The sequence below is a fragment of the Lactuca sativa genome, chromosome 3 (genome assembly GCF_002870075.4).
Source record: "Lactuca sativa cultivar Salinas chromosome 3, Lsat_Salinas_v11, whole genome shotgun sequence".
NCBI lineage: Eukaryota > Viridiplantae > Streptophyta > Magnoliopsida > Asterales > Asteraceae > Lactuca > Lactuca sativa.
Genome location: NC_056625.2, coordinates 143,262,932 through 143,335,020, shown reverse-complemented (window position 1 = coordinate 143,335,020; position 72,089 = coordinate 143,262,932).

Sequence of the window (72,089 nt, the reverse complement as noted above, 5' to 3'; positions counted from 1 at the left end):
GAAACTTTTTTGTTATCTATTCATAAGCAATATACCATAACTCCTAAGAAGTAGCTTAAGAATCCGATCTTCAAACTATGCGATAGAAATCCATCTACGCAATCAAATTCAACGTATTCTTTCTTTTAGTTTCTTTACTTTTCTTTGATGCTTAAAACATCAACATGTGATCCAGTCACATCATGTATTAAGAATCTCATAATAGAAACTTAGCAGAGTTAGATAGTGGACTTTACCTGAAGTAGGGTCAAACTTATTGACTTTAACATCCTTAGGTAAAATTGGCAGTTTCGCAACTAATGCCCCTTCCTTTGGCAATATAAACATATGGACACTTTGGTAATGGTACCGGTACTATCATAAACTTAGCTTTTCTCTTTACCATTTTGTTCAACTGAGTTGACTATGGCCGATCCCTTTCCATTGGGAAGAGAATGCTTTTTCCGGATTTCCAGTGTCTTCATTGTCAATGTCCATAAAGTTTTAGGAAGTTGATCTTAGCAAATAGATAAGATCATTAAGGGTCTTGTCATAGTCTGTTTCATAGGAGTCCCAAAGGAAGTCACTATGTGACTTCGAAATTGATTGAACCACTAACTTTCTCAAGACTTTGACACCCAAGATGTGATCACACCTAGACATTGCCTTGCCAATAGGGCTTGAGTGACCTTGAACTTGTGGGTTAGGGAGAAGAATTAGAGGAGGTGGAGGAAGTGAAGTTCCAAGAGATTTGGGAAGATAATTGATGTCTGAACTAGACATCTTTTGGGAGATATTCAAGATAGTTGATTGAAAGTCCTTAATATAACACCCAATATGAAATATTAAGGCTAGGACCCAGCACAATATTTTATAACTTGGAAGAGGGATTCCATAATCCAAGCTATAGAATATTTGAAGGTACGTGAATGATGATTCACCAATTTCCACCATGAAAAACGAAATAATTTATTAGGTTTTAATCGGATTTGAAACTCCTAGATCTTTGAGATTCATTGAACTTTCAATGGCATGTTTCAATCTCAAGTGTGCCCTTTAGGTTTTGTGACTGGGATGCCAAGGATCACAAAACAAGGTGTGAAGTAACCATTCAAATTACTTGGTACCCTTAAGTATTTACCCCTCAATAGATGTGCCATTTAACCACACACGCTCCATCGATAATATGATAAACATTAAGTTACCCTTTGTCGACCTTGTCAAATACGATTTAGTGTGTTGGTTAACCACACATGCTCCACTAACTGACATAAACAAAGTGCAAAGTGTAATTTCATGGATTAGCACCTTATTCACATTTTCCAAAGTAACTAGGATTGGGTATTTATAAAAGGTTTAGTTACTTAATATTTATCTTTAATACTTTTAATGAAGGGAGAACTTATAGTCTTTGTCCTACCCGTTCAGCTAATGACCCTCTACCAGTGAAGGAAGCGGTGGGTGAGAGTGGACACCCATTAAACTGCCATTTTTTAGTCTTTGTCCTACCCGTTCGGCTAACGACCCTCCACCACACATGCTCTGAATCCGCTCACAAGGACTCTCGAGTCCATGCACTAACTTTCACTAATCACGATCAATTCCCCGGGCCAGACCTTCTGATACTATCACATCACGACATACTCATTCCAAATCTTCATACAGACCTATCAACACATGCAGAGTCTTCAGCACGACTGGACTGCCTTACCAGGCCTTCAGCCAATCTGGACCACTCTTAGAACCTTCAACAGGTCTGGACCGCCCTCCAGGGCCTACAGCCTGTCTGGACCGTCCTCCGAGCCTTCGGCCTGACTGGTACGCGCACCGACCTTCAGTCTATCCGGAACGCTCAACTAGCATTCATCATTCTGAGTTATCCCTCCAGTAAAACTCTCCCATGCATACTGTTCTAGCCCTCTAGGGGTTCCGAACTCTATCTCCATCCTGCATACTCAATCCCGGCCCGATCCCAGGCCTTCCACAATCAATCACCCTTTCTCACAAAACCCTTGGTCGGTATCCCGCCCCGTCTTCCTGTCACTTACACATACCAGCCTACGCTCTTGGCTGACAGAACCACTGCTGAAACACGACAGCTAGCAACCTCTCATGGTTATCGATCTTCCAGAGAATTTCCAATTCTCCCCACTTAGAGCACCGACTAGCAACCACTGGTCGCCATCACCGACCTCCCTAAACAACCCTACACAACACAATCACTTACATGCAAACTGATTCCCATTAGAAGAGCAACCTTCACAAAATTACAAATCAACACATATCGTCTTGGACATCGAAAGAAACCCGACATTCAGCAAACCACTCCTTAGATTGCAGATGTTACCCAACATTCAGACCAAAGGACGGATTTCCCACTAATGATCCTCATGAATGATAACCAACGAAATTCCCAATACCAAAACCCTTAACCATACCAAAAATTACACAACGAGACTAGCAGGAAAAAAAAAACAATACTCCATAATAATCGCAAGATAACAAGATATCAAGAAAGAAACATACTTGCAGTTGCATCCAACACTACCCTGACCTCTTCTGCTGTAAGCTAAAAAGCACGACCCTGAGCGCTTGGGGGCTCCGCTCCACCCTGACCTCCACCCGTAATCCTCAGAGAGGCCAGTGCTGGAGCCTGCACCGCTCCTACAGCAAGCTGTGGACAGTTGACCCTCAAGTGTCCAACCTGATGGCAGTGATAACAAATCCTCAAATGCTTAACCGGGGATGTCTGCCGACAATCCCTCGCATAATGCCCCTCCTTTCCGCACTTGCGGCATGCACGACCGGACCTACAAACTCCGGTGTGACCCTTCCCACACTTCCCACAAGCGCGGATGCTCTGATCTCCCAATCTAGAATCAACGGTCTTCGACCGTTTCGGCGCCGGCTGCGACTGTGTCGGGGCCTGCCTCTACTCTCTCAACTACAACTCAATCTCCAACTCACGCTGCCTGGCGGCCTCCTGCAACTCTAACAAGGTCTCACACCTTTGCGTAGATACAAACTACCTGATATCCCTCTTGAGCATACTCAGATATTGGGACATCTGAGCCTGCTCCGAAGCAAACTCAGGACAAAACATCGCCCAGTCAGTGAACATCCTGGTGATCTCCGTCACCGACTCCGAATCCTGCTTCAGCTCTAGGAACTCCTGAGCCAACCTCTCTCTCTCTCTCTCAACCCTCGGAACATAACGAGTGCTAAGCATCTCCGGAACAGATCCCATGAAACCGCAGCCCTTTGCGCATCCGAAAATGACCCCATGGTCAATCTCCACCAATCCTTCGCCCCAAGCCTCAACAGGTTCAGAGCACACCTCACCCTCTGATCAGCAGGGCATGAAGACGTGAAGAAACACCCCTCCATGTCCGAAAACCATCTCATAGCAACAATCGGATCCTGAACCCCATCGAAGGTAGGGGCTTCGTATTATCGAAGTCCCGATACTGAAAACCGCGACTGACTCCTCCTCCTGCTGCTGCTACAGCCGTTGTAGCTACCGCGGCAGCCGTCTCTGTGAGAACCGCATAACGCTCATAAAAATACTCAACCATGGCGGTCTTGATCGACCCAAACAGTTCCGACAACTCGGCCCAGAAGAAAGCAGCAACCTCATCATGCAGGATCTCACGAATCCTAGCATCCAACTCGCCTATGCTCATCAGACCGATAACCTCAGGCGGTACTGACCCACCCTGACCGCCCTCTCCTGCACCCAATCCTGACTCGGATCCACTCCCAGCATGCGTCATAACCACCATACTAAAAAAAACACATCACGAGATCTCAGATACTTCCCACTAACCCGGGAACCAACCCCTAACCCAACCCTAGAGGTTGTCGCTTCTTTGATATGCGTATGGGTCTTGTGCTTTCAGTAGTATGGACCCAGACTACCTTCCACACCTACCCATATTTATATCAATTATCACCACAACACCCTAGTGAAGATCATACATAACAAGCACTCAACCCTCACTCCTAGAGGAACACTGGAAATCTCACACGGAAGAGACCCTAGGCTAGCAGGCATCATAAATCAGGAAACATTAACATGAAATCCTCAAGATCCCTAGCCTAGTACTAGCATGCTGTTCTATCATAGCTCAAAAAAAAATCGTGCATGGTATTTTGGGTTTACTTACTGGCTCCGGCTGATCGTACCTCCGCATCCTCCTTTACTCATTTTGAAAACCATTTTAAATTCTCTTTTAAAAACTCTCCTTGATTTGAGACTGGATTCACACAAATGTTCCTCCAATTCACTCAAACAAAGGCTCTGATACCAACTTGTAATGCTCTAAAAATTTCACCCAATTTAAACTTTTCAAAAACAACTCCATTTCATTAAGTTATTACAAAAAGGTTTCCAATACAATAATTATCAGGGTCTTCCCAGAACCATATCATAAAACATAATCATGAGGAGCGGTAAGATCACGCCTTTGCCTTGCCACGGTCTCCTGAAGAACCTGAAACCACAACTGTAAGCCCAAAAGCTTAGTAAGATACCGCCAAAATACCAACCACATATACCATACACGCAAAACATGCCAAATCATAACAGAACATTGAACAGCCATGCACTTCGGGTCTATTGTGTGACTGGTCCGCCGCACCGGCCTTCTGTTCACCTGGTCCACCCTCCGAGTCTAGCCATATACATCGAGTCTATAGTGTGATTGGTCTGCCCGCACTGGGCCTTCAATCCACCTGGTCCACTCTCTGAGTCTACAGTATGACTGGTCCGCGCGCACTGGGCCTTCAGTTGGCCTGGTCCACTCTCCGAGCCTCGGCACGTCTGGTCCACCCTCTTGGGGCCTACAGCCTATCCGGACCGCTCGCTGGGCCTTCGGGATAACCGGTCCGCCTTGGGTATGTTGGCCTATAGCACAAAGCAGGACCCGCCTCAACCCAACCCCAGTCCAACAACCATGCGCACCTAAACATTCAATCATATAACAATTCACATCCAATCAAACCGATCTAGCAGATCACATAGCATAACATCATCATAACCAGGATACCGACCTAACCGGTCACTAGCATAAACCATCCTAACTACCAGGATGCAACATAGCAAAGCAATAACATAAGAACGATACACGGATCACAATCCGATAAAGGGCCGGCCTTGGTGCCGTAGACCCTATCGATATAGTGAGGATAACTCACCTCGCAACTGCCGACTAAAAAGATAAGACCGAGCTGCTCTGACCACTGACACGATCTCCACCACTAGCCAACACCAACACTGAACTCAAAACAAATGCCAACAATTACCAAAATGCCCCTGGAGGTCAACTGGTCAACCCATGGTCAAAGTCAAAGTTAAAGTCAACCTCCTGATTGACTCTACTCACCGAGTCAACACGATGACTCGTCGAGTCCCCATACTCAGAACTTCCCCAATCCGTGACTCAACTCGCTGAGTCTCACAACTCCGAGTCGCCTCGCATCCAACTCACCGAGTCCTCCCTTGACTCACCAATTCACAGCACAACCATAAGAAGGTTAGGACCTCACGACCAGACTCGCCGAGTCCAAGAGCAGACTCGTCGAGTTGTTCTTCCAACTCGTCGACTTCCTGCCCATCTTCAAGCAACTCACCGAGTACACCCTTGTGACTCATCGAGTACCCTTAGGTCTTAATCCATACAGAGGTTTTCCAGGCCATGCAAATGATCCAAACCATAGATCTACCCTTCTACAACCCATCCATCATGTAAAGTCGAAAACTTTACGTGAATCCAAAGAGATCTAAGTATATAACACTCTACGGTTAGGGTTTGGGACAAGATGGCTTCACCAACCACTCAAGAACAGGGACTTTAATGCACTCTAGACCTTCTCCATTCTAGATCTAAGGTAGCAACCTCAGATCTAACCTCCAAACTCAAAATATCAGAAGCTTTGCTTTCCAAAAAGTCCAAAATGATGAATTTAGAAGAATAACAGCCCAAACAACGAAATAATACCTCAAAAGAAAGCTCCCACAGAAGAGAATTTTGAATCCTTGCAAAGCCCCTTGCTCCAAGCCTCTTAACTCTCCAAGATCCCTTCCAAAATCTCTTCTCCACGGTCCATATGCTCTCAAATCACTCACAAACACGCATTAGGGTTTTCTGGACTTCGAGAGAGGGTAAAGAGGCTGGGGAGAGGGTATAATGTCCTTTATATAGGGCTCATCCTCCGAAATTAGGGTTTTCTCCACACAGCACCAACTCGCCGAGTCCAGCCGCCGACTCGTCGAGTTGGCCACTTAACACGCGACCAAAATCGCGACCCTACTCGCCGAGTCTACTCATGGACTAGCCGAGTTGCCCATTCACATTTTCACTTTGAACTCTGAACTTGCACTCCTGAACTCGGGATGTTACAGGCTACCTTGGAATTAAAGTATTCATAAGTGAAAACTTTTCAAATTCCAAAACATGAGGGCAAGTTTTGGAACTAATCAAAACTCTTTAATACCATAACTTATGTGTTTAAAGTAGTTTTAATTAAAAAAACCCTTCAAGTTCCATAACTTGAGGACAAGTTCTGGAAGACTTTAAAATAATTAAGAAAGTTACTCTTCATAATTCATAACTTATGGAAGCTTTATGAGTTTAACTATGGTTACACATATTTTATTTAGTGAAGAGACTCTTGAACCTCCACAACTTGAGGACAAGTTATGGAGTCTTAAAATCATTTAATGAGAACAAGACTCATCATTTTTGTAACCTATGATAATTTTTATGAGGTTTAAGAAACTTAAATGTGACTTTTCATGTAACTTGAGGACAAGTTACACAAACACATTTTAGAATCAACTTTTAGATTAAAATGGATTGAAAACAACTATTCAATTAACTTTCTTATTAATCTATGCAACTCATATGAACAAGATAATTCAAATAAAACTTTTTCATTTAATTAGTCTAGACTTTAAACTAATACAAAACATGAGTCTATTGACAATTATCTTTGAAATTGGATTAGCATGAACATTACCACATAAAAAACAAGTTTATAAGTCCAAAAACATCTTAGGGTAATGTTCCTAGTCCAATGTTTTTCACAATGTTTTTCAATCTAATAACGAAGGACCCAAACAGCCTTGGGGACCTAAATTCTATCACTGATTGCAGGTTTTGTGTGACGAGCAATATGATGAAAAATGGAATATTGATAGTGGTTTCTCTCGTCACATGACTGGAAGAAAGGAAAATCATCATGATTATCGAAATTTAGAGAATGTTGGAGTAGTGAATGTTGGGTTTTGCGCATTCTAACACTCGGATGGTGTACATGCAACCCTATAAACCTTGGATCTATGTTTTCTCTATTATACATGCAAATATGAACTTTCCAAGGCTTTAATCCTAACTAGCATACTATGAAGCAACTATACTACAAAGACTAGTTAGATGACATACCTTTTGATGCAGCTTGATGTCTTCAAGCTTTAAGAGCTTAGCCCCAATAGTGTGGAAGCCTCAAGTGGAATCACAAATCACCAAAACACCTTGGAAGACTTTGAGAATAAGAATACTTTGGTTCTCTCTAGTGAAATCGGCTAGCCCTCTTTAGTGTATCCACACTAGTGTCAATTTCATCAACCAAGGACATCTTTATATAGTATGGAGGATTAGTGTTAAACCCTAATACCCATGACCTTTCATTTCCTAGGATCCATGGGTTAAAGCTCCACGGATTATCCATGAAGACTTAGCTCAACCTAAATGAACTTGGCCCATCACACACATATATCTAAGAGTCCATATTTAATTAGTTCATTTTGATCACTTAATTAATTATAAATTAATTCTTGATCAATACTAATTAAATAATATGATTCCATATTAATAAATTAGAACTTATAATATATTAATATAAATCATAAATATACTATTCTCAAAAGACTATCCATATAAATTGTGTCGATGAAGTGCAACCCAAATGGACCATGTTGGTTCGGGTCAAGCACATACCAAATATAGTTATAGACTTAGACATTAATCCAACAATGAAATTTGGCAACAATCATAAATTTGAAGTCAAAGGATATATAAAAGTAACAAATGGGAAATTCACAGTGAATAGGGTAGCTTATGTCGAAGGTCTTCTACGTAAGTTGATAAGTGTTTCGCAACTTGTTGTGGGTACTGGTAATCAAGTGGTGTTTAATGAGGAAGTGTGATTTGCAACATAGACACAAAGGAAGCTTTGCCTAAATCTAAACGAAAAGGTGAAATGTTTACTCTCGACATCAAGCCAATTGTTAGGATTCCTTCAATGTGTTTACTTTCGAAAGCTTCCTCTGATGTTAGCTGGCTCTGGCATCGAAGACTTTCTCATTTGAATTTTCGAAATCTGAATAAATTGGTGGTAAATTAGTTGTTAGAGGTGTACCTATGTTAAAATTTGATAATGATACTTTGTGTGCAGCTTTCAAACCAGGAAAGCAACACATACAAGGTCATCCGATTGTTATTGATTCAGCGATTGTTGAACATTTGGAACTTCTTCACATTGATCTTTTTCGACCCTCAACTGTTGAGACTCTTAATAAGAAGAGATACATATTGGTCATTGTTGATGATTTTTCTAGGTTCACTTGGGTATATTTTCTGAGACTGAAATCCGAAACTGCTCAAGCAATGATCGACTTTATCAAGCATATTGAACTAAATTTGAAGAAAGAGGTTCGAAAGATCAAAACTGATAATGGCTCAGAATTTAAGAACAATGTTCTGATTCGTTCTTAATCGACAAAGGAATTTCGCATAATTTCTCTTGACCTTACACTCCTTAATAAAATGGTGTTGTAGAAAGGAGAAATTGTTCACTTTGTGAAGCAGCAAGAACAATGCTAACAAATGCAAATCCTCCTCAATATATATCGGCCGAAACATTTTCCATTGATTGTTTTACTCAAAATAGATCTTTTATTCATCATCTTTTTAACATAACTCCTTATGAAATTATCAACAACCGAAAACCAAATGTTAAATTTATCCATGTTTTCGGATGCAGGTGCTTCATTATGAATCTCAAGGATAATCATTCGAAATTCCAGTCAAAATCTGATGAAGTGATATTCTTGGGATACTCTAATAATTTGGTTGCTTATAAAGTGTTAAAAAACGAACGAGGAAAATCGAAGAAACATTTACTCTTACTTTTGATGATTATTATGGTAAACAATTTGGAAAGACCATTGAACAAAAACCAATAATGAATGAATAAAATAATGAATCTCAAACTTTGAATTCGTTAGACATTGATTTCAATTTGATTTTTGGTGTTCTAGATCGGGCTGTTGATGCATAAGTGAATGCTGGTGACAATCAAGTGCCTGCAGCATGGAAACATTCAGATGATTCCACTCTCGCATATGATAACAATGATTCGCTTTCGTCAAAAAATTCTTCCATAAATAACAAAAGTTTGTCTGATGATTCAAATTATCAAGTCGAGGGGGTGAACTTGCATTCGTCTACTAAATTCGAGGGGGTACATACTATCGAGGGGGAGAGAGAAATAATGAATGTTGATATCGAGGGGGAGCATAATGATAATAATCCAATTGTCGAGGGGGAGAAAGATGAAAATAATACAAATGTTTCGAATGATCAAAATGATAAATTTCTTGATATTAATTATCATTTGTCAAATGAAGGTGAAGGATCTGAAATTGAAGAAATGTTAAAAGACGCACCTTTGGACTTTGATCCTTCATTTCCTCCAATGGATAAGTGGACGTGAAGTCATCCAAAAGAACAAATTCTTGGTAATCCTCAAGAGGGATTTTAAATAGAGCTCAACATCATGCTAAAAATGAGGCACTTAATGTTCACCAATAATTTTGCATGTTTAACGTCTTTATTTCGAAAATTAAACCAAAAATAGTCAAGATTGTTATGGAAGATCCTAATTAGATTGTTTATATGAAATATGAGTTTGCTGATTCGAAGGAAATAAAGTTTGACGTCTAATTCGAAAACCAAAGGATGTGTCGGTGATAGGTTTAAAATTGAATTTTTAAAATAAAACTAATAAAGAAGGGAATATTTTTCGAAATAAGGCTAGGCTAGTTGTAAAAGGATATTCGCAACAAGAAGGGATTCATTATGAATAATCCTTTTCCCCTGTCGCAAGACTCGAGGCTGTTCAAATATTTTTAGCCTATGCAACACACAAGGAGTTCGATGTTTATCAAATGGATGTGAAGTGTGATTTTCTCAATGGAGTTCTCGAAGAAATGGTTTATGTTGAACAACCACTTGGTTTTGTCAATTCTCAACACCCTTGTCATTGTTATATGTTAGACAAAGTTGTTTATGGTCTTAAACAAGCTCCATTTGCCTGGTATGCCACTCTTACAGATTTCTTAAAATCTTCAAAATTTAAACAAGGGTCTGTTGATCCTACTATCTTTCGAAAGAACGTTAGGAATCATCTCATGCTTGTTCAAATTTATGTCGATGATATTATTTTTGGTTCGACTGATCCTAAATTGTTAACTGAATTTGAAAATATGATGAAAAGTCAGTTTGAGATGTGCATGATGGGGAAGATAAACAATTTTCTAGGATTAAATATTTGTCAAAGGAAAGAAGGATTTTTCATCAATCAAGAGAAGTATAGAAGAAATATTCTTGAAAAGTTTGGCATGACGAATAATTCAGAGTTACGAGTACCAATGGTAGTTGGAACAAGACTAATTCAATCTTTGGATAAATCAGTTGTTGATCTCATATTGTATCGAAGCATAATAGGGTCGTTACTATACATAATGACTAGTAGACCTGATATTATGTTTTATGTGTGCAATCGTTCTAGGTATCAATCGAATCCTAGAGAACCTCATCTTATTGCTGTGAAGAATATTTTTCTCCATCTCAAACGCACAATTTCGTTAGGATTGTGGTATCCATCGGAAATAGGGTTTTTCATTCAACCATTCTCAGATGCTGATCTTGGTGGGTGTCAACTTCATCGAAAAAGCACAAGTAGCGGATGTCAACTATTGAATGGGAAGCTCGTGATCTAGAAATCAAAGCAATAGACATGTGATTCAATTTCCAAACCAGAAGCAGAATATGTTGCTGTTGCAGCTTGTACTTCTCAAAGCACATGGATTCAAAGTCAATTGTGTGATTATGCAATCAACATGAAGAAAATTCTTTTGTATTGTGATTCAAAAAGTGCCATACGCATTTGTCATAATCTTGTGCAACATTCGAAAGCAAAACACATTGCTCTTCGCTATCACATTATTAAAGTTCATGTTGAAGATGGCAACATTGAAGTTCATTTTGTGAAGACAATAGATCAGCTTGCTGATATCATTACAAAACCATTAGATGAAGAATCTTTCGTAAGAATTCTGAATCGCTTAGGAATGATTGACGTGAATTTAGTTCCAGGACTAATTTCATTAGAATGACAAGTCAAAAGGGTAGAAAGATGTCGATTTAGCGATTACTGTTCATTACTCAGCGGTTACTGTTCACAATCAACACTTCGACATGCTTCATTTTCGACATCATGCACAATCGTTTCATAAAATCTTCACTACTTTTGTCATTGTATTATTTTCGCTAAGTAGGAACATTTCTTTTGTTGTTTGCTATTTTTCTTTAAAAATCAAAAACAACAAAAAGATTTTTGTTTTTGTTTTTTTTCTTCAACATTCAAAAATATCAAAAATATTTTCTTATTTTTTTTAATTTCCTTTAAAAAATCAAATATCCAATAATATTTTTGTGTTCTTTTAATTTTTGTTGTGTAGCGTTTAGCGAAGATTCTTTCAATTGCCTACTGCTTGAGGGAAAGGTATATCTTCAAAACTATGTACTAGTTAAGATGTCCCTAGAAGCATGTTGATACCTGTCGACCAAAGCCTCAATAACTCATTGTGTTTCAAAGCCTTAATGGATTTCTTATCACGAGGATTCCTACCCTATCAAGCTATATTAACATTAGTTCTTATACTACCTTATTCCTCTCACACGAGTTAATAGTTAACTACTTTGTCCAATCATAGTAGAGGTACTTTCGATTCTTGAACCACTCTTTTTCATCCTAAAGTTCGTTCACGATCACACATAAAGACACATACCCTAGACATCTCTTGTCGAAACCAACTAGGTTATAGGTATGTAAACGTTCTGTGTTTATGATCTGGATTCATGAGACTGTGATGAAAATGAAACCCAATTTTTCGAAATATTAAAGGAATTGACGGGGAACTTTGTTCCAAATTTAAACGAAACTTTTGTTTCAGTTCCATTTTTCGATACTTCAAATCATATTCTTTCTCTTTGCGTGGTCTTGATAAAATTTTTGAAACCCACAAATATTTTATCAAACAAGATCCAGGAATAATTTTGTTTTGTGGAATGTGTTTTTAGTGTGAGTATCAATCTGATCTTTCGTTACTTGATAAATTTTTCCAAAGCATACTTGTCCGTAACTACATTGATCAAATAGGTAATTTCGTTTACATTTTATCACTCTTTTGTTTACATGTGATATGTAACAAAATTCTCAGCTACCCATGATGCCTTATTAAAAGATGCCATTCGATACTTCTCAATAAGTATTCGATTGTAATTCATGGGAAAACACACAACCTGTTAGTCATCTTTCTTGATGAATAACGAAGTGATATTTTCCTGGGATCTCACTGCATTTGTGTCGAAATATTTTTGACATCACAAAACCAAAAATTTCTTATTTTTTTCTTATCTTTTTCTTTGACACACTTTGCACTCACGAAATCCTTGAGGTTCTGAGTAATACCAACTCAGGATGAAGATTTCGAAAGTCTGGCAAATGACTTTGATTATAAACCCAAAAGTGAAAGAGCCCAACCTCGATTACCGAAGGGTCCATTGTTTGTCCTTATCCATTGAAGTACTATCGAAAAGATATATGATGCGACGGTTTGGTTACCATTTGAAACATCTATTGTTGATACCACAGTCTCTTTACCACCATTTCGTATTCCGACTTCATCTGAAATACCTACATCAACCCACTCACCTACCTTCGATAATATCATGAAACAACCCATTACTTCTTTATTCCTCTCCCAATCCACTGAAGGACCCAAAACAGTTAACGATGAAGAAACTGATAATGGTGAGTTCATGGGTTCATTTGTGGATATTGACTTCGATTCTATAGAAGGAAACATTCCCAAACACATGTTGATGTTTAGGAAGCAATTTAAGATTCTGAATACAAAGCTTAATTCTTTGCTCCAATTACAAGTAGATGCAAGGGGTAAACATTCAGTCGCAGGTATAGAGGTGGATGTGATGCTGAAAGCTCAAGAGCATTGTCTTCAAGAAAAACTTAATCAGATGGATAAGTGCAATGAGTTAGGAGTCCAAACTCAGTAAGAAATGTTTATTGATGCCCTTTGTGATTTGAAGTTTGTTGCAAAAGGACGACATGTTCTTTTTATTTAATATGTCAAGACTGTTCGAGAGGATGTGAATCGAAAAATTAAAGATTTCTGAGCTGACATGGAAAAGGATATTAAGGATTGGACTCACAATTATTGTTCTCTGCTCACGAAGGTTGATATAATTGTTGAGGCAGTGATGAAAGTTGTTCACTGGTATATTTCCATGGCTCCAATTCTTGAAAAGAAGGTTGAAGCAAATGTTACAAGCTTTGAGAAGGTTGCAACATTGTTGGGTGAATTAAAGGATCCAGTGACAAAATCTGGATCCTCGTTATCTTCATAACTTAGTCCTGAGATCTTAACTCATAAAATTCTCCTATTTTAGTCAACCATTCACAAAGAATTAGGTCCACTTGCGAGGTTTGCAAATTTTATGCCAACGGATGCCCCGACTGTTGTCACAGGGGTGCAAGGGGGTGAAAGAAGAAATGTTGGCAGCAGTAAAGGCGAAGGAGGTTTTGGCAAATCAAATGAAGATGCAAAGGTAGTTGGAAAGTTTATAACTACTCAAATTCCAACTTCCATACCAAAAACATCCACGATAACATCATCATCCAAACAACAATAAAACATATTGCGAAGGGCATTGTGATTGGATTTGCAGGCGGAGATGCAAGTTCGTCAAAACCACCTCCTACTACTCAACAAATGCAGAAGAAAGGGAAGGGTATTTCTAATAGAGCTTTCGAAAGAGGAGAAGAAATATTCTTTAGAAAAAGAGATGAAGAAACAAAAGCAAATCCAGAGTATTCTTCGTCAAAGAGAAAATGACCCTCCTGGTCTCAACAAAGGTGATCCTGCAAAGTATTAGTCTTGTGAGTATATCAAAGCTTTGGTTGTTTCAGGGGAGATGCATGAATCTGAAAAGGTACCGAAGAAAAGCTTCGATTTAGGGAACACTAACTTTAATAAGTTGGACTTCACAATCAATAAAATAATGTTCTTGGATGTGCAGTTCAAGATTGTAGATCAATACAAAGACAAGGTTGAGTACAAACATATGAAGTTTCGGTTCCATGAAGTACTTGGCAGAAGGGAGGAGGAGATATGGTATTTAGTCAAGATAGTTCGGGTTCTTAATGTATCCAAATATGTTCTATTTGAGGGTATGTTACAAAATTATCGATATCATGTAGTCCCCGCTAATAATGTTGTATTCGACGTCTCGGTTGTAGACTACCCTTTAATGAATCTATATGATCTGATGATTGTTGCGAAGATAATGTTTTGAGAGTGACTTCTTGATCTTTTATTAACTGAAATTTCCTTCTTCCCACTGATGTATATCACAGATCGTAATTAATTTTGAGAGTGACTTCTTGATCTTTTATTAACTGAAATTCCCTTCTTCCAAATATTTTCTATTATGACTTTCAAAAATGTATGTTTGAATGGTAATGTTTAAAACTCACAATCATACTTCCTATTTATAGTAACAGTTTTAGATTCATAGTATTAAATGTTCAGTACAATATTAAGAGCTTACTTACCCAAAATATTGACACGTACTTTTAAAAATTGGCACGAAATAAATTGACTCTTCACTTTGGTGTTCTTATCTTGAACAAAATATATAATAATGTAAGCCTTCTAATTGTATGGATATAATAATTGATCAACACGTATCATTTTAATTAATAAAATATGTATGACCTTTCTTATATTTCTTACACGTATGTTGGTTTGCACTTTACAAATCAATTATAGTTACATTTATGGTTCCTTAATTATTCTTGTATTAACACAATATATCCTTCAAGTTACACTATAGTCCCTTAACTATTTATTAATAAAATGATTATTCCCTTTATAATAAAATCTTATCCAAATCATTTATAAACACTAACAAACGTCGTCAAATACCCAGTCAATTGTTATCGAAAGGGTATAACGGAAAAATTATCATTTCACTACTCGGGTTGACCTTTTAATGTATTCTATTGTTTGAGATTTTACGGTCATTACAATTTGAGTCGGGCTCCTCAATTAGCCTCTAGTTTTCATCGATCCTTAACTCCAAAAGTGGGATCATATCGGGTTCTTGACCCATGAACTTTCTCAAATAACAAACAACAAAATGTGTTATGGATACCTTCCAGTTCAGCTGGAAACTCCGACTTATAAGCTTGATTTCAACTCTCTAAAGCACTTTAAATGGTCCAATGAATCTTGGACTCAAGTATCCTTGTTTTCCAAATCTTATTACTCCCTTCCACGGAGAGACTTAGTGTAATACCAAATCTCCAACTTCGAAAGTTATTAGGTGTCGCTTCTTATCTGCACAACTCTTTTGACGATTTTGAGTTGCTAACATTCTATCTCTAATCACCATCAATTTCTTAGCACTCTGATGGACAATCTTAGGACCCATAAAGTGCTTTTCTCCAGCTTCAAGCCAACAACACAGCATACGACACTTTTGTCCATACAACGCATCATGAGGTGTCATCTTAATGCTCGAATGATAATTGTTGTTGTAGGAAAATTCCACCAGCGGTAAGTGCGTATCCCAGTTACCTGGAAATTCCAAAGTATATGCTCGTAATATATCCTCTAATGTTTGAATCGTCCTTTAACTCTGACCATCAGTCTGGGGATGGTAAGCTGTACTTAAACACAATTTTGTACCTTTTTCCTCTTGTAGACTTTTCCAAAATCTTGATGTGAAACAACTGTCATGATTTGATACAATCATCAATGGTACACCATGAAGTCTTACTATATCCTCCACGTAAGCATCTTCAAGCTTATCCATAGAACATTTCTCATTGGCTGCTATGAAGTGTGCACTCTTTGTGAAACAATCCACGACTACCCAAATCATGCTGTGACCGTTCTTCATTCTGGGCAGTTCAGTCACAAAGCCATGGTGATGTCTTCCCATTTACCCATGGGTACAGGTAAAGGTTCTAAACTCCCATATGGTTTTTGATGTTGTGCTTTAATTCTCACACATGTTACACACTCGGCCACATACTTTGCAACATCGATCTTCATCGTTGGCCACCAATAGTAGGGTTTCAGGTCCCTATACATCTTAGTGCTGTCGGGATGAATTGAGTACATGGTCTTGTGGGCTTCTTCCATCTTAGGTACCCAAATCCTATGTTGAATACCTTCAATCCTTGAATATTTGTACCGAACTCCTGCCTAAATGTTCTTCCTTTCGGTCATTTTTCTCCAAAGCTTCTACCTGAGATTTCTTAATTCTTTCCACAATTGTTGAGACAACTTCAATTCCTAACGCTCTTGGCCTTTTTCTTTCCATGTTTACCATTCGACTTAGAGAATCAGCTAGAATATTTGCTTTACCATGCTGGTAAAGTATCTCATAGTCGTAATCCTCAAGTAACTCTAGCCATCATTTTTGTCTCATATTAAATTCCTTTTGATTAAAGAGATATTGGAGACTATTATGATCATTATAAAGTTTACACTTCGTTCCATAAAGATAGTCCCTCCATATCTTTTGTGCAAAAACTACTGCTGCCAACTCCAAATCATTAGTGGGGTAGTTCAATTCGTGGACTTTCAGTTGTCGAGATACATATGCTATTACTTTAACTCTTTGGTTCATAACAGAACCTAGCCCAACTCCAAATGCATCACTATAAACTGCGAAGTCTTCCACTCCATCGGAAAAGGAAAGAATCTGTGCTTCACACAACTTTTTCTTCAACTTCACAAAAGCTTCTTCATGCTTCTCACTCCATGTGTAAGTAGCTCCTTTATGGGTCAAAGTTGTCAATGTTGAAGCTATCGAAGAAAAGCCTTAGATTAACGATCGATAATATCTGAATTATCCCAGAAAGCTTCGAATATCAGTGGGACTTTTTGGTCGTTCCTGTGACACCAGTCAAATTTTGGTCAAAAATTTGTTGATCTATAATCATAATTGGGATGAACTAAGTGGTAGAGTTTGTAAAAAGGTTTCCAAAAATATAAAGAACACTGAAATCCGAGTTATAACGAAGAAGTTATGACCAATCGAAAATCCGCAATAAAACCGGCAAAACACTGTTCAGTGTAAAAAGCGAATTTTCGATAAAAGGCTTTTTAGACTTAACAATCTAAATAAAAGTTGTACAATATGTTAAACCGAGAATGTTCATAAAAAGAACGTCAAAATATGACTTCGTATGAGGAAGTTATGATTTTTCGAAGTTTCGGTTTAGTAGTAGACAACTAAAAATTCGAAATATAAATCGATCGATATTTAGCCAACGCAACTTAAACGAGAATCAAAGGTCTCATCAAAAGTAGCACAACGGTAAAAAGACAGACGAAAACGGACGTCGGATGAAGAAGTTATGAATTTTTAACGGATTCCCGTCCCGGTCTGTTTAAAATAATAATATTAAAAATAAAGTCAAAATTAGCCGATGAAGTCTAAACGAAAGTCGTAGAGTATAATTTTACCTACGTGTGCATATAAAGAACGTCAAAAACGGAGTTCGTATGCAAAAGTTATAAATTTTACAAGTTTCGGCAAAAAAATAAAGAAAAATAGCAAAAATTGGGAATTTTTGCATGAACAGTAACGCCACGTCACCCTCCCATGCGAGGCCTCCACGTGTCATCCTCTGGTTGGACCGAAGTTCTCCGTGTCACCATCTGATTGGACCGAGACCGAGGTCCAATAAGCAGCCGACAACCCTCGCAGGAGACACCCCGCGGATGCTCCTCGGACACCCCCATCGCAACGTTGCCTTCTCCTATTGGACCGAAGTTCGGACCACTCAGAAGCCTCCACATCTGAAGCCTCGCCCCGTGTTCACTTCGCATGTCCGACGCGTGTGCTGTTGACTCCTCGCCCTCGCCACCTGTCCCACTTCGGACCGCACCCTTGCACCCCTATATAAAGGGTGCGAGACTTCTCGGATTTGAGAGGTTTTTCACCCCAAATTTCACCATCTTTCACCTTTTCACCCCCTAGACTTTCTCACGACCCCCGAAGGCCCCAGTATCACGTCTAAAGCCCGAAGCAAGCCCCGAAGCCCCGGAACTCTCGAGAATTCATCCTCTCTCCTGTCGAAACTCTGCCCGGTTTTAGCCGGTTTTTCGTCAAACAAACTATTTTCTGGGAAATGAAACGCTGCCCGAATTACCACCTATCAAGGTGAGTTCATACCCCTATAATTTACATTTTTAATGGTTTCTAAATGCTTTTTAGGGGGGGGGGGGGAATACAAGTTTAACACAATATTAAATTGTGGTAATAATTGTATGTGATAATAATCACGCAAATAGTTTCCGTATGCTTTCAAGAATTACCAAATACATCCAAAATGACTTAAAGTCATGTTAAATATTTAAAGTCATGTAAACTCCCTTAAATTCATTGTAAAATGTTTTATAAACTATTTCAAATTATAAATGCAAAAAATCATGTTTATATATGTATAAATATATAAATAAGATTTGAAGGACTTAGGACTAATAAATTATCTTATTTCCTTTTCCTTGTTTGCATGTGGGGTTAACGTGGTGTCATTTGTCTAAAGGTCGTTTCCTTCTTAATTATATATATTATACATATATTAGTATAAAAAGGTCACTCGTTTTGGTATCATTACCTATGTATCAGGCTGAGCAAAGGCGTTCATCCATGAGAAATCATGTTAACCAGATAGAGCATATAAATTATAATAGGTATAATTTATGATTCAAAACTAAATATATGAGTATGATTCACATTCCAAGGAAAGTACCAAAACTTATTTAACTATACCAGGATATGTATAATGCCTTTAATATACGAATAACATATTAAAGAAGTAAAGATACATCATACCGGGTTTGCATTAACAAAGGTACGATACAGAGTACCAAGGTTAGCAATCACGGGGTAATAAATACATCATACCAGGTTTGCATTAACAAAGGTACCATACAGAGTACCATAGTTAGCAATCACGGGGTAATAATATATCATACCGGGTTTGCATTAACAAAGGTACGATACAGAGTACCAGGGTTAACAATCATGGGGTAATAATACATCGAAAATCTCGTTGAAACAATAAATTTGTGAGACCCTTCATGGTGTACTTGTTTAAGTATGACTTTAAGTATTGGCCTATTAACCAGAATCTCTTGTAGGGAGAGCGTGAATTTGTGTATAGATCTATATGGTACTGACAATCCCGCACCTCTACTGTTCGCTACAGTTTGGCCGGCAGGCCTAGGGTGTCAAATATCATTCCATTACGACGCCTGAAGAACGTCGCCGCAGGCATATCAGTCATATTAGTATGGTTAATAGAACTCACATGGATAAAACAATGAGTGAATTACTAAGTAATATACTACTCTTAAAACAGTAAGAAAAGATAATTACATCCCGACCAAATATACCTTCTGTAGTTTTTACTTATAGTAAAAGCTACGTATCATGAAATCAAGTATGGTAAATATACTTGTACTTCTGTTTTTGAACATTTAAAACCACAAGGCAGTATTATGGATAATATAATATTTTCCAGGATTAATACTAAGGTTTTTACAATACAACATATATAACTAAGAATACTTTTACATATGAAACGGTTTATGCAATTAAACCACTCTTTCAAAAGAAACGGTTATGGGATTTAACCACTTATACAAAGGAAACGGTTTATGGGATTTAACTACTTATACAAAGGAAATGGTTTATGGGATTTAACCACTTACACAAAGGAAACGGTTTATGGGATTAAACCACTTTTACAAATGGAACGGTTATGGGATTAAACCACTTTTACAAATGAAACGGGTTATGGAATTAAACCACTTATCAAATGAAACTTAGTCATTCTATCTCTATAAACTAGTATAACATAAAAGACCTTTAGTGGTTAATTCTATAAGTCCTTAGTTATTACATCAGAGTTATATATAAGTAATATCCGATTGATAGTGAAATGTGTGACTTCCGCCTTACTTCCTGTTCCTTGTTTGGTTGTGGGCTTAGGGCAGATACACCCAATTCACTGTCAGTTCGATATTAGATTATACATAATTAATATAAAGTAGGTAATTACAGAGGGAAGCTATTGAGGTTATCAGTTTATCACCTCAGGGAATATAGGATTTTCTGGAGGAACCAGTGAACTTTTCCAAAGAACCTAGAGTTTACTTTACAGAACTAAAATACTTATGAACTCACCAGCTTAAATGCTGATCTACTCTTTTCAAATAACTTTTATTCTCAGGAATCCAGTAGACAGGTACACTCCCGAAGCTCTTGAGAAGACTACCTAGTACCGTACAGCGACTCTTGTCTTCTACTGTAACTACTTTGGTGTTTGAATATGTAATGTTTAAACACTTATGTAAAACTTATACTTATTAATGCAATGGTTGTTTGTACTCGGATTACTATATTGCATGTGTTGTGATACTTACATGAAGTCCTCCACCGCCGAACGTTTCCGCCGTTCTGGTTTGGGGGTGTGACAGTTCCCATTTCATCAAAACTTCAATCTTTGCTACATCAACCATTATTCCTTCCTGTTTAACCACGTGACCCAAGAATTGGAATTCTTGAATCCAAATATCATATTTTGAGAACTTTGCATACAATTTCTCCTTCTTCAGAACTTCTAATACTTCTAGCAGGTGCTTTCCATGCTCCTGCTGGCTCTTTGAGTAAATCATAATGTCATCTATGAACATTATCATGGATTTATCGAGGAATGGTTTACAAACCCTATTCATCAAATCCATAAATGCTGCTAGAGCATTGGTTAGTCCAAACGACATAACCAAATATTCATAGCGTCCATATCTCTTATTGAAGTCCATCTTTTCAATATCATATTCTCTCACCTTCAACTAATGATACCCTGCCCTAAGATCAATCTTTGAAAAGTAGCTTGCACCCTGAAGCTGATTTAATACATCATCAATCATTGGCAATGGGTATTTATTCTTTATTGTTGAATTATTCAACTCTCTGTAATCTATGCACATCATCATACTCCCGTCGTTCTTCTTTACGAATAACACTGGAAGTCCCCAGGGTGATGAATGAGGTCTAATGAAACCTTTGTCCAACAATTCCTGAAGTTACATCATAAGCTCCATCATCTCTGTTGGTGCTAGTCGGTATGGTGCTTTCTCTATTGGTGTGGTTACTGGCAACAATTGGATACACAATTCTACTTGTCTATCAGGAGTAGTCCAGGAAGATATTCTGGCAATACTTCGGGAAAGTCACACACCACTGGTATCTTCTGCACTTCGTTCTTCTCTTTCTTTGCATCAATCACGAATGCCATATATGATGTGCATCCTTTGGACAAACATTTTCTGCATTTCATCAGGGAAATGATTCCAAAATTTACTATATGTATGTCCCCGTACACCATAAATGACTATTATCCAGGTGGGTTTACTCTCACCATATTCTTCTAGCATAGTATATCGGCATCGTTCGCACTAAGCCAATCCATTCCCAGTATGATGTCGAAACCGTTCAACTCAATGGGCAACAACTCCTTATGGAATTTATTCCCTTCAATTTAATGTCGATATTTTTAATGCAATCGCTAATAGGTAAGAATTTTCCACTAGCAACTTCTACAACTAAAGCATTATCAAGTTTATCCACTGGCAATGCTAGTCTTCCACCGAATTTATGTGATATAAAAGAGTAATTTGATCAAGAATCAAACAATATATTGGCGGGCAATCCATTTACAAAAAAGGTACCAGAAGCGACATCTACTGTATCCTTTGTTGCTTCCAGGCTCATCTGGAATGCTCTTGCCTTTGGCCTCGGCAGAACATTAGGCCTTGCTGCCTCTTTCTTCCTGGGCAGTCCTTCGCAATATGCCATTCTTCGTTACAACAATAACACACCCTCTTGTCGGAAGTACACTCATTGGTGTAATTCCCAGTCTTCCCACACTTGGAACAAGTCACTTCCCCATCATATTTTACAAAGTGCTTCTTTTTTCACTTCTCACACCATGCTGCTTCACCTCCTCCTCCTCCAAATTTCTTGGAACCGGATTTCGAGGGTTTTCTTTTCTTGTTGGGCCTTGAAGATCCGTCAAACTTCCTTTTATCACCAACCTCATCTCTCTCTAGAACCTTTTCCATTATCTGGGGCTCAACATTCTTAGCTGTCCAAATGGTGGCTTTCAAAGTGGTTGCTTGATTGACCATTGGACCAAAGTCTGCTGGTAATCCATTAGCAAAATTGTTGACCTTGGAGAGTTCAGTCAGAACTACATAAGCAACAAACTTTATCTTCTCTGTAAAACTTGCAGCAAACTCAGTGACACTCGTTCTTCCTTTCTTTAGGTTCTAAAATTCATTGTTGATCTTTAGTAGATCCCGATCAGAGCAATACTGCATTTTTAGTAGCGGGAAAAAGTGTTCTCAAGACATCTTGCTAGCTTCTCCCTTGGGCATGGTATCAGCTAGTAGCTTCCACCAACTTAGTACTTCTGACTCCAATGGTGTAACTACGAGAGCGGTCTTCTATTTGTTGTTGCAGTCGCAACTTTCAAAACATCATCTCCATTTCAAAGATCCAATCCATAACTTCCACCGACGTTGGGTTTTTAGAAAGACTCGGTGGATTGGATGCCATGAAATCCTTGTACTTGCACCCACGTCCATCATTTCCTCCATTAGGGTGGTTTATTCTACCCTCTAGTGGCTCAACTTGACTGATATTCTGGCTATAGTTTCGTTCATCTAATTGTTCCATGTTCTGTTCAGGTTTTACGATGGGTACAGTACATTCATCCATATTATCCTGCAACATTTGTCTCGTCTCCTCTCTTTGTTTGGCCATCATATCGCAAATCATTGCTTGGACTCTTATCATCATGATTGGTTTAGGTGCAGCTGCTACTTCCGGTGCACGCTCAATCATAGGCTACTGATTAGCATTAGCATTTCCATTAGCGTTTCCGAATCCACTTTGGGTTCTCACCATGTTGATCTATACACCAAAGTATGTGAATTTAGGTCTTTATTTACGATAGACGTTTAATCCTCATTGTTTCTCCATAAAGTTACATGTTAGTTATAATATTGTAGTCGAATGTTTGGAAATCTGAACACATAAAATTTCCAGATCCGGTCAGCAACAGACCATAGATCCAATAAAATAATATCATATAAGGCATCTTTATAGTTATCACAAAAATCATTTTGCACATAAAAGAAATTTAGGCATCTTTCCTAAAACAAGCTAGTGCTCGTGTCTAGAATATAACGGACACTTATCTCACAATCATCGCTTAACATTCTATGTTTAATTCTAGAAATTTCCTAAAATTCCTAGTTATCTTAAACTAATGCTCTGATAACAACTGTAACATCCCCAATTTCACGGTCAGGAAATACCGATTTGCTTATGTTTACTCAAATCAGTGTAGTCTTTCAAAAGGGTAATAATGCAGACTTTGTTCCCAAAAATATTACAATATCATTATCAAAGCATTTCAGAACAAATGTATTTTATTTATATTTAAAAATATTAGTATATGATGGTCAATACAACAACATAATCAGAAACGTAATATTACAGGCCTTACAATAGTTTATTATTCTATTGGCCTATTCTCATTTAAATCTCACTCCAGATTTAAACTCGTCACACCTGTGCTCTTATGCCGGTACCTGTGAAACAAAAAACTGAGTCGGTCAGGCTTGGGAAAGCATGGTGAGCAAATAGAGTTTTCAACCCACAATAATTAAATTTATTAATTTCATCAATCAATCAACCCAGTTACCCATTCCCATTATCCTCACTTTTTGTCCCTAAAGCATCTAAATTAAGGGACCTAGCCTAATGATATTTCATCGGGAGTGACAACACTACGTAGGGGATTCCTCAGCAGTATATGTCAAAGGGAAACCATGGGGGGATGGAGTACAACTGGTGAACAATTAGTTCAAAAACACCTACACGTTGCTAGCCTGGCAGCGTTCCACTAGACAGTCTAGAATAGTGTGTAGTCGTCATCTATACTCCCCTAGATGACTGGATCATCTTAAACATCAAGGCCTCTCATCATTTATTTCATCATCTATATCATCTATCCATCTTTACCCAACATATTTATAGGTACAAAATACATATACAGTTTAAATTGAATAAAACATGTATATTTTGTTCATCCAGCATAGATATCAAGAACACAGATAACATGCACACATAGCCCGTAATTTTTATTAAATACTTCATATCTATGTTTAAGCTGAAAGTTACTATGCACTCACCTGATACAACTGATGTATATCACATATCGTAATTAGTTTTGAGAGTGACTTTTTGATCTTTTATTACCTGAAATTCCCTTCTTCCAGATATTTTCTATTATGTCTTTCTAAAATGTACGTTTGAATGGTAATGTTTAAAACTCACAATCATATTTCTTATTTATAGTAAGAGTTTTGTATTCATAGTATTAAATGTTCAGTACAATACTAAGAGCTTACTTACCCAAAATATTGACACGTACTTTCAAAATTCGACACTAAATAAATTGACTCATCACCTTGGTGTTCTTATCTTGAACAAAATATATAATAATGTAAGCCTTCTAATTGTATGGATATAATAATTGATCCACACGTATAATTTTAATTAATAAAATATGTATGACATTTCTTATATTTCTTACATCATATGTTGGTTTGCAATTTACAAATCAATTATAGTTACATTTATGCTTCCTCAATTATTCTTGTATTAATACGATATATCCTTCAAGTTACACTATAGTCCCTTAACTATTTACTAATAAAGTCATTATACCCTTTATAATAAAATCTTATCCGAATCATTTTTAAACAATAAATAACATCGTCAAAAGTACCCAATCAATTATTATTGAAATGGTATAACCAAAAAATTATCGTTTCACTACTTGGGTTCACCCTTTAATGTGTTCTATTGTTTGAGATTTTACGGTCATTTCAATTTTGTTAAGATTATTTATCCTAAATAATATTTTTTATTTTTAACATCTATTTTTTCCTTATTAATTAAGTTTTTTAAATGTATATTTTTTTTTACACAAATATTATATACACATAATATTTGTCAAATTTCCTTACATATAGTATATAAACTAATAAATATATATACTCGAGTAATCCATTTCACTTATCTATAAAAGCTTATAATCGTCGACACATGTAAATTCATATTTTATAATTACGCCAAGCAGGAAACGTGGGCGTTACAATTTTCTCCTCCTTAATATGATTTCGTCCGAGAATCATGCATCGACAAACAGAGGTGGATAGCGACTTCTCATGTCCCTTGTTGTCTCCCAAGTGAGGGTCGGACCATTCGTATGTTTCCATCGCACCAACACTAATTCGACCATCTTACATCGCAACTTTTTCATCTCACGGTGAACAATTCCATCGGGCTCCTCAATCAGCCTCTGGTTTTCATTGACCCTTAACTCCAAAAGTGGAATCATATAGGGATCTTCACCCAAGAAACTTATGATATAACAAACATGAAATGTGTTATGGATACCTGCTAGTTCAACTGGCAACTCCAACTTATAAGCTTGATTTCTAGCTTTCTGAAGCACATTAAATAGTCCAATGAATCTTGGACTCAACTTCCCTCGTTTTCAAATCTGATTAGTCCCCTCCACGGGGATTCTTTGAGTAACATCAAATCTCTAACTTCGAAAGTTATTGGTCATCGCTTCTTATCTACATCGCTCTTTTGACAATTTTAAGCTACTAACATTATGTCTCTGGTCACCTTCAATTTCTTAGGAGTCTGATGGACACTCTCAGGACCCATAAAGTGCTTTTCTCCAGCTTCAAGCCAACAAGATAGCGTACGAAACTCCTGTCCATACAACGCATCATAAGGTGTCATCTTAATGCTCGAATGATAATTGTTGTTGTTGGAAAATTCCACTAGTCGTAAGTGCTCATCCCAGTTACCTAGAAATTCCAAAGTACATGTGCGTAATATATCCTCCAATGTTTGAATCATCCTTTCACTCTGGCCATTAGTCTAGCGATGTAAGATGTATTTAAAAACATTTTGTACCTATTTCATCTTATAGACTTTTCCAAAAATCTTGATGTGAAATGACTGTCACAATCCGATACATTAGTTAATAGTACATCGTGAAGTCTTACTGTATCCTTCACGTAAGCATTTCCAAGCTTTTCCATAGACCATTTCTCATTGGCTGGTATAAAGTGTGCACACTTTGTGAAATGATCCACGACTACGCAAATCATGTCGTGACCGTTGTTCGTTCTGGGCAGTTTAGTTACAAAAGTCGTGGTGATGTCTTCCCATTTACCCATGGGTACAGGTAATGGTTCTAAACTCCCATATGGTTTCTGATGTTGTGTTTTAACTCTCGCATATGTTACACACTCAGCCACATACTTTGCAACGTCGAGCTTCATCATCAACCACCAATAGTAGGGTTTCAGATCCCTATACATCTTAGCGTTGTTGGGATGAATTGAGTACATGGTCTTGTGAGCTTCTTCCATCAGAAGATCCCTTATTCCTCCCATCTTACGTACCCAAATCCTAACTTGGAATACCTTCAATGTTTGACTATTTGTATCGGACACCAATGTTTTGCCTAAACGCTCTTCATTTCGTTCATTTTCTCTGAAGCTTCTTCCTGAGATTTCTTAATGCTTTCCACAATTATTGAGACAACTTCAAATTTTAATGATCTTGGCTTTATTCTTTCCAAGTTTACCTTTGGCTTAGAGCATTAGCTATAATATATGCTTTACCAGGATGGTAAAGTATCTCATAATCATAATCCTTGAGTAACTCTAGCAATCATCATTGTCTCATATTAAATTCTTTTTGATTAAAGAGATACTGGAGACTCTTATGATCAGTAAAAAGTTTACACTCTGTGCCATAAAGATAGTGCCCCCATATCATTAGTGCGAAAACTACTACCGCCAACTCCAAATCATGAGTGCGGTAGTTCAATTCATGGACTTTTAGATGTCGAGATGCATATGCAATTACTTTATCTCTCTTGTTCAGAACACAACCTAGCCCAACTCCAGATAATTTTTATTAAATACTTCATATCTATGTGTAAGATGAAAGTAACTATGCACTCACCTGATACAACCGATGTATATCACAAATCGTAATTAGTTTTGAGAGTGACTTCTTGATCTTTTATTAACTGAAATTCCCTTCTTCCAAATATTTTCTATTATTTCTTTCTAAAATGTATGTTTGAATTGTAATGTTTAAAACTCACGATCATATTTCGTACTTATATTAAGAGTTTTAGATTCATAGTATTAAATGATATGTATAATATTAATAGCTTAGTTACCCAAAATATCGACACGTACTATTAAAAATTGACACGAAATAAATGGAATCATCACTTTGGTGTTCTTATCTGAACAGAATATATAATAATATAAGCCTTCTAATCGTATGGATATAATAATTGATCAACACGTATCAGTTTAATTAATAAAACATGTATGAAGTTTCGTATATTCTTACACATGTGTTGTTTTGCAATTTACAAATCAATTATAGTTACATTTATGGTCACTCAGGTATTCTTGTATTAACACAATATCTCCTTCAATTTACACTATATTCCCTTAACTATTTATTAATAAAATCATTATACCTTTTATAATAAAATCTTATCCAAATCATTTATAAACAATAACTAACGTCGTAAAAAGTACCCAGTCAATTATTATCGAAAGGGTATAATGGAAAAAGTATCGGGTCACTACTGGGTTCACCCTTTAATTAATCAACATATATAGTCTAATAATCCCTTTCACTTATTTATAAAAGGTTACAATCGTCGACCGACATAAATTCATATTTTATAATTACACCAAGCAGGAAATGCAGGCGTTACAAATGTATTTGATGGATCAGCCGAATCTGAATATGAGACAACATTGTTGGTTGGATGTGATGAAGGATTGTCATTGTGAGATCTTGTACTACCCGGGGAAGGCGAATATGGTGATCGATGCTCTCAGCCGCAAGGCGGTTGCGGCTCCGATTAGGGATATATGTTTGAGGATGACAATGATTACTCTGTTGCTGGAACAGATTCGGGAAGCTTAGGTCGAGGCTGTGATGGAGGAGAACCAGAATTGTGAGCGGATTGTGGGTCATGTGGCTTCCTTCGATTATGATAGTCATGGATTGTTGACCCTGCATCGGAGGGTCTGCGTTCCCTATCGGGGTGGTGTGCGCCAAGTTCTGATAGAGGAGGCTCACAAGTCGATATTCTCCTTTCATCCTAGGGTGACGAAGATGTAAAGGGATCTTCGCCCTGATTATTGGTGGCCCTGCATGAAGCAGGATATAGCATGGTTTGTGGAGCAGTGCTTGACTTGTAGGAAATTCAAGGCCCAACATCAGCAACCTCACAGCAAGATGCAGCCATTGGAGATTCCCGTATGGAAATGGGAAGACATCATGATGGATTTTATCATAAAGGTACCTAGGAAAACGCGCGGAGTGGTTTCTATTTGGGTCATCGTGGATCGATTGACTAAGAGTGCGCATCTGATCCCGATCTAGAAGAGTATTTCTGCAAAAAAGATAGGCAATATTTATGTTCGGGAGGTGGTGGCATGTCATGGGGTGCCAGTATCAGTAGTTTCAGACCGAGATATTCGCTTTACTTCCAGATTTCAGAACCAGTTTCATGAGGAGATGGGTATTCATTTCCATTTCAGTATAACTTTCTACCCGCAGACCGATAGGCAGAGTGAGTGGAAGATTCAGACTCTTGAGGACAAGTTGCATGCGTGCGTATTAGATTTTGGTGGGAGTTGGGATACATATCTTCTGTTAGTGGAATTTTTGTATAAGAACAGCGATCACACTAGCATTGATTGACCTCCATTTAAGATGCTCTATGGGAGGAAATGTAGGACCCCGATTTGTTGGGGTGAGGTCAGTCAGCGAGACCTAGGGAGTACCGAGTGGTGATCAAGACCAGTGAGATGATCCATCAAGTTCGGAGCAAACTTCAGATAGCTCAGAGTCGGCAGAAAAGCTATGTCGACAAGCATCGGTTAGATTTGGAGTTACAGGTGGGTGATAGGGTTTTTCTAATGATGTCACCTTGGAAAGGTGTCATTCGGTTTAGGAAGCGGAGCAAACTGGGTCTTAGATATATCGGTCCCTTTAGGGTTTTGGCTCGGGTGGGCTGGGTTACATATTGTCCAGATCTTCCAGCCAAGCTCAGCCAGATTCATAGCACTTTCCATGTCTCTCAACTGTGGAAGTGTTTGCTAAATGATTCCGCAGTTGTACCATTGGAGGATATTCAAGTGGATGATATCCTAAATTATGTCGAGAGGCCGATGGCAATATTAGATTGGAAGACGAAAATCTTAAGGAACAAGGTGGTGGAGCTTGTGAAGGTGCAGTGGCTGCACTACAAGGGGTCGTAGTGAACTTGGGCACTCGAGGAGGAAATGAGGGAGCATTATCCAGGATTGTTCAAGGAGGCGGACTTCAAGGACAAAGTCTGAGACAAGTGGGGAGAATTGTAACGCTTGTTTCCTGGTACGTATTTCAACTTATAGTTTATTCAATTTTATAGAGCAACTCGACGAGTTGGTGGCCCTAAACTCGTCGTGGTGAAATGTTATGGACCGCGTATCTTAAGTGACCAACTCAATGAGTTGGGAGGTATCAACTTCGACGAGTTGGCTGGAAGAAACGAAACCCTAGCTCCATGGTTTTGCACCCTATTTAAACAACTTAAACCCCACATGTTGGCCTCATTTCCAACCTCCATTGTAGTAAACCCTAACTTCAAAACCCTAAGGTACTTTTGAGTGTTTGGGAGCTATTTTGAGTGTTTTTGTGTGTGTTTGAAGCCATTGTAATAAAGGGTAGCTTGGTGATTCAAGAAAGAGCTGATAGATCTTGAATCCTTGCTTCATTTTCATCACATTTCTGCTAGAAAGTCTCAACCTTTCTTGGTTTATGCTGAGATCTCATTCTTTGGATTATTTTGCATCTTTAACCAATATTGAGTGTTTGATGGGAGTTGGTCGTCCCATTGAGATAACCCTTTCAAATATATGGTTCTATCGAGCTCTTGTTGCATAAAGGTGCCAACTTTATGGTCCTAAGGGCTCCATGCATCCATTAAGCCCTTATTATGGTCCCTTTTAAGCTTTTCAGTTCCCTCTAGCCTTGCATGTGAGTAAAGTTGAAGACTTTATGTGATCTTTTACTCTTTAAGGTCCAGATCTATGTTCATGAGCTTTATCTTGAAGATATGGGGGGGGGGGGGGGGGTTTGGATTAAGACACAAGCCTTTTAGGATTACGGTTTGAGCTTAATGCCTTTGGGGTGGTTCTTAATGGGTAAAGTTGGAAACTTTACCCTTCTAGACGTATTACCAATCTAGATATGGAAGATGGGGCTTCGGTTTGAAGAATAGTGGCTTAATGCATTTAAGTGGGTTGGCTGATCGAAGAAATCGGCAAGTTCTTAAGGGAACTCGACGAGTTGTGTTGGGTTTGTCCCAATTCTGTTGAGAAAGGAGGAACTCGACGAGTTAATGGGAAACTCGGCGAGTTGGATCGAAATATCGCGATTTTGTGCTTAATGGAAACTCGACGAGTTGTGGGATAACTCAACGATTTTAGTCAAATCGGAGCGTTGACTATCACTTTGACTTTAACAAAGTTTGACCTTTAAGGGGTTTTGAAATATTGATCTGTATCTAAGGGATCGTTTTTCTTTAGTGTGACAACCCGAAATTTCCATTTGTACGAACATTATCTATTCAATAGAAGCTAGTCCAGTTTCAATGAATTTCATACTTTTCCGAATAAGTGTGTGTACATTAGGGTCTACATTTAAGGAGTTATCAGGAGAGTGGATGCTCATGGGTTTGTGAAACTTGAGCCTTCCAAAACTTCATAATGTTAGAATCAAATTCCGGAATAAAAATATTTTCTGCCAAAATATTTCAGGACTATAAATAGATTTCTGAATTAAATTAATTCATTATTCACATTTCCAACTAGAGAAAAGCCATTTTCTCTCTCACGGATCTTCGGGTTTTCATCCCAAATCATGAGTCTACTTTCCTAAATGTGTTTTAATGCTTGTTATATGCTTTATAACATTGTTTACATGTCTAAAATGCAAGATCCGAGAGTTTACCACCCAATAATGTTCTTGGGGAGTAAATTCCAAAATGGAGCTTTAAGGCTACCTAGTCCCAATTCCTTGTTAGGCAACTAGTTAAGGACTTAATGTAGGATCATTTGAGGCTAGAAATCATCCAAGAACACATAGCTTTTGGAGTTTACGGCCCAAGAGTTTCTTGGACCGTAAACACCATTTTTCAAGGACTTAAAGTGCCCTAAACACCCCTAAGGCTTTAAGACAATTACCCTCTAATACTTGTAGCTAATTTGGACACCTAAACACATCAAAATCATCCCTTAAAGGGAGTTTATGGCCAAGGAATATCACTTGGGCCGTAAACTCCAAGTGAAGGCACAAAAGTGTGCCTAAAGTCCCCTTTAGCCTTAAACAAAAACCTAGAAGCTATCCTACTTGTGAAATGGGCCTAAAAGAATTAAAACAAACACCCCATAGGAGTTTACGGCCGTAAACTCTAGGGGTTATGGTCTTTAGGCCGTAAACTCCTCAAAGGAGCATTCTAGGGCCTTAAACTACCTAAAGGATTAATCTACCAATGCTAGGCTTATTCTAGGATTCATTTAGCACCTTAAAACACCCAAAACCACCAAGAGTGGAGTTCACGGCCGTAAACTCAAGGGTTTACAACCGTGAACTCCAAGGGTGGGGTTTGTTGGGTGGTAAACTCTTATACAAGGTCCTTGGAAGCTTTCCAACCCTTTTGCCTTGTCCTATATCAACTTAGATGCAACCATTACGACCTATAACACTTATACAAAGTGTTTACATGTTCCTAAGTGTCCCAACTTATTTTGTTAAGTTATTATTTGGCTAATTAGTTATATATATGCTCATTATATGATAACTAGGCTTGTGCGTGTGAACAAGTCTCTGTTTGCCACCTAGCACGGTATCCGATACTTCAATCCAATCCACTCACCGCAAGTGAGTTCATACCCGTTTAATTAACCTTTGAAATGCTTTTAAATGTTTAAATACATTATGGGGGGATACAAGTTAAATACTTATAGTTATTGCATCAATCACATGGGATTGCATTAATCACATGTGATTGATAACTAGAAAATCAATGATTTATTCACTGTTCCAACTGTTTATCAAATTGTTTTACTTCAAAATGTTTTACAATCTCTTTTACTTATCAAATGCTTTTATTAAACTTTAGTTTACTCCATATAAATTGCATGCCCATATATGTATAGGTATATAAGCAATGTTTAAAGGGCTTAGGAAGGCCATCCGCCCTATTTCCTTTTTCTCGATTTGGATGTGGTCTGGTGGGATTTCGGGTAACCGTCCGAAAGTCGTTTCAATGTTAGTTATATATCAAATATACATATATAAACATAAAAGTACTTCCCTATTCATATTTATCAGTACATCATCAGTAAGTTACCATCGGGGTAACATAGGATCATACTACTACGATTTCTAGATCAACGAGTTAGTTCATTCATGAGTCAATACTTATTACTAAGAGAACATATACAACGATAATAGAACAACTAACATTATATTACATATATGAGAATACGTTAACAATTGTGATCCACTGTATCGGAGCATGCCTTAAATGTCATGACCTGAGTTGTAGCTAGAATTCTCTTGGAGGGAGAGCGTGAGTTTGCGTATAGATCTATACTGGATTGACTATCCTACACCTCGCTGCTAGCTACAGCGGGACCGGCAGGTCTGCGGGTGCCAAACATCATACCTTGTTTTTTCGACTATATGTTGTCGTTGTTACCAGTCTATAGCATGGTGCAATTTATTACATTATACCTTAATATAAATCTGGTTTAAAGGTAGTTAGTACAACAGTAGTTCCTATTTACAAGACTACAGTACTACAATGATTTACCCATTGCATATTTTTAGTGATTATTTGACTTAAACATTAATGTACAAACTATATTTTATTAAATGATAGTTACATTTGGGAAATTACACACTTTTACTTCAAACGAGTATACAAAACAGTTAAGCCTTGGTAGAAGGCTACTTTAATAGAAAATATAGGTTTTTCTGAGAGATTCAAACTTTTACAAATGCTTACTTACATTTTACAAAGTTACAACTGAGACAGGTTGAAACGTTTTTGATAACAAACATCAACACTAAAATACTTATGAACTCACCAGCTTAATGCTGATAAACTCTTTCAAAATAACTTGTATTCTCAGGTCATCAGTAGACAGGTACCGAGGCCAGCTTTTGAGAAGATGGAGCGCATCCAAGACTCATCTTATTATTTTGATTTACATTATTTTTGGTGTCTATAACTGTACAGAACACGCTTGTATTAAAATTATATATTTAATGCAATGGATGATGTTGTTTCCTTATTTACATTTACTGTGTTGTGATACTTTACATGACGTCCTTCGCCCAGAACGTTTCCGCCATTCTTGGTTTTGGGGTGTGACAGATTGGTATCAAAGCATTGTTTATAGTGAATCAAGTATATCAACCCATAAAAGATATACTAAACAATAAACCCATTAGGGATTAAAGCACTCTGACCAAGAGTCTATACTTTAAATATTAAAATAGTTACTTAAGTATACTAGTCTGCATTCATACTAAAATCAGTGTCACAATGACAAGAACAAAAGTATTACTATTGTTGAATATCACAAGTGAGCTCGGGGATGTATGGTCAGTCCTGGGAATGGCATAGCCTGATCAACTATGCTGGTCCTAGGAGTGATTAGCATATGCCCTAAAACGGTTGTGATGTGTTAACAAGTCTAAAAACTTACCAACAATACCACAAGAAGATCAGTAGAACTTAAACTTAAAATAATATAGGTGTATTTTGTACTACTAGTTACATGTATACTATATTCTTATACCTCTCTTCTCGCGTAGATTTAAATGGCTGGATTCCATCACGGCGACCCGTACTTTCCAAATGAAGGCAATGTAGGGTGGATCGAAGAAGAGCCCGAAGATGACCATCCAATCCCTTTGGATGATAACCTCGTAGAAGGCTTTTCTGATGGATCTGACTCCGAGCCTGAAGTCAACAATCTACCGCTAGTAGGTCAAGCCCCGAACAACAATCCCCGACCAGCTTTTCCAGGTCCTACTCCCTTGTGGGCAACCAACTTGAATCGTTGGAGTGACGAACAGGGTCAACCCTTACCATACTTTGGGGACCGAACCTTTTACAACGTTAGCGATGGTGGCTCTGCCGACCGAGCTTTGCCTGTCATTATACGCAGAATAGCTCGTAATATCGAGCAAGGTCGAGCAGCCATCGACCGGGTCATGGAGATTGATGCCAACTCTGGTGTCAACGCAGTCCGCATCCGCCGTCTTGAAGAAGACATGGAACGGACCCGGAGAACCAATGAAACCCTACAACAACAGTTGGCTGCCTCCCGAGCTGAAGTCGTGGAACTTCGAGCCCTGCAGAGAGCTCAGGATCGACACCTTCAAGAGGTGTTTCGTCAAGTGTCAGACCTCAGGGCTCGCCCGAGGAATTCCCATCGCCGTTAGATGATGTCTAGTACATCTCTGTCTTTTGATTAAGGAATAGCCTTGAACATCTGTGCTCTAAGTAGCACTTGTCTATAAATATTCCTAACTTTCAGTACTCTAATTAGGAATCTAAGAACTGTCAAACTTTCTGTATGGTATGATGTAAGACCTACTGTTAGGTCAATTTTCCTTGAACTTATTACATCAGTAATGCCAGTAGTTTTGACATCCATCTATCTGTGGGAAAATCTATACACTTGTGTTTTCCTACTAATATTCCTTGTTGTGATTTCAAACACTCATTCAACTGTTCGGCTATGGTTAGTTAGTCCATGTGTCACTCTCACGTTGATTACAAATTGATTCTTACCATTTTTCTTATCTCTATAAACTTATAGCTGAAAGATGCCGCCTCGCAAATCTACCAGGAATAACCCTACACCTCCACCGCCTCCTCCACCTCCGGTCATCGATACTGTAGCCCTGAATGCTGCCGTAGTTGCAGCAGTGGCAACTGCCATGGCTCAGTATCACTCATCTGATGCCAGCAGAGGTGGAACCCCTATTGAATCAACTCTGGTTGAAACCCCTGTGCGCTCGAGAGAGTGCTCCTACAAGGATTTCACCAACTGCAAGCCGAAGTCCTTTCATGGGACCGGCGGAGTCATTGCCCTCTCGCAATGGTTCGAGAAGACTGAATCAGTCTTCGAAATCTGTTCATGCCCTGCTGCGAGCAAAGTTAAATATGCCGCATGCACCTTTGAGGGAAAGGCCCTGACGTGGTGGAACAACCACATTAAAGCTCTAACCCTCGTCGTAGCCAACGACATGGGCTGGGAAATGCTGAAAGACCTCATGATGGAGGAATACTGCCCGAGGGGCGAGATCCAAAAATTAGAGTAGGAGCTGTGGAGCCTAACCATGAAGGGCTCCGACGTAGTCTCCTATACCGCCAGGTTCAGCGAATTGGTGGCCCTCTACCCAAATATGGTTTCCACCGAGGGGAAAAAGATCGAGAGGTACATATGGGGGCTGGTGCCTCCGTATCAGGGGAATGTCCTATCATCAAACCCCGCTACCTTTGACAGTGCCAAGCGATTGGCACAACGGCTCATCGACCATGGAGTCAAAACCCCTATAACAACCACTCTAGCCATCTCGGAACCCTCCAAACCCGCTGACTCAAAGCGGAAACTCTAGGAGGAAAGGAAAAAGACGAAACGAGCTGCCAAAAAGCAGCAAATTATAGCAGTGCATGCAGCAATAACCCCTGCTGCTGCTACTACTACTGCTCCGGTTGGACGATATGCTGGAAGTTTGCCCAAGTGCAACAAATGCAATTACCACCACAATGGCCCCTGCCATGAAATGCAGTGCTCTAACTACCATAGGAGAGGACACACCGTCCGTTTCTATAAGTTCCCGGCACAACCGATCGCCCAAGTCCCCGGCTCTGGCGCGAGCCCGACCTGCTGTGGATGTGGCGAAGCAGGCCACTATAAGAGGGACTGCCTCAAAGCGAAGAATGATGGAGGAGCAGGGAGGGTACTCGCTATCGGCCACGGGGAAGCAGTTGCTGACCCGACAGTGGTGACTGGTACGTTCCTCCTCGATAACTCCTATGCATGCATTCTGTTTGATAGTGGAGTGGAGCGAAGCTTCGTAAACCACAAATTTGCTCGCATGCTTAAACAACAACCACACACACTTAGGGAACAATTCACCGTAGAAATGGCTAATGGGAAAACCGAAAGTACGAATACCATATACTTAGGTTGTATCCTAACTCTAGATAACCATTCATTCCCAATCGACCTCATGCCGGTCTCAATAAAAATCTTCGACGTTATTATCGGCATGGATTGGTTAAGTCTTCATCTCGCTGACATCATGTGCTACGAGAAAGCAGTCCGACTAAAACTCCCATCTAACGAAACTCTTATAGTCTACGACGACAAACCTGGTGCGAGTCTTCGCATTATATCAAGTATTCAAGCACAAAAATATATGTTCAAAGAATACCACACATTCCTTGCTCACGTCGTCGACACAAGCCTCGAGACGAAAGAACTAAAGAACATCCCAGTAGTGAGCGACTTCCCCGACATTTTCCCAGAAGAGCTACCTGGATTACCTCCGCAACGACAAGTCGAGTTCAGAATCGACTTAGTCTCAGGAGCCACCCCAGTAGCCAAGTCGCCCTACCGTTTAGCACCAGCTGAGATGCAGGAACTCTCTGGTCAACTTAACGAACTGCTCAGCAAGGGCTTTATAAGACCAAGTTTCTCACCTTGGGGACCACCAGTCTTGTTCGTTAAGAAGAAAGACAGATCATTCTGTATGTGTATCGACTACAGAGAACTCAACAAACTGACGGTCAAGAATCGTTACCCTCTGCCTCGCATAGATGATCTATTCGACCAACTGCAAGGGGCGAACTATTTTTCCGAGATTGATCTGAGATTCGGATATCACCAGCTACGAGTACTAGAGGAGGATGTGCCAAAGACAGCCTTCCGAACTCGTTACGGACACTATGAGTTCGTGGTGATGCCATTCGGATTGACCAATGCGCCCGCAGTCTTCATGGATCTGATGAATAGAGTATGCCGACCTTACTTGGATCAGTTCGTCATCGTTTTCATTGACGACATCCTGATCTACTCCCGAAGTAAGGAAGAGCATGGCCATCATCTGCGACAAGTTCTAGGGACTTTACGAAAGGAGAAACTTTATGCAAAGTTCTCGAAATGTGAATTTTGGATCCGAAGAGTCGAATTCTTAGGACACGTGGTAAGCGAAGAGGGAATCCACGTGGACCCATCCAAAATTAAAGCCATTGAGAACTGGTCAGCACCCAAGATGCCTATAGAAATTCGTCAATTTCTAGGTCTTGCTGGCTACTACCGCAGATTCATTCAGAACTTCTCCCGAATAGCAAAACCTCTTACAACCCTGACCCAGAAAGGTGTTGCCTTTGACTGGGAAGAGAAACAAGAGAGAGCGTTCCAAACGCTCAAGAGAGCCTTGTGCACCGCGCCAATACTATCCCTTCCCGAAGGAATAGAAGACTTCGTAGTCTATTGCGATGCATCAAATCAAGGGCTCGGATGTGTTCTGATGCAGCGAGGTAAGGTCATCGCCTACGCCTCGAGACAGTTGAAGACACACGAGGTTAACTATACGACCCACGATCTGGAACTAGGAGCAGTGGTGTTTGCTCTGAAGATCTGGAGACATTACTTGCATGGAACAAAAAGCACTATCTTTACCGACCACAAGAGTTTACAACACATTTTCGATCAGAAGGAGCTCAACATGAGACAACGACGGTGGGTCGAGCTACTCAGTGACTACGAATGCGATATTCGTTATCATCCGGGTAAAGCCAACGTAGTAGCAGACGCCCTAAGTCGGAAGGAATATTCTGGTTGCAAAGTCAAGTCATTGTCAATAACCATCCATTCACACTTGTCTAAGCAAATTCAGGAGGACCAATTTGAAGCCATGAAACCTGAAAATGTGACGAGTGAATCCCTTAGAGGAATGGACAAGAATTTAGAAGCCAAGGGTGACGGACCCTTATATTTCATGAACCGGATCTGGACACCGAAGCACGGTGGTTTCCAAGACTTGGTCATGACCGAGGCGCACAACACTCGGTATTCTGTCCACCCAGGTTCAGATAAGATGTATCTGGATCTTAAAAAGCTATACTGGTGGCCTAATATGAAAGCAGAGATTGCTACCTTCATAAGTAAATGCCTTACTTGCGCAAAGGTTAAGGTCGAGTACCAGAAGCCCTCTGGTTTACTGCAACAACCAGAGATTCCAGAATGGAAGTGGGAGCGGATCATGATGGATTTCATAACTAAGTTGCCCAAGACAACGGGTGGACTTGACACCATATGGGTCATCGTCGATAGATTGACCAAGTCTGCACACTTCCTGCCTATCAAACAAACTAACAAGATGGAGAAACTTACGAGAACATACATTAGGGAAATCGTACGGCTACATGGTGTACCTATATCCATTTTCTCCGATAGAGATAGTAGGTTCACCTCAAGATTCTGGCAATCACTGCAATATTCCCAAGGAACAAGGCTGGACATGAGCACAGCCTACCATCCATAGACCGACGGACAGAGTGAGAGGACCATCCAAACACTGGAAGATATGTTGCGAGCCTGTGTGATTGACTTTGGAAAGGCATGGGATACTCATTTACCCCTTTTCGAGTTTTCCTATAATAACAGTTATCACACGAGCATCAAGGCTGCTCCATTTGAAGCTCTCTACGGCCGGAAGTGTAGATCCCTTCTGTGCTGGGATGAGGTGGGTGATACCCAATTAGCCAGGGGGCAAGCTTCCGACCGTACTCTCACCGGTCCGGATATCATTCGGGAAACGACAGAGAAAATCGTTCAGATCCGTGAACGATTGAAAGCCTCTAGAGACCGATAGAAGAGCTACGCTGATAAACGAAGGAAACCTTTGGAATTTCAGGTGGGAGACCGAGTCTATAACAACCCGAAGTTTCATATCACTTCTTGTAATCCAATTTGATCAACCAAACGACGTTTCCAATTTCGTTTCCGATTTCACCATTTTAATTAAGTCATTAACTTGTACGTCTCTAAAATGACTTAATGGGTGTCTTAATACATTTAGAAATCATTTTAACACCTCACTTTAGTGATCAGAATATTCCTAGAATTTACCATATCGGGTAGAATTCCACCGTGTCCAAAACTTAGACACTATATAAAGTGTTTGAAGACTCCATTTGAAGCCTTTGGCCATTTTCTCATAAAACTCTCCCAACCTCTCTCCTCATCCATAATCAAAGGTCCAAAAACAAAGAATTAAGGCTTCAAATCAAAGAGGTATCATCCCTAACTTGTTATCCAACCTCTTTAGCCTTCAAATTGATGTTTAAATTAAGTTTTCGGGACCAAGAACATGAGTTTACGGCCAAGGATCAAGCTTGGGCCGTAAACTCCTCAAAATGGGGTTTTTAAGCCAAATTTACCCTTCCAAATCATAGTTGGGACTTAGATATGACCTTGAAGCTTGCAAATCTAGACTTGGAACACATTAAACATGAATTATAGGGGACAAAAGAGAGTTTACGGCCAAGGCTCCTTCTTGGGCCATAAACTCCTCTAAAATGGGGATTAAGTGCCTTTAAACATGTCCAAATGCCTTGTAATTTAACCAATGGCCTTGTGGTTAATCCTAGAATCATCTAAAAATGGTTTGGAGACCTTAAACACACCAAATGCCCTACATAAGTGAGTTTACGGCCATAGAACACCTCCTGGGCCGTAAACTCCTATAAGTGTGTCAAGTGATGCCTTAAACCACCCCAAAGGTTTGGATAAATTCCTAGAATCACATGTGATTGTTTTAAGCATCAAAAACTAATTTTTTTTCTTACCCATATTAGAGTTTACGGCCAGAGAGTATGCATCTGGGCCGTAAACTCATACAAAGGTGTTAATTGAAGCCAAAAATTGATTCCAAGCCTTAGAAAATTAGTTAGAATCACATGTGATTGTCCTTTGTAGCTCAAATTAATCATTCTTGTCCATGGGTGAGTTTACGGCCGTAAACTCCAAGTGTGTGGCCGTAAACTCCCTTTTAAATGGTATAATTACATTTAATCCATTCCAAGGCATTTTAGAAATCCATTCCAGCAATCCCCATGTCCAAACAAGCCATTAAACACCAAAATTTACACTAACATGAGTTTACGGCCGTAAACTCATGTATGGGTGTGTTTTGTGGTTGTAAACTTAGTTAAATGTTTACTCTTGGGGAGTAAACTCAAGTCCCAAGTCCCTAGTGCCAATACATGTCCGTAGATGTCACCCGAGTCACTCCAAACGCTCGTTTTGAGGTGTTTAATCTCGTAGAAGTGTAATATTCCATTTAATTAGTGAATGTATCCCTAATTAAGTATATATGGACATTATTTCATTTTACATAGGGACATCATGAGTAATCAAGCCCTGAAACCACGCTTAGTATCCGAATCTGTTGCGATTCCTGAGTCTGGTGAGTTCATACCCCTACCCTTTTTCACTGTTTTCACTGTTTTCAGGGGGGAACACAAGCAAAGTACAAGGGAATTCTTGTACTCAAAACATGTTTTCAAATGTGTGTTTCATATTCCAAATGCTTTTAATACTGATATACACACCTGATAACCAATAGAACATGCAGATCACATAAACATTTATTTGTGAAATGGGTTTTATAAACTGTTATGTTTATATATTTCACAAATGGTTTTCCACATTTTTATCAGTTAAAAGCATGGCATTAGAATACATGAATAATATAAATTGTACACTGTCTTGTCCTCGGTAACATTCCACATAAATATGCGAATGGAGGATTATCATATTATTACTAGTAAATTTGTTATTCCTGTATGATTGGAGACACATCCTCGGCGAACACTCCACAGAGATACGCGAGTAGAGGACTACACCCGTTACCAGAATCTCTGGGATTTAGAGAGCGTGACTTGAGTGTATAGATCTATACGGGGCTGACTACCCCACACCTGGCTGCTAGCTACAGCCGAACCGAAATGGTTCAAAGGTTACGAAAGTCATAAGGTTGTGGACTACTTAATGCCACAGGTTCAGTCTCTAGTATGGTTATGGAACTCGCAATTAGGATAACAGAGATTTACTTATAGTAATAATGAACCATTTATTACATTTTACAGATAACCAGGTTTTGGTTTACATCTTTTACATCTTTTACATAAGGTAACCAACATTCAGGAAAGTATGGGGCTTTCCTGGGGGAAAAACAATGAACATAACACGAATACATCTTTTACAATGATAACCAACATTCAGGAAGGTATGGGACCTTCCTGGGAAACCTTGTACATAACCAGGTCTAACAGAATACATCTTTCACATTGAAAATCAACATACAGGAAAGCATGGGGCATTCATGGGTAACATATATATAACCAGAAAAGTGTAACAAACTGAATAACATTACACCTTTTACAATAACTGAGATTCAGGAAAGTATGGGACTTTCTGGGGAATACACTGGCACGTAAACAGAATAGTTTAACGAATTGGATAACCAAACTATACTTCTCTTTTGAGAAATGACAACCAAGTTTTAAGAAAATGTGGGATTTTCTTGGCGTGTGTTACATTTTCAGAAACAGAAAGGAAACATATACATTTTTACAAAAAAAAAACTACTTATGAACTCACCAGCGTTATGCTGATTTTTAAACCGCTTGTGTTCTCAGGTCAACGATAGTACAGGTACCCGAAGACTTACTTGATCCAGAATGGTGTGCATGCAAAGCTCGTTCGTTTTGTTTATATCTATACTATGTATCACAATTGTATAAACTGTGTCTTTTGGAAATAAATTGTAAAAACTTTTAATATGTAATGTAATGTTTGTTACACTTTACTTACTATGTACATTGGATTTGATACTCAACGTGGAGTCAACCCCAGAAATGTTTCCGCCATCGGTTTTCGAGGTGTAACAGATTGGTATCAGAGCCCTTGTTTATAGTGAATAAAGTATACCAAACTTTACATGGTATAAAACTATAAACACTAAAGGGCCTAAGTGCTCTGAAATAAAAGTATCTTCAGACTATAAGTATTTTCAAAAGTATATAATTATACCAAATCGTCGAGATCCGTAACTATAAGTAGAACAAAACATAAGTAAATGGGTGTTGTGTATTGTGGTTAAACCTGGGCAGTTATGTAGTCGTGTCTAGGATCAATATAGCCTGGCCAACTATATTCATTCGAGACACGGCCAACATGTGCTTGGGAGTGACTATGGTATACGGCATGCCTAAAACTTACCTTAAACGCCACAAACATCGAACTTGTATCGTAGCGAATCATGAAATACTATGGGAGTATTATGGGAGTATTTCTCGAATCAATTCTTTGTAGGAATCCTCGTTCACGTATAGACCCCCGATCATTCCGTTAGCGATAGTTTATCTGCTTCAATAACTCTTTCCTATTTTATCGCTTATTTGGAATAAATATCTGTCATATCTCTCGATTCAATTCAGAGGACTTATCATCCTCTCTTTCTTGATCTTATTAGATCAAGATGCCTCCCAGAAAGAGACCCAGCTCAAACCCTCCGCCACCACCTCCTCCTGAAATTGATCCCGTGTTATTTCAGACAGCTGTTACCGCCGCGGTGGCAGCTGCCATGTCCCAATTGAACATCGGTGGTTCCGGTGGTTCGGGAGGTGGTACTCAAGATCAAGAAAGCAATCAGGTACATCGAAGTTCCTACAAGGATTTCATGAATGCGAAGCCTTCATCCTTCAATGGCACTGGTGGTGTCATTTCCTTGTCTCGATGGTTCAGGAAAATCGAATCCATTTTCGAAATCTGTGCTTGTGCTGAGTCCGACAAGGTTAAATTTGCGGCTTGTACCTTCCTCGATAAAGCATTGACTTGGTGGAACGGCCGAGTCAAATCCTTGACCTTACCCGTAGCCAATGCTATGGGCTGGAACGCCATGAAAGAACTCCTCCTTGCCGAATATTGTCCTCGTGGTGAAATGCGGAAGCTAGAGCATGAGCTCTGGAACCTAAAGAAGAAAGGTTCCGACATTACTGCATACACTTCCCGATTTGATGATCTTGCCCTCCTCTGTCCTGGATTGGTCACGCCTGAAAGCAAAAAGATCAAGAGGTTTATTTGGGGGTTAACAAATCCAACAAAAGGTCATGTCTTAGCTGCTCGCCTGGACACATATGATAGTGCTAAGACTTTAGCCCAAGCCATAATCGACTATAGTGATGATGTCACGGAAACCACTGCTACCCCCGAGTCGACTAAAAGCAGTGGTGAGAAAAGGAACTTTTGGAAGAAGAAGAAGGGTCAATCTTCTCAAGGATCCTCCAAAAGACAGCAAACAGTAGCAGTCCATGCTGCTACTACCCCCGTTGCTGCTGCTTCTGTCGCGGGATCCACAACTCCAACTCCTACCAGCCGGTATGTTGGTAATCTCCCTCTCTGTGATAAGTGCAAGTATCACCATAACCCTGACCCCTGTCGAGAACTTTCCTGTACCAATTTTGGTAAAAAGGGGCACACCGTCCGATACTGCAAAGCTCCAGTCCAATCGGCTAATCAATCTTCGGGAGCAGGCGTTGGTCAAGCTTGTTACAATTGTGGTGAGGCTGGTCATTTTAAAAGGAACTGCCCCAAGAAGACTACTGCTGACAACACCGGAAGAGTCTCTGCCATAGGACGGGAGGAAGCGGTCGTTGATCCCACTGTTGTCTCGGGTACGTTCCTTCTCGACAACTCGTATGCTAATATTCTTTTCGATTCGGGTGCTGAGAGGAGTCTTATTAGTCATGCATTCAAACATAACCTAAAACATAATTCCCAACCTTTAACTGAAATATTTACCGTCGAGATGGCAAACGGAGAGAAAGAAAGTGCTAGTGAGGTGTTCGTAGGTTGTACCCTTACCCTGAACGATCATTCATTTCTTATCGATCTTATGCCAGTATCCATAAAGAGCTTTGATGTTCATTGGCATGGATTGGTTGAGTCCCAATCATGCAGATATCCTTTGTTTTGAAAAAGCCATCCGTTTCAACCTTCCTTCGGGTCAAACTCTAGTAATCTATGGTGATAAACTCAGTTCCAACCTTCGTATCATTTCCTGCATCAAAGCTCAGAAACTCCTGCGAAAGGAGTGTATTGCATTCTTGGCCCATGTAATCAATGAGAAGCAGGAAGTTAAAGACCTCGTGAGCATCCCCGAAGTCTGTAACTTTCCTGATGTGTTTCCCAAAGAGCTTCCAGGAATCCCTCCCGAGCGTCAGGTCGAATTCCGTATTGACCTAATTCCTGGAGCTACTCCCATAGCAAAATCTCCGTATCGCTTAGCTCCAGCAGAGATGCATGAGTTATCCAGTCAACTCAATGAGTTGCTCAGTAAAGGATTCATTAGACCGAGTTCCTCGCCCTGGGGAGCTCCGATTCTATTTGTCAAGAAAAAAGATGGATCCTTTCGTATGTGCATCGATTATCGCGAACTGAACAAGTTGACTGTCAAAAATCGATATCCTCTTCTGCGAATAGATGACCTCTTCGATCAACTTCAGGGAGCCAGTTACTTCTCCAAGATAGACCTTCGATCAGGGCACCATCAGCTACGAGTTCATGAAAGTGATGTGTCCAAAACAACTTTCAGGACTCGATATGGACACTACGAGTTCGTAGTGATGCCCTTTGGTCTAACCAACGCACCGGCAGTGTTCATGGACCTGATGAATCGGGTGTGTCGTCCTTATCTGGATAAGTTTGTCATTGTGTTCATTGATGACATACTCGTCTATTCCCGAAGCGAAGAAGACCACAAACAACACTTGAGGCTAGTGTTGGAGACCTTGCGATCGGAGAAGTTGTACGCGATATTTTCCAAGTGTGAGTTCTGGATTTGGAAGGTAACTTTCCTCAGTCATGTGGTAAGCGAAAAGGGTATTCATGTGGATCCTTCAAAGATAAAGGCGATAGAGAATTGGTCAGCACCGAAGACACCTACAGAAATCCGGCAATTCTTGGGTCTCGCTGGCTATTATCGAAGATTCATCCAAAACTTTTCCAGAATCGCGAAACCTCTAACCACTCTAACACAGAAAGGTGTACCCTTTTGTTGGGGTGATAAACAAGAAACCGCATTTCAGACGCTGAAAAGAGCCTTGTGCAGCGCGCCTATTCTGTCCCTACCCGAAGGGACAGAGGATTTTGTTGTCTACTGCGATGCGTCTAATCAAGGCTTAGGATGTGTGCTTATGCAAAGGGGAAAAGTAATTGCCTATGCTTCTAGACAGTTGAAAGCACACGAGGTCAACTATACTACGCACGACTTGGAGCTAGGAGCCGTAGTCTTTGCATTGAAGATTTGGAGACATTACCTCTACGGAACCAAGTGCACAATTTTCACTGACCATAAAATCCTGCAACACATCTTTGATCAGAAAGACTTGAACATGAGACAACGACGATGGGTAGAGCTACTCAGTGATTATGAGTGCGAAATTCGTTACCATCCCGGCAAGGCCAATGTGGTAGCAGATGCCCTTAGCCGAAAGGAGAGTGCAGGTCGTAAAGTGAAGAACCAGACAATGACCATCCATTCCAACCTACCCATACAAATCCAAGAAGCCCAATTAGAAGCCCTCCAACCCGAGAACATACCGACCGAAGCCTTAAGAGGAATGGAAAAGAAACTTGAGATCAGAGGTGACGGAGTCCATTGTTTCATGGATCGGATTTGGATTCCTAAGTTCGGAGTATTCAGAGAGATAGATATGGAGGAAGCAAACAGAACCAGATACTCTGTTCACCCGGGCTCTGACAAGATGTACTTAGATCTCAAGAAACAATATTGGTGGCCAAACATGAAGGCTGAGATAGCTACGTTTGTGGGCAAGTGTTTAACTTGCGCCAAGGTAAAAGTTGAGCACCAGAAACCCTCGGGTCTGCTCCAGCAACCCGAGATACCCGAATGGAAATGGGAGATGATTACCATGGATTTCATCACCAAACTACCCAAGTGTTCGAGTGGGTATGATACCATTTGGGTAATTGTCGATCGTTTGACAAAGTCAGCTCACTTTGTTCCGATCAAAGAATCAGACAAAATGGAAAGAATCGTGCAAATTTATATCCAGGAGGTAGTCCGACTGCACAGTGTACCTGCATCCATTATCTCTGATCGAGATAGCAGGTTTACCTCCCGATTTTGGCAGTCTCTTCAGAAAGTTCTTGGAACCAAATTAGATATGAGCACGGCGTATCATCCTCAAACAGATGGACAGAGTGAGAGAACAATCCAAACTCTGGAAGACATGCTTAGGGCATGTGTCATTGACTTTGGAAAGTCGTGGGATGCACATCTACCTTTCATCGAATTCTCGTACAACAACAGTTATCACACCAGCATTAGGGTTTCCCCGTTCGAAGCCCTATACGGTCGTAAGTACAGATCCCCTCTGTGCTGGGCCGAGGTGGGAGATACACAGCTACCCAAGAGTCGAGTCCCCGACAGTGCTCTCACTGGTCCTGAGATCATCCGTGAAACCACTGAGAAGATCATCCAAATACGAGAATGACTGAAAGCTTCACGTGATCGTCAGAAGAGTTACGCTGATAACCGTCAGAAACCACTGGAATTTCAGGTTGGAGACCATGTCCTGTTGAAGGTCTCGACGTGGAAAGGCATTGTACGCTTTGGTAAGCGTGGGAAACTTAATCCAAGGTACATTGGACCTTTTGAGATCCTCGCCAGGATTGGTCCGGTAGCCTGTCAACTTCGTTTACCTCATGAGCTCGGTAACATCCATCCTGTCTTCCATGTTTCAAATATCAAGAAGTGCCTATCTGATGAAACCCTAGTGATTCCCATAGACGAGATCGAGATCAATGAAAATCTCAACTTCGTGGAGGAACCGATCGAAATCATGGATCGAGAAATCAAGCGTACGAAACAAAGTCGCATCCCGTTAGTGAAGGTTCGCTGGAATGCCAAGCGGGGACCGGAGTTCACTTGGGAGCGAGAAGATTCGATGAAATAGAAGTATCCACAACTCTTTCCAGATCCATGATTTGTATTAGACTTGTATCTTGTCTTAAATTTCGGGACGAAATTCCCTCTAACGGGGGGATAATGTAACAACCCGAAATTTCATATCACTTCTTGTAATCCAATTTGATCAACCAAACGTCGTTTCCAATTTCGTTTCCGATTTCACCATTTTAATTAAGTCATTAACTTGTACGTATCTAAAATGACTTAATGGGTGTCTTAATACATTTAGAAATCATTTTAACACCCCACTTTAGTGATCGGAATATTCCTAGAATTTACCATATCGGATTACGGCAACCTAATCGGGTACGACCAAAAGCTTCGCCTAACGCCGGTATCGGGTAGAATTCCACCGTGTCCAAAACTTAGACACTATATAAAGTGTTTTAAGACTCCATTTGAAGCCTTTGGCCATTTTCTCATAAAACTCTCCCAACCTCTCTCCTCATCCATAATCAAAGGTCCAAAAACAAAGAATTAAGGCTTCAAATCAAAGAGGTATCATCCCTAACTTGTTATCCAACCTCTTTAGCCTTCAAATTGATGTTTAAATTAAGTTTTGGGACCTAGAACATGAGTTTACAGCCAAGGATCAAGCTTGGGCCGTAAACTCCTCAAAATGGGGTTTTTAAGCCAAATTTACCCTTCCAAATCATAGTTGGGACTTAGATATGACCTTGAAGCTTGCAAATCTAGACTTGGAACACATTAAACATGAATTGTAGGGGACAAAAGAGAGTTTACGGCCAAGGCTCCTTCTTGGGCCGTAAACTCCTCTAAAATGGGGATTAAGTGCCTTTAAACATGTCCAAATGCCTTGTAATTTAACCAATGGCCTTGTGGTTAATCCTAGAATCATCTAAAAATGGTTTGGAGACCTTAAACACACCAAATGCCCTACATAAGTGAGTTTACGGCCATAGAACACCTCCTGGGCCATAAACTCCTACAAGTGTGTCAAGTGATGCCTTAAACCACCCCAAAGGTTTGGATAAATTCCTAGAATCACATGTGATTGTTTTAAGCATCAAAAACTAATTTTTTTCTTACCCATATTAGAGTTTACGGCCAGAGAGTATGCGTCTGGGCCGTAAACTCATACAAAGGTGTTAATTGATTCCAAGCCTTAGAAAATTAGTTAGAATTACATGTGATTGTCCTTTGTAGCTCAAATTAATCATTCTTGGCCATGGTTGAGTTTACGGCCGTAAACTCCAAGTGTGTGGCCGTAAACTCCCTTTTAAATGGTATAATTACGTTTAATCCATTCCAAGGCATTTTAGAAATCTATTCCAGCAATCCCCATGTCCAAACAAGCCATTAAACACCCAAATTTACACTAACATGAGTTTACGGCCGTAAACTCATGTATGGGTGTGTTTTGTGTTTGTAAACTTAGTTAAATGTTTACTCTTGGGGAGTAAACTCAAGTCCCAAGTCCCTAGTGCCAATACATGTCCGTAGATGTCACCCGAGTCACTCTAAACGCTCGTTTTGAGGTGTTTAATCTCGTCGAAGTGTAATATTCCATTTAATTAGTGAATGTATCCCTAATTAAATATATATGGACATTATTTCATTTTACATAGGGACATCATGAGTAATCAAGCCCTGAAACCACGCTTAGTATCCGAATCTGTTGCGATTCCTGAGTCTGGTGAGTTCATACCCCTACCCTTTTTCACTGTTTTCACTGTTTTCAGGGGGGAACACAAGCAAAGTACAAGGGAATTCTTGTACTCAAAACATGTTTTCAAATGTGTGTTTCATATTCCATATGCTTTTAATACTGATATACACAACTGATAAACAGTAGAACATGCAGATCACATAAACATTTATTTGTGAAATGGGTTTTATAAACTGTTATGTTTATATATTTCACAAATGGTTTTCCACATTTTTATCAGTTAAAAGCATGACATTAGAATACATGAATAATATAAATTGTACATTGTCTTGTCCTCGGTAACATTCCACATAGATACGTGAATGGAGGATTATCATATTATTAATAGTAAATTTGTTATTCCTGTATGATTGGAGACACATCCTCGGCGAACACTCCACAGAGATACGCGAGTAGAGGACTACACCCGTAACCAGAATCTCTGGGATTTAGAGAGCGTGACTTGAGTGTATAGATCTATACGGGGCTGACTACCCCACACCTGGCTGCTAGCTACAGCCGAACCGAAATGGTTCAAAGGTTACGAAAGTCATAAGGTTGTGGACTACTTAATGCCACAGGTTCAGTCTCTAGTATGGTTATGGAACTTGCAATTAGGATAACAGAGATTTACTTATAGTAATAATGAACCACTTATTACATTTTACAGATAACCAGGTTTTGGTTTACATCTTTTACATCTTTTACATAAGGTAACCAACATTCAGGAAAGTATGGGGCTTTCCTGGGGGAAAAAATGAACATAACACGAATACATCTTTTACAATGATAACCAACATTCAGGAAGGTATGGGACCTTCCTGGGAAACCTTGTACATAACCAGGTCTAATAGAATACATCTTTCACATTGAAAATCAACATACAGGAAAGCATGGGGCATTCCTGGGTACCATTTATATAAACAGAAAAGTGTAACAAACTGAATAACATTACACCTTTTACAATAACTAACATTCAGGAAAGTATGGGACTTTCTTGGGAATACACTGACACGTAAACAGAATAGTTTAACGAATTGGATAACCAAACTATACTTCACTTTTGAGAAATGACAACCAACTTTTAAGAAAATGTGGGATTTTCTTGGCGTGTGTTACATTTTCAGAAATAGAAAGGAAACATATACATTTTTACAAAACAAAACTACTTATGAACTCACCAGCGTTATGGTGATTTTTAAACCGCTTGTGTTCTCAGGTCAACAATAGTACAGGTACCCGAAGACTTACTTGATCCAGAATGGTGTGCATGCAAAGCTCGTTCGTTTTGTTTATATCTATACTATGTATCACAACTGTATAAACTGTGTCTTTTGGAAATAGATTGTAAAAACTTTTAATATGTAATGTAATGTTTGTTTCACTTCACTTACTATGTACATTGGATTTGATACTCAACGTGGAGTCAACCCCGGAAATGTTTCCGCCATCGGTTTTCGGGGTGTGACAGAGTCCTTCTCAAAGTCTCACCCTGGAAAGGCTTGATACGCTTCGGCAAGCGTGGGAAGCTTAATCCGAGGTACATAGGGCCTTTCGAGATTCTTGCAAGAGTCGGCCCAATAGCTTACAAACTCGACCTACCCGACGCACTTCGTAACGTACATTCTACATTCCACGTATCTAACTTGAAAAAGTGTCTGTCCGACGAGACTCTTGTAATCCCACTCGACGAGATCAAGATCAACGAGAGCCTCAACTTCGTGGAAGAACCAGTAGAGATCATGGACCGTGAGGTCAAGCAGACGAAGCAAAGTCGTATCCCTATCGTGAAGGTTCGTTGGAACGCCAAGCGAGGACCGGAATTCACTTGGGAATGCGAGGATCAGATGAAGCTGAAATACCCTCATCTTTTCGCTTAATTGTTTGTAACTTTATATTTGCTTAGATTCTAATTTCGGGACAAAATTCCTTCTAACGGGGGGATGATGTGACAACCCGAAATTTCTATTTGTACGAACATTATCTATTTAATAGAAGCTAGTCCATTTTCAGTGAATTTCATACTTTTCCAAATAAGTTTGTGTACATTAGGGTCTACATTTAAGGAGTTATCAGGAGAGTGGATGCTCATGGGTTTGTGAAACTTGAGCCTTTCAAAACTTCATAATGTTAGAATCAAATTCCGGAATAAAAATATTTTCTGCCAAAATATTTCAGGACTATAAATAGATTTCTGAATTAAATTAATTCATTATTCACATTTCCAACTAGAGAAAATCCATTTTCTCTCTCACGGATCTTCGGGTTTTCATCCCAAATCGTGAGTCTACTTTCGTAAATGTGTCTACAATGCAAGATCCGGGAGTTTACCGCCCTAGAACGTTCTTGGGGAGTAAACTCCAAAATGGAGCTTTAAGGATACCTAGTCCCAATTCCTTGTTAGGCAACTAGTTAAGGACCTAATCTACGATCATTTGAGGCTAGAAATCATCCAAGAACACATAGCTTTTGGAGTTTACGGCCCAAGAGTTTCTTAGACCGTAAACACCATTTTTCAAGGACTTAAAGTGCCCTAAACACCCTAAGGCTTTAAGACAATTACCCTCTAATACTTGTAGCTAATTTGAACACCTAAACACATCAAAATCATCCCTTAAAGGGAGTTTACGGCCAAGGAATATCACTTGGGCCGTAAACTCCAAGTGAAGGCACAAAAGTGTGCCTAAAGTCCCCTTTAGCCTTAAACAAAAACCTAGAAGCTATCCTACTTGTGCAAGAGGCCAAAAAGAATTAAAACAAATACCCCATACAAGTTTACGGCCGTAAACTCTAGGGGTTATCGTCTTTACGCCGTAAAGTCCTCAAAGGAGCATTCTAGGGCCTTAAACTACCTAAAGGATTAATCTACCAATGCTAGGCTTATTCTGGGATTCATTTAGCACCTTAAAACACCCAAAACCACCAAGAGTGGAGTTCACGACCGTAAACTCAAGGGTTTACGACCATAAACTCCAAGGGTGGGGTTTGTTGGGTGGTAAACTCTTATACAGGGTCCTTGGAAGCTTTCCAACCCTTTTGCCTTGTCCCATATCAACTTAGATGCAACCATTAGGACCTATAACACTTATATAAAGTGTTTGCATGTTCCTAAGTGTCCCAACTTATTTTGTTAAGTTATTATTTGGCTAATTAGTTATATATATGCTCATTATATGATAACTAGGCTTGTGCGTGTGAACAAGTCTCCGTTTGCCACCTAGCACGGTATCCAATACTTCAATCCAATCCACTCACCGCAAGTGAGTTCATACCCCTTTAATTAACCTTTGAAATGCTTTTAAATGTTTTAAATACTTTATGGGGGGATACAAGTTAAATACTTATAGTTATTGCATCAATCACATGGGATTGCATTAATCACATGTGATTTATAACTAGAAAATCAATGATTTATTCACTGTTCCAACTGTTTATCAAACTATTTTACTTCAAAATGTTTTACAATCTCTTTTACTTATCAAATGCTTTTATTAAACTTTAGTTTACTCCTTATAAATTGCATGCCCATATATGTATAGATATATAAGCAATGTTTAAAGGGCTTAGGAAGGCCATCCGCCCTATTTACTTTTTCTCGATTTGGATGTGGTCTGGTGGGATTTCAGGTAACCGTCCGAAAGTCGTATCAATATTAGTTATATATCAAATATACATATATAGACATAAAAGTACTCCCTATTCATACTTATCAGTACATCATCAGTAAGTTACCATCGGGGTAACATAGGATCATACTACTACGATTTCTAGATCAACGAGTCAGTTCATTCATGAGTCAATACTTATTACTAAGAGAACATATACAACGATAATAGAACAAGTAACATTATATTACATATACGAGAATACGTTAACAATTGTGATCCACTGTATCGGAGCATGCCTTAAATGTCATGACCCGAGTTGTAGCCAGAATTCTCTTGGAGGGAGAGCGTGAGTTTGCGTATAGATCTATACTGGATTGACTATCCTACACCTCGCTGCTAGCTACAGCGGGACCGGCAGGTCTGCGGGTGCCAAATGTCATACCTTATTTTTTCGACTATACGTTGTCGTTGTTACCAGTCTATAGCATGGTGCAATTTATCACATTATACATTAATATAAACCTGGTTTAAAGGTAGCTAGTACAGCAGTAGTTCCTATTTACAAGACTACAGTACTACAATGATTTACCCATTGCATATTTTTAGTGACTATTTCAGTTAAACATTAATGTACAAACTATATTTTATTAAATGATAGTTACATTGGGAAATTACACACTTTTACATCAAACGAGTATACAAAACAATTAAGCCTTGGTAGAAGGCTACTTTAATAGAAATATAGGTTTTTCTGAGAGATTCAGACTTTTACAAATGCTTACTTGCATTTTACAAACTTACAGTTGAGATAGGTTCAAACGTTTTTGATAACAAACATCGACACTAAAATACTTATGAACTCACCAGCTTAATGCTGATAAACTCTTTCAAAATAACTTGTATTCTTAGGTCATCAGTAGACAGGTACCGATGCCAGCTTTTTAGAAGATGGAGCGCATCCAAGACTCATCTTATTATTTTGATTTACATTATTTTTGGTGTCTATAACTATACAGAACACGCTTGTATTAAAATTATATATTTAATGCAATGGATGATGTTGTTTGCTTATTTACATTTACTGTGTTGTGATACTTTACATGGCGTCCTCCGCCCCAGAAGGTTTCCGCCGTTCTTGGTTTTGGGGTGTGACATTTAGGGATTGAGTAGAGCTGTTTCTGGGGCTAGGGATTTATCCAGTTATCTATTAGCATTCGAGGTGAGTTTCCTTACTGGGTTTAGCGGGTTGAAGGCACCAAGGCCGGCCTATGTTTATGTTATGGTGATAAAATGCTAGTTGTCTTCGTGACTCTTGCATGTACATATATTTTTATGCTAGTTGATGAAGTTTGGATGTCGAGCGGAGCCTGATGACTATATGTATGCTATTTATATAATTTGTGCATGTGTGTTTATGCTTTCCGAGCTTAGCTCGATGACCGGACGGGGCCCGATGACCGGGCGGGGACCGATGACTAGGTAGGGCCCACTGTATGTTTACTATATGTTTGGTATGTGGTATTTAGGGGGAAATCACTAAGCTTTGTGCTTACGGTTTTCAGTATATGTTTCAGGTATCTCTGGTTCCAAGGGGAAGTGCTCGGGATTGCTGCTTCACACATACCATTGGGTTTTGTTATGATGTTTTACTCTGATTTACGACAATTTATACACTGGTTTATTTCAAATGTTTGGATGATATGGAAAATTACTTTTGTACGTAATATTGAATCGAAAATTTTTGGGATCATATTTTCGGATGTTTCATAAATATTTGTGTAAGTCCCTAATCTGCTTGTGTATCAATCAGATCCGTTTGATGGTGCGGAATCCCAATCAAACGGATTATGCCAGATCAAAATAGAAGAGAAAGAGAAGAAGAATAACTTGAATCTATGATATATTAATAATGAGAATGAAGTTCCTTACAATAGATTCACACACACTCTCTTCTTCTCTCTTGTTTCTCTCTTTAGAACACACCTTAGAATACACACACCTTAGAATACACACACCTAAGCTCCTTATCCCTACACCCACATGCACTCCTCACCCTATATATATATGAGACAAGGGCCGTGAACAGGTTCACGGCTGTAAACATAGCCGTAAACTCATAAAACATTACAGAAAAAATACAATTGCCTCGAAAAGCAAAGTATAAACCATAGTTTTGACCTACAATCTCCCCTTGGTTTATAGCTTTCTTTTCTTAATTGACCCAACAAGCTCCCCCTTAAAAAGTAGCTAGCTTTTCTTGTCAATCTTCATTGAGAGCTTGACTTCAGCATTAATCTTCAAATTCTTAACAACTTCAAGATGAACTTCATGAATCATCGACGAATGACTTCATCTTGAGCAGATGGCCTTTTCTTTAAAATTTGACTCTGAACGCACATTGGGTGAGGAGGCTTCTGGATAAGATTCTTGAAAGATAGCGCTTTCAGCATGAGAATCTTCTGGGAGAACATTAGAGAGAAGAAATCTTCTAGATCACTTGAGCAGGTTCATAGATAGCAGCAAATTGATTAAGGAGGCTTCAATGCAATCCGTCACATAATCTTCAAGTACAGCTCGACCTTGCTTCTGGGGTTGAAAGATTCAATATTGTTAGAAGAATAATCTTCATTTCTTGCACCTTCGAATGACAATTCTTCGATGATCACGGACGAAGCCTTGGCTCAGAAACTCTCGATACAGTCTCCATGAGTCTCATCTACATATGAATTCACTTTTCAAGACAAAACAAAACTAAAAGAAAACTTAGCACACAATATTTTTGGATTTCTTTTATATTTTCTGAAAAAATAAAAAAAAACAAAAATATTTTTGGATATTTCAATTTTTTTGAACAAGAACTAAAACAGAAATAACACTATTTTTGGATTTTTAATTTTTCTAATTTTTTTTTTGATTTTTGATTTTTAATTCTCCCCTTTAAATTTGTGCATAGAGGAAAACCGCGAACAAATTTAACAAAAACAAAAATAATTGGGATCAAAGTTGTGAGACAGTCTTAACTTTGTTTATCAGTAACTTCACCTTCATGGATAGATCTGGTCATTTGCCGATATTGTGGTCCACATAAACACAAAAGATAGTGACAAACTTTTCCAAATATACCATTTAGCTGACGATGACCACGGGTATTGTTCTCCACTTAAATTAAGTAGCGAGATCTACAGACAACCTCTAAATGGTTTAATTTCTGTTGCACTAGAACGTGTTCCCCACTTCCTGATATAACTTGATTATCAAGAACTTCCTAAGGACTCCTTACTTTAGGTGACTAAACAATTATTAAGGAGGAAGACAAATTTAGAGATAGGTGCATATGTTGTGTCCCAGATCAGATCTCTTTCAATCATGCAGAGGCGACAACATATGGCTAACTAGGATAGAGGGATTGAGAGGTAGAATATTGCATATGATGTGATCCAGGTCGGATCATTTCAATCACGCAGAGGAGACAACATACGACTAACAGGTAGAAAGAATTTCATAGATAAGGAGGTGCGTAGAAATAGAGTTGCATATGTTGCATTCCAGGTCGGATCTCTTCCAATGACGCAGAGGAAACAACACATGAGTAACAGATAGAAAGCAAGAAAATAATTTCCTACAAACCTACTTTATCAGAACCCCCCAGTCACCCTATCAGAACCAGAATTAAGGACATAAGTCTGTACATCAAAGAAAAGTTGAACCATTTTTCTAGATGAGTATTAATTTAGTGTATCATGTGGGTTCCCGTGTTTATCTCACTTCTCAATTTACCCGGGTGTCGTATGGTCAGTCCAAAATAATTCTATCTAAATCCACACTGTCAAATCCTTCGTGCCTACTAGCACATTGAACACAGAGTCTAGACAATTCAGATTCAGTACCTTATACTGGTTTAGACTGCCCATTATGACTCTCTTGATATCACCTCCCAAAAAACCTACTAAAGAAAGACATTTAAGGAAATAAAAAATTGTCTTCAAAATGAATCAGTTTAAGATAAGCTCAGGAGTATAGAGAAGAAAACTCAAACCATAAGTCACCGATTGAATTTGCATCCAGAAGGTCTGAGAACAGCATGCATAATCTCAAAACAGATCTGAAAATTCTTCATGTCGTTAAGCACTAACCCCTTGAGTGATCACTTCATTTCTTTCTTTCACGCAAAGGACACATACTCTAAAACAATGTTCTGAGTGTTGTACATTTGATATATGCCCCCTATCATGTGCCTGGAACAGCCACTACCAACAAATCAAAGTCTGATGATATGCCTCCATAATTGCTTTGACACAGAGGGGGATCAGTTGGTCTTTGGAACCCAGTCCATTTTGAAACTGGGTCGACCTTTTTCATTTGTGCAAGGAACTCTCTCCCATGACATATCCTACTTATCACAAATAGAAGATGTACAAATATTAGAAGTATTAGGAGATTTGGGAGATTGATCCTTTGGTACCCAATTGTAGTTGGGTTTAACCTATTTCTTGTTTGATCTGATGGGTGCCCCGACACTTATTGCAGAACTTGAAGCCGATCTTCGACATGACTTTGACCTAACCGGTTTTGGCTTCACTGGAGCATCTCTTGGATTGGACTTCTTGGCCGACATTCCCTTCTTCACCTTGGGAGTTGGATTTTTGGCCTTCTTGGCATTCCAGTTGCCAATATCTGATCGTGACCTTGAGGGGTTTCTTTTGGAAAATCTCCCTCTTGGTGCATTTTGCCAACCTTGTGCGTCATAGGGAATGTATGCGCGATTTGGACAATGTCTGGCAATGTGTCTAGGTGTTCCACAGTGAAAGCAAGTATGCTTCTTCACATAGGAGTTATTTCTTCCTGCCCTGGTAACGTGTCCATGCCTTGCCTCTTGTTGTTCCTACAAGCACAATTGCAGCAAGCCATCGGTTTCGCTTGTTTTGGTGGCATGTATTTCTCAATAGTAGGTTGATCAGAAGTAACTGAGTTAGAAGCAACGGAGTCAGAGTTCATGGAGTCATTGGATTGTTCAATAGTTTTCTCCTTGTTCTCATCTTCTGCAACTTTACCTGCACATGAAGTAGAAACATTAAAATCATTTAGCTCAACACTTTCTGGTACAACCATGGCAGAATTGTCAAAGATATCATCAAATATATCGAAAAAATTTAAGTCATCAGACTTTGACACAATTTTACTATCAAACACACTCTCTTCAGCTACTTACTTGGATTGGCTTAGTGGTTGATATGCATAGGAAGTAGAATGTCACACCCCGAAACCCAGGGCGGAAACGTTCCGGGGCGGAGGACATCATGAATATTGCAACCAATGTACATAGTAAGTGAAGTAAACACAAAACATTACATTACATAGTTTTCATTACATCTGTTTAAAAGTAAAGTGATACAAGTTTCATAGATACATAAGTTTAAACAAAAGAAAGACATGACTCCATATGCTCTGTCTTCTGCAAAAAGAACGCGGGAATACCTGTCTAAGGAGAACCTGAGAATACAAGCAGTTTAAAAATCAGCATAAAGTTGGTGAGTTCATAAGCGGTTTATTTTGTGAAAATGAACAAGATTCCTTTTGTTTTCTGAAAAAGTGGTTATCCAAGAAAATCCCATATTTTTCTTAAAAGTAATGTTATGTTTAGTTTCCGTTATGTTACACAATTCTGGTTAAGAATAGTTGTTACCCTAGGAAAATCCTATATTTTCCTAAAAGTTGGTTACTAATCCAAAATGTAATGTAAAAGATGTATACTGAAAGCCTGATTATCCTTGTGAAGTGTATGTTAGTTTTAACACGTATATAAAACTATCAACATAGTAAACTAATTTCAAAAGTTATTAATTTACTATATTCATTATTACTAACAAGTAAATCTCTGTTATCCAAATTGCGAGTTCCATAACCATACGATAGACTAGATATGGCAATAAGTAGTCCAAATCTTTTTATGACTTTCGTCACCCTTGAACCTTTCGGTTCGGCGGTAGCTAGCAGCCAGGTGCGGGGTAGTCAGCCCCATATATATCTATACACTCAAGTCATGCTCCCTATCTAAGAGATTCTGGTTACAGAGGCGGTCCTCCACTCGCGTATCTCTGTGGAGTGTTCTCCGAGGACATGTCTCCAATTTATAGGAATAACAAATCTACAAGTAATAATGCGGAAAAATATTGTTTAAATTCTATTTACAAATACGATCCTCCACTCGCGTATCTCTGTGGAGTTTTCTCCGAGGACAAAACAAATGTACTAATCTACTGCTTTTAACAAAAATGTTAAGGAACAAATCATTTGTGAAACATATATTATAACATTATATAATAAGATATGAAAATGGTTTGTAAACTGATTCTGCAAGTTAAAAAGTTGGTTAATACGGTTTCAATTGTTAAAAGAAAGTGGAATATTAAACATTTCAATTGAAATAATAAGTTTAAGAACAAGATATTCTTGTACTTTTGATTGTATTCCCCCCTGAAAACATTGAAAAACATTGAAAAAGGGTAGGGGTATGAACTCACCGGACAAGGAATGTGTCGACTAGGATGCTAAACGTCGGATCGAGGCTTGAAAACGTGTGAGGTTCCTATGTAATATTAAATGATACAAAAATGTATCTAATTAGATTTTAAATCACTAATTAGTTGAGGATATACACTTCTAGTCGCGAAAACACTTCATTTCAAGTGTTTGGAGTGACCCGGGTGACATCTATGGACATATATGGCTTGGATATGGAGTTTACTCTTCAAGAGTAAACTCCCAAGAGAGTTCATAGCACTATTGACCCACTCCCCATGAGTTTACGACCGTAAACTCGTGGTGGGGTGTTCTAGAGTGCTAATTGGCCTTATAACATTTGAGGGGTGATGCTAGTTTTGGTTTCAAGGCATTGGAATGAAATTTGAACATGATAGGGATCAATTGAGGAGTTTACGATAGTAAACTAAGTGTTTACAACCGTAAGAATCCCCACACACCTTCATTTGATTTTTTGGTGGTCTTAAGTCAATCGTATGTGATTCAACTCATTTTTACAAGCCAAGGGGTGAATTTAAGGTACCATTTAACCCATTTATAGGAGTTTATGGCTCATGAATAGATTCATGGGGGGTTTACGGCCGTGAACACCTAAGGGAAGGGTTTTCATCAAGTTTAAGGATTCTAATTCGTTTGTGGTTGCTTCTAGTTATTAGTTCAAGGCTTAGGAGGTGTGTAAATGGCATTTTAACACCTAAAAAGGAGTTTACTACCCATGAAAGGGTGTTTACAGCCCAAGCATGTTCTTGGGAAGTAAAATCATGTTTACTCCCTAAATGATGAGTTTAAGGTGTTCTAAGTCCAATCCAATAAGACCTTAAGCCATATCTAAGCTCTAAAGGTGGTTTGGAAGGGTTTTAAGGCTCAAAGACCCCATTTATATGTGTTCACAACCCAAGAGTGTTCCAGGGCCGTAAAAACATGTTTATGGTCCTATTCCTTGATTTGAACACGAAATTGAAGGCTAAATATGTTATACAAGGAGCTAGGATAGTTACCTTGGTGATTTGAAGCTTGAAATGAGTGATTTTGGATCAAGAAGGTTGATTTGAGGAGAGAGGTTAGAGAGACAATGAAAAGGCTTCAAATGAGCCTTAAACAACTTTAAATATGGTTTGGATTTGAGACACGGAGGAATACTACCCGATACTGGTGTCAACCGAGGCTTTTGGTCGCACCCGATTAAATTGTCGTAACCCGATATGGTCGTAACTAAAATTTTTCTAATTACTAGTTTGGGGCGTTTTCATGTGTTTCTAATGTGTTTGGATACTTACAAGGTCAAAATAAAAGTCTTAACTTAAATGACCTAATCCAAAAACGAAATCGGAACAATTCGCTTAAGACGAGTTTTACGGGCGGAACGGGTTACAACGATGGAAAAACTTCGGGTTGTTACATAGAAACATTAGTATTTTCAACCCCAATACCTCCTGACACATATCCAGCTGGTTTGCCATATATGAGATGTGCCTCTCTGTCCATTTCTTCTTTGGTCAAAGGGTTATACTGATAGGTGTGATTAAAAGGAGGAGGCACTTTATCATACCCTAGACCCTTTTGTTGGTTATCTTAAATTTTAAGCAGTTGTCAATCATGGACACAACTACCTCACTTGATACATCAAAATTCTTAAAGTTGAATTCAACATCTTTATATTTTTCCTTTAATGCGTCAATTTCGGCAGTTACCTCACTAAGTTGTTATGTCACATATCTATAATGCGCACACTTAATGCTATACTCTTCTTGAAGCTTCCTAAAGTATTTGGTTTTTGCTTCTAATTGAGCTTTTAGAGGTTTCTGTTCTTTCCTAATTGTGTACCTCTCATATTTTAGGTCCTCGACTTCCCTATGAAGTAATTCATAATGTTCACGTAAATTCTCCAAGGAAAGTTCATTGACATTGATGTTTGAAGAACTCATTGTTTACCAAGAAAGTCAAACTTGAAAATTCAAACTTAAGTTCAAACCGAAAAGCTAAATTTGAAAATTTAAAAGTTAAACAAGAAAGTCAAAGTTTAAAGTCAAAGGTCAAAATTGAAAAGTCAAAGTCAAAATTTTAAGAAAAAAATCAAAATTAAAAGTCAAAAAATTAAAAACTAAAATTTTTTGGGTACAAAAGGTAATTTAAAATTAAAGGAAATTGATTTTGCGGTAAAAGTGTCAAATTTGCAAAATTAGGTGTGAATAGGAGTTGTTTCGAATTAAAATCGAAAGGGATGAAACATGAGTGATGCTAGAGGAGTTGGTAAGGCGGAGGATTCAATATGTAGAGCACCCGGGTTCGAATCTTGCAACCCTCGAATTTCTCTTGATTTATTTTATGCTGTGAAGACTATATGTTTAAAAGGAGCGAGATGTTTAACGTCTTGCAATGTAGTTCAACTGGTAAGACGTGTGTTTGAAGAGTTAGAGGTCTCGAGTTTGATTCCTTGCATCCCCAAATCCCTCACTTTTTTTAATAGAAGCATGCTACGAGGATTCCTACTGGCCGAGGTTGCGATTGGAGGACGAGGACCGCAAACCAGCTGGCCGTGAACTCCGAGGCCGCACACGTGCGATGCAGGCCATGAACTTCGGACCGAACACGTGTCTTCGGACCGTAAACTCCATCTACGGCCGTAAACTCCTCGGAAACCCTAGGTGTTGGTCGTACACGTCGCCACCCCCTTGCTGGTTACGACCAAAAACAACGTTTTTTCGACTTTTTAACTCAAAAACTCGATCAAAAACCCTTTTATTAAAAACGCGAAGAACAAACCCCCCCCCCCCCCCTAATTTTCAGAGATCTATCCAAAAACGCAAAAATTATTCAAAAATAAGATCAAATAAGCTCCAGATCTAACAAAATTGATTGATACAATCCAGGCTCCGATACCAATTGTAAGTCCCCAATCTATTTGTGTAAGAATCAGATCCATTTGATGGTACGAAATCCCATTCAAACGGATGATGCCAGATCAATATAGAAGAGGAAGAGAAGAAGAATAACTTGAATCTATGATGTATTGATGATGAGAATGAGGTTCCTTACAATAGATGCACACACACTCTCTTCTTCTCTCTTGTTTCTCTCTCTAGAACACACCTTAGAATACACACACTTAAGCTCCTTATCCCTACACCCACATGCACTCTTCACCTTATATAAATGAGACATGGGCTGTGAACAAGTTCACGGCCGTAAACACAGTTGTAAACTCATAAAACATTACAGAAAAAATACAATTGCCTAGAAAAGCAAAGTGTAAACCATAATTTTGACCCAAAATTTGTTTATTATGACTTATGATGCATCCAAGCATGTTGGTTTAGTTTCCTTTGCCAAGAAAGCATAAATAAAGAAAAATAACAGAAATCAGCATTGTGAAGAATGTGGGAAAATTGTTATGAAATCAACATTTCTTCGTTGCACCCCAAGAGGTAGTGTAATGAGGCAACCAAGAAGTAGAAAAAACAAGTGATTAGCTAACTACAACAAACACGTTGGTTTAAAGACAAAGCCTTAAGATGCATCTTAAAAAAATGCATGTTCACAATGAGCATATGATCAACTACAAAGCAAATTACCTCTGTTTATTTGCAAATCTCTAATAAACCATCAACCTTAACAAAAAGAAAAAAAGTTACTATTCGAATTAAATGTTACATGTTATATGTTAGAATCTGATTACCCGGATTGCAATCCACGTTAACAACAATATCCGATGGGCAATTGTCAATCGGAGATGAACTATCTGTCGTCGAGGAAAAGTTTCCAAGTAGAATCAGATCATGAAGAATTGAATTGGACGTGGGTATTGATTTGTGGGACGATTATGGGATGTTTTTTGCATCAATGAGTCCTTATGAACAGTCAAAGAAATGGATGCTTACGTGGGGTTATGTCGCATAACCAGAAAGTAGGGACCAAGACCTTAATAGAGGATGGGCGACATTTTAAAACTTACTTCTCAAGAAAAAGGTAATGTCATTGGTTGATGTATATTTATTTTATGTTATTATGTTATATTTGTTAATCAATTTCTTTTAAAAGTGTTATTTGCAAAATTGTTGTTTTTTAAATGTGAATGTATGTGTCACCTTATGCAATGAAATATATAGAATTCTCTCACAAGAGGTATTTTTCTTGCAAATTTAGTCTTCATATTAAAGTTTCCTTTTACTGTTTTATAAAACTTTTGGTACCTAACAACACAAGAGGCATATATGATGAGAATAAACCTCTCAAAGTATAATGCCCAATAATCTTTGTAAAATATGTTGTAACACAAAACCAGAAAGTTAAAAAAAAAACAAAAAAACAAAAAATCAAAAAAATTAACCCAGGCCCCGACTTTTGGTACAAGTTATGATAATGTATCATTGATTTGTTTTGATACATTAGAATGTGAGAAGTTTAATTCGGTTTTTAAAAATAGATACCCTAATTTTTGAAATTGTTATTAGGATAAGATTTTTTAGTTTCGAATTTTTAATTGAAATTGATTTATTATAAAAAAATGGTAGATAACATAGAAATATGTAACTTGTCAAAGAGGCATGTTGAAAAAGAGACACGTGACATTTGTATGTTTCGTTTATCAGGATATATATATTATAACTCAATATTGACATGAAAGAATAACATGGAATAAGTCTTTGATATCCGATTCAACCTAGTACATCTAGTCGCAACATCTGGAAAGAATGCTCCTTTAATTAATGTACTAGCTTCGCCAACCGTGAATATATCTAAGCCACCAAAGTCCCATACCCATGAACATTTTTTTGCTGAAAAGACCTTATCAGGAAGAAAACTAATCAAATCCGATAGTTGCACTTGAAGTGTTCCACGACGATTCCATTGCCAAGATCAATTACTATCATCCATAATAGTGTGAATGTAAAAATATTGGAGTCAACACCCCCAAAAGAACCCTACTAGTAAGGTTCTAAATACTTATTAACATTGTTTGACATACAAAACAATGACATGCAATAAATAACTAGATATCCCAAAACCAAATTTAGTAACATAGATCGACCTAGAATGATAACATCTTAGCCTTCCAGTTTAATAATTTTCTCCAATTTATCAATAAAAGGCTTCTAACCAATAGAAATAGAGGCAGCCATCGAGAGACGTAAATATGCAAATGACAACTTGGCGGGTTTACAACCTGTCAACCTAACAACATGTTGAACCCATGTCTCAATATTTCCAATCTTGAACTGGTTATAATTACACAATTTAATCTGCAACCTAGAAACCATGTAAAAACTACGGAGAAAGTTAAAAACCTTCAAAATATTATTCATGGACCATTCCCTCAACATATTGATGACATCATCTACGTAAAAAATTAGTCAAACATAACTCTTTTACCCAAAAACCAACTCCTCTGAATAACCCTTGCTATAAATATTGTATCTTCAGTGGATACATGCAACCCTCCGTGAGCATAAACAAAAAAGGTGAAAGATGATCACGTTGTCTTACACCATGTTTAATTATGAGTTCTTCTGTAAGATTACCATTAATCAACATCGAAAAACTAGTTATAGAGATTCAAGCTCTGATTCATCTAACCCACTTTGATAAGAAGCCATAAAATTCATAATCTTTTGCAAAGAATCCCACGACAACTATTCATAATCTGTTGTAAATATTCCAATCCAAAATCTATGCACCTCTTCTGAATGCAGATTGTTCCAAGCTAACCACATAATCAAGAATGTTGGATAATCTAAGCATAAGAAGTTTTGCAACAATCTTATATTAAACTCTAATTAAAGTAATAATGAAAAAGCAATCTATAATGTCAATAAGATATTTTTAAAATCAACAAACTAAAACATGAGTTACAGGGATATAACTCTTCTAAAAAAACTATTGAACACACCAAGCATGGCATTTTGTAACAAATCACAATAAGTGTTAACGAACGAAAACATAAATCCATTTGGACATAGACTAGGAGTTTTATCAGGCTCACATGCACATACAACATACATGACTTCGTCCATTTTTATGTCCATATCATGTTCCAAAATTTTGAGCATAAGTAATTTGTCAAAATCTGAAATCCACTCATTATTCACATGAACACCTTTAACATCATTTACCTTCATATATATATATATATATATATATATATATATATATATATATATATATATATATATATATATATATTGTTAATAATACCATGAAAATATCTTGAATTTTTTATATATCATAAATTATACACATTTTAACAGATATATTTAATACTCTTCTGCACACTTTTATGGATATTTGATACTGAAGTTTTATAAATTTGTATTTTGCAGATCAAAAGAAGTAAATGACAAGATAGAAGATATTGGAGCATATTCCGAAGGAAATTCATAGCTTAAAGACTAAGCAAGATATAATTAAACAGATTTGCAAATATATATATATATATATATATATATATATATATATATATATATATATATATATATATAATTCTAAGACATTTGAGAAAATTCACAAATTTCATAGAGAATTAATAGTTGTGCCATGAAATAATTCGATAGCAAATCATTATAAATTGAACCCAAATTTCTTCTGTAGATGGTATGAAGCAGAAAACATAAAGTTTACATCTATTTTGAAGCCCTAAGAAAGAAGAAGGAGATCATTCAATAAGCATTCAGCTCTAAAAGAATTTTGGTTTGCAATATGTCTAACTTTCTAGTTTTTATTAATTATTTTGTTTTGATTATGGGTTAGTTACCTACACTTTCATTTACATGTAGATGATCCATGATGATTATGTTTTAATTCATCAAAAAAATGTTGATAGTTTTTAAATTAATTTTGTTAATGCTTAACTAAAGATCTGAGAATTGATAATGATTTTGTTATGTATGTAACTGAATGCATGATCTATGATTTGGTTCAGGCTATGCATCTTGTATCACATTGTTTATTAACTTGTCCAAGCTAGAAAATTTAGCCAAGAGCATAGGCAATGGTTACTAGTGGAAGGCCATGTCCCAAGGTTAAACATAATAAAATTGATATTAGTATGAGTGACTAATCCAATAATATTGACAATTTGAGAAGTTTCGACTAATCTTCGAACTGATCATACCTGCTCAGTCATTACATAATATAAATGAATGGACTGAGCCTAGGAAAGCGATCATTGCTGGTAGACAACTTAGTGTCATAGAATTAATGATATTAACATTAAGTTAAACAATTTCAAAATAATAAATTTCTATCAACATTCCAGTGCACTTAAATGAAGTAAACATAATCATAAGGATATTTGAATTCTAAACGAAAGTACTTATTAAATATTGTTTAGCAACATTAGTAATTTATTTGATTAAGTTAATCTAGTTTAGTTAATTTACATTTTTCTCAGTTGGTACATCATTATTCCCCATGAGTTCGACACCCTTATTTACTCGAATTAATATTATTCATGATTGGCTACATTGTCTAGTGCTAGTAGTCAGTTCAGTTTGTTAGGTTTTAGAGATTTAAAATTAGATCTGCAGTTTAAGTTAGGTTTATTCTCATAGACTATTTTTCGCACATCAAGTTTCATATCCATCTACTATCCACTTAATTTTCACTTTTGTGAATTATCTTGTGTCTTTATTTTATCAAATTCAACTAAATGACACATTTATTTTTCAATTTTTTGGTGATAGAAGCATAATTGTGTCTCGTCTCCATTAAATTCTCAATTTTCAACAAACTTGAGTAAGACCCATTGTCTTGGTTTTAGATTTTTCACGATAAAAATCATGACAAGAATTTTTTTCTAACACTTTAATTTATATTTCAAAGATATGAAATAATTCTTATTATTATTATTCCCAAAAGACAACCAAGTACTTCTCATCAATCGATTGAAGCCATCTAAACCCGTCCACAAATCATAGAGTTTAAAAAGGCACAAACCAAATTCCATATTCAGGTCTTCAACAAAATTTTCCAATGTTCGGACGGCGTTCTATCCAAGTACATAAATAGAATGTCTAGAATGTATTGATAAATTGCTTTGAGAACAAAAATCGGTATGGCTTGCTCAATTTTATCGTGACTTGAAGTAATTGTCAAAAATTTCAACCCATCCACAAGAATATCAATCAATTGAGCATTTTATATATACTTAATTATTAAAATGATTAGCCATTGACGTACAATGACTCAAAACATTCTTTCTTCCATGATTCAAACCATATTGAAATTACCAAATAAAATCATTTGTCGATTTCTTATTTAAAACCGTAACGGAATTCGAAGAATGTAATGCCCCAATTTTCACAACCAAATTTTGAATTGTAATTTGATATAAAAGGAACCAATTGTTATGTAATATCGTAAACCCATTTGTCCCAAAAATTAAATTCGAAAATTAGAGTATGATCATAAATGCAGAATCACAAATTTTGGAAGTTGTTGATATGTGCAGTTACACCGTCTCTTTCCCACGGTCATCTGATGTACCTAAAACACATAAACTACATTTGTAATACAATGCTTAGTGACTTCTCATAAACTACCACACACCACAATATAAATTTAATCATACACACAATGGTCTTCAGTCCATGACTAGTCCGCCATGGTATCTTGGCCTACCTTACATCATCGGCCCACCCGTGTATCTTGGCCTACCACACAAAGTAAGACTGTCTCAACCCACCACAATAATTATCAACATATATAACAACCAGAGAATCAAAAAATCCAATAAAACAGACAACTTTATATAGTAGTCTACCTATTTAATAGCCTACTACAGTATACATGGTTTCATACAATACACTATGCCACAAATGGAAGATCACGAAATGAAAGCATAGTTATATATAATTAGTTTTAGGATAGGCAGTCAAACAAATAATCCTACTCTAAAGCCATAACCAAACAAGGAACATGCAAAAAAATCTTAAATAAATAGTTCTCAGGCTATTCTATATTACTACATACAAGACCTAAGGCAATCAATTTTGATGACCATCGACCTATTAATACTCTAACCATCATGTCACTACCCCTTATATACTTCTATGAAAGGATATACATTGTAACACATAATATAATGAGGAAACTCACCTGAGCTAAACAGCATATGCTCAACAGAAATCACAAGAACATAACAGTTAGTAAGAGCTACTTAACGCCCAAACCAGAACCAACAGTTAGTCATTCACCCATTTTACTCATGTTCGAATAAGAGTCTAACTAGTTAAAAGCCAACTGTCAACGTTCAACTTGACACTCCACCATACTATGGCAAAACCCTTGGCACTAAAATATACTTAGGCTTGGGATCCAAAAGACAAACCACTCTAGGGACTCATAGGATTGACAAAGTTGCAAGCTTTATTTGAAGCCCGTTACTCCATGTCCATTAAAATAAAGAAAAAGGACTAATAAGCCTAAAATACACAAGATTTAAGAAGTTAAGTTATCAAGATTGGAACTTAAATACTCACAATTGTCCAGGAGATGCACAAGATGTTAGACATCTTCAAGAATCACTTATCAAGCTCCAAGAGATAATAATTCTGATGCGTTTTGAGCATTCTAACACTTCCTAAGCATACATGCAACCCTAATAACCTTGAATCTATGTTTTCTCTATATACATGCAAATTTCTTTTACAAGGTTATTTGCTAACTAGCATGGCATGGGGAATATATAAAACATAAAACTAGTAGAAATATATACCTTGTTGTTGCTTGGATTCCTTCAAGACTTTGTGATCCTAGCACCCCAAATGTTGTGCCTCAAATGCTTCACACAACACTACAAACTTGGAATAACTTGAGAGAATGTCACTTATCCTCAAAAATCGGTTGTTCCCTCTTATGAATACCTTAGTGCCGATTTTGCATGCTATAGGGTTTCTTTTATTGTGTGTCGTAATTAGGAGTCACAAATGTAAACCCTAATTGTCATGACTCTTCATTTCTCATTACCCATGGGTTTGTAACTCCCATGGACTATCCATCGAGTTTTATATGGTTATAACCAAACCCATAAACCATGGATCATTAATCCACCATAAAAGAATTGATGATTGTCATAATATACCCTATATATTTAATTAGTCTCACTTTGATCACCAAATTAATAATAGATTAATACTTGATCGATACTAATTAAATAATACTATTATTAATATATTAGAACTTATAATATATTAATAATCACAAGTGTACCTTCTCTCATTTTGTCTATCCAAGTATTGCAATGCCATGCAACCCAAATGGACCATGTCGGGTTGGGTCAAGTACATACCAAATAAAGTTATGGACTTAGACATTATATCCAATAGTCTCCCACTTGGATAAGTCTAATAACTATATTTGCAAATATGACTTCAAAATCCGACTAGCAATCGTAGCTCTTTCAAAGTCTCTCGGAACTGAGATGATGATGATATGCCATTTAAGATAAGTGATCATATAATCCTCTGTTCTCATGATATCAGTCGGACAAACACATGGAACATGGTCTTACTGATTGTCCAACATTTGTTTCTCGATCTTTGATTTGTTTCGACATAGAACTAAATTAAACACATCAATTAGGTTCGGACCGGGCCCGGTACATAGGTCAAAACCAAATCATCGAGGGGCCCATATATCGTTTATATTTCTAGAAGGAATAGATAAACTCCAACTGATATGCTTGTACTAACTACTTGTTGAATTATTCACAAAGGCACGTTTTATAACATCGAGTTACCAATGCGTTTTTGTACAATCAATGAATAACCAACTCATAGTCAACAACTCATATCTCTATGTTTTGAAGATTTATATGATATTACCGTCTCACGATTACTCGAGATAAATTCCATGAAGTGATGCAAGTGAGCGTGGGTTGAATCCAATACTCAGACCTTACAAGTACTCATGAATGTTGTAGCAACCATTGTATTGTCTAAAGCAATTTAGACAAATCATACAAGCCAAATTCATGACAGTCTTGATTCATATCTACTTCCAACATATGACTGACTGTGGATGGTTTCAATAATATGATATATACCATAACACAATTATTCTGGAAGTCAAAACATGCAAAGTGAAACACAAGAATAATACTAATCTAATATGGCCCCAACACTTTGAGTGTAAATAAAAACACCTTTTATTTAAGAACCATATTGATTACTCATTATTTATGTTTCGGTTAATCAACTTTATGCTTGAATTAAAACATTAGATGTCCCATGCTCCAAGCATGTACACTATGTTTTTCCAAACAACAATTATGCCATACTCCAAGTATGCATACTATGTTTACATATGGCCCTCTCTTTGTGAAATAGATCAATTGAAAATATTCCAATGATGCACATTTCACAATTCCAATCCTTGTTGTAAATGCACGAATACCAAACTCTTGCCATTTACTGTAATCTGTTAGATTCTAAACTTATATGCAATGATCCCCTTGTAATGACTATGCACATAAGTCACAAAGACTTGGCAACAGACATTACAAAGTATTCCAATGGAAAACAATTCCATGGAAATGAAGTCTCAAATTCAAAGTACATTCCTTTGAGCATCCTTCTTAGCATCAAGTTCTTTAATCTTACACAGATTCAAAGAATAACTTCCACTTATGGAGACAATTCCATATTACCATTTTGACCATCACTTCTGAACAAGAGTTGCGTCTTTTCAAAATATGTCAATATGGTCCTTACTCTATACTTCTAATTGTCCGTGAGCAACCAATCTTTGGTAAACCTCATATTGTCCTCGACAATTTTCCTTAATCATTTTAGTCATTTCCAGTTCTATTCCTTTTTCCATCTTAATGTCGTAGGCATTTGGAAAATTTAGAATGGATGAATATTATAGAACATGTAATCAAACCTATACCCAAAGCACATGGGACATGATTTATTCTATAAAAATTTTTATTTGCCATGTTTTCATAATTCGAACTATGAAGAGGGATGTTGTAATCATAATCGAATTTTAAGAACGCAACATATATAGAATTTCCTTTTGTTGAACCATTCCAGCATAACATTCATATTAAATTCTCAATCTAAGCTTGTAGAATTGGAGTGAAGTATAAAATCCTCTCCCTTAATTATAGTAAAACAACTTTTTCAAGGCGAATTGAAACTTTTGTTTTCTATAATTAATTTTGTTGACTTGCAACACTTAACATAATAATCATGCTCCCACTAGCATAATGATTATTATCTTACTAGCATAACACTTATGCTCCCACTAGCTTTGACATGTATCCAGAGATTAGCTGGACTTTTAGAAACCAACACTTTATTGACCTTTCTACCAAAGTTCAGATTTCTGATACGCAAATTCTTTGATAAGACTTTATCAAAACCATACACCTTTCCTTGGATAGCTCACTTATGTGTCTAAACAATTATGAAAAGGGATGCCTTAATCATAATGTTTAGACCTTTTTTCATTCTCACAATTGCTATCTACTCAAAATCTACTTAG